The sequence below is a fragment of the Gossypium arboreum genome, chromosome 11 (genome assembly GCF_025698485.1).
Source record: "Gossypium arboreum isolate Shixiya-1 chromosome 11, ASM2569848v2, whole genome shotgun sequence".
Classification (NCBI taxonomy): domain Eukaryota; kingdom Viridiplantae; phylum Streptophyta; class Magnoliopsida; order Malvales; family Malvaceae; genus Gossypium; species Gossypium arboreum.
Genome location: NC_069080.1, coordinates 55,422,978 through 55,495,066, shown reverse-complemented (window position 1 = coordinate 55,495,066; position 72,089 = coordinate 55,422,978). Strand labels below are relative to the sequence as shown.

General features: G+C 33.9%; 1 protein-coding gene and 1 long non-coding RNA gene across 2 annotated transcripts; both read left to right on the top strand.

The window, feature by feature from the left end:
- The first annotated feature begins 47,463 nt into the window (after nucleotides 1–47,463).
- LOC108470940 (peroxidase 17-like) lies at nucleotides 47,464–50,288 on the top strand. Its single transcript, XM_017772470.2, has 3 exons — nucleotides 47,464–47,886; nucleotides 47,999–48,190; nucleotides 49,574–50,288. Exons 1-3 carry the CDS (start codon nucleotides 47,689–47,691, stop codon nucleotides 50,153–50,155), a joined length of 972 nt encoding a protein of 323 aa, XP_017627959.1. The 5' UTR covers nucleotides 47,464–47,688; the 3' UTR covers nucleotides 50,156–50,288.
- Nucleotides 50,289–52,752: 2,464 nt separating this feature from the next.
- LOC108473279 (uncharacterized) lies at nucleotides 52,753–54,108 on the top strand. The gene is made up of 2 exons (XR_008273895.1): nucleotides 52,753–52,893; nucleotides 53,366–54,108. It is a non-coding gene; the product is annotated as an uncharacterized LOC108473279 (long non-coding RNA).
- The last annotated feature ends 17,981 nt before the right edge of the window (nucleotides 54,109–72,089 follow it).

Sequence of the window (72,089 nt, the reverse complement as noted above, 5' to 3'; positions counted from 1 at the left end):
AAGTAAAATTTGTTAGTTTTGAACATAGCGGCTAAAGTGTAAGTATTTAAAAATAGTGTGAAATTTCTATAATTATGGAAAATATAAGGTTGTAAAAAGATGGAATTGAGATTGGTTTCGAAATTGAATCTCAAATTTGAAAGCTATAACAATTTTGGATTTAAAGACTAAATTGAATAAAATGTAAAACTTTAGGAAACATTCAGTAAACGAAATTGAATTGAATTGATAAATGAAATGAATTATTATAAATCAAGATTTGAATCCATCGGAGGTTAATCGAGGAAAAGGTAAAATTATAGAATAGTCCTTGATATTTTTGTTGTTGTTTTGTCAAGTAAGTTCATATGGAACTTACTATGTTAATTCTTGTTATGTTTGTAATGTTTTGTTTTGCTTGTTACTTGAGTTGATGTGAATATAATAATATTTGGCATTGGAGGGACTAATTTTAAAGTATTGTGAATGTGATAATTATAAACATATATGAAGTACCGAGTGGATACGGTACATTTTATGATGGGATGACATGTACATGATAACACCACAGTGATTCAAATGTTATGAATACAGTATTAGTGCCCGTGTAAACTTAGTAAATGATTAGGATATGATTGGTATGCCAATAGGGTTATTTGCACGCTTGTACGGGTTTAGTACTTCTGTGCTCTTTGTTTAGCACTTCGATGCTCTCTATTTAGCACTTTGATACTCTCTAATCATCACTTTGGTGCTCTCTAATCAACACTTGGTTCTATCTACTTATCACTACAATGTTCTTTGTTTAGCACTACAATGCTCTTTGTTCAGCAACACGGTACTCTCTGATGTGGTGTAGTTACCCATGTATCCAAGTTTATTTACTAGAGTTCATTGGGCTAAATGGTTAATATAAATTGAGAAACAATAATGAAATGGCATGATCTTGATAAGCATTTGGTTAGGTGTTAGATTGATTATGAAAATGATATTGGAATGTTGGTTAATAGTGAAATGAAGTGTTACATGTTGATTTATTATGTGGTACGTTTATATGAGAATTCACCTTGTGGAATTGTATTACTATGTTTAGGTCTAATTGTCAAGTTGAGTAATTTATTTTGTTTAAATGTAAAGCGAGTTAAGTCAATGTTTTATTCTTATGACTTACTAAGCATTTGATATGCTTACCCATTGTTTTCCTTGCTTTATAGATTTTCAGCTTGCGGAGCATGTACATAGGATTAATATATGTGTTTACTTTGAATGGTAGTTTTTATTTGAACCTTGATGGTTACTTAATTTGGGCTTGGTCATGGTTATATGAAAATGTGTATATGATGATAATTTGTTAACTAGCCCAAGTATCACTTGAATGGAAATTTTGGTAGTAATTTGGTATATGGTTAAATTGATGATCTTGAATGGCTATATAAGATGTATAAATTGAGCGTTTATAAGTAAAGAATGTTGTGAATATGTGCTTATGTGATTGTATGAATGTTTTGAATGATTTGGAAATTGGATAATTGAAATATATGCATGTTTGAATTGGTTTATGTAGGTTGATAATGTGCTTACAAGCACAAATTAAGTTTGTGATAGTTTGGGCATGGAAAATGGACCAAAATGCAAGATTTTTGACATATTTGTCACTAAGGTATTGATACCTTAAATGAAGCATCGATACGTAGTATTTTTCAAATAAATTTTCAAATCATCGAATGTCAAAATGGTGTTGTTACCAGATCAAAGTAACGATATTTTATATTAGAGTATCGATACTATACAAGGGTACTAATACTATCGTACTTTTGTTTTAAATCATTGCAAAACAGAATGCTAAATCGATATTGATACTAAGGTAAGGTATCGGTACCTAAAGAGAAGTATTAGTACTATAAGTTTAGTATCAATACCTTTTGATTTAAACTAATTTTAGCTTGAAACAGTATCGGTACCTAGCAAGGTGTTGATACTTGTTTTGAAATTTTGAAAACTTTGCAATTTGGCCCCAATTCATGTTCGAATTTAGTATTTGAGCTTTCATAAGCTCAATCAAGTCACAAAAAAGATTGCATAATGTACTCATGAAATGTTTTGATTATGAATGCTTGTATTATGGTGTAATTCGATTATTAAATGTTGTAATTGTTTTGTTATTGACTGTAGCATCTCGTAACTCAAACTCGACGATCAGGTTGGGCGAAAGGTGTTACAATGCGTTTTCTCGCTAAGTACAAAAGGTGACTTAAAAATTAATTTAATTTCCTCAAATTATTATTTAATTAATAATTGAAGTAAGAATTAAATTAATTAGTCATTGTGATTTGTTGAATAAGACAATTAAATATATTTCTCACAAATTCTAATATGGTAAAGTTGTCATAACTTAAATAGAATTGGATATGGGTTGAGAAAATAATTTAATTGAGAAGTTAATTTATTAAATTAAATTAAATTAGATTAATTGATTAAATAAATAATATTGTGGGAGATTGAAAATAGTTATTGGGTTGAATAAATTATAAGTGTTGCATAAAATTTAGATAACACATATAATTGTACCCAGTACATGAAGAGCCCAATTAGGCTTTGTTACATGTAAGACAAACCATAGTATTATTTAGGGTATGTTGTCGCCCTATGTCTTCTACTTGAAGTAGAAGTTGTATTTTCTATTAAAATATAATTATTTAATTAGATATTATTCAAACAGAACTTTTGCACCATTTCTTTATAAATAAGAACAATGTGTTAAACTATACACACACATTATTGAGCATCCTTATTCTATCAGAAAAATAGTAGAAATTTATTTTATAAAATAAATTATGTTTTATAGGAAAAACACAATTTTCGGTTATAGAGAGAATTAAATTTCTTGTTGAAAGTTAATAAAAGTTTTCATTTTGTGCGTTTGGTTTGTGTTGTGTTTGAGTCCAGATTCGAAGCAATTCGTGGTTCAAGAATAACGGAGAAAATCATTTAGTAAAAAGTCGGGTCGACTTAACTGCCTTGTACAAAGCATAAGTAAATATCACAAAGGATCGATTTTCTAAAACGATTTTCCTAACAATTTATACATCATTAAAAGAATGCACATATTTGATCATTTATAAATCAAATAATCCGTAGATTATTGTAGACCAATACAAAAAAAAGGTTGTTGCCAACACTCAAAACACAATCCGTACATAACTTAAATTTGATAATAACAAAATTAAAAATAAAGATTTGATTTCATAAATCAAATGTTCCAGGCTTGACACTAAGGGGGATCAATGCATGTGAGATACTTGAAAATTAAAAGGCAATCAATCTCCATTTTAACTCACAAGACATAAAGTTCTCGAAGCCAAACCAAAGAACCATTAAGAAAAGGTTGTTATTTGATATTTTGGAAAGATTTTTTTTTTTTTCAAAAAAGAAAAGGCAACAATAAAATCTGTCAAAATATCAAGCAACAACTTGGTCAAAACTCCACAAAGAAATATCCAAAGTCTCAAATATGCAGCTTCACCACATCATGCAAAGAAACGCTTCCACCATTAGACCGTAAAAAATTTTCATCTCTTCAATCACAACTTAAAAAATAGAACATATCAGGTGTCTCAAAACTACGTTTATTAATAATAATATAACACATTATTAATGTGTCAAATAATTTTTTTAATAAGATAAATAAAAATATTCAAAGGTTACTTTCAACTATTCACCAACTTTTGCCATAAATTTCATCTTAATCATAATCCTTTTTGAAAAAAAATAATTAAGCTCTTACAAATTACACCTTATTAAATCTTTAAACTAATAAAATTGACCAAATAAGCCTTTTGACTAACGTTAACTGTTAAAATGCTAACGTGGTCAAGAGCTTACAATCGAACACGGACAAACCGGTATCCAAGTTCATTCACTTCAAAATTTAAATTTTAAATTTTAAAAATATTTTAAAAACTAATATTTTTAAAAATTTTAATTTTTTTGAAATGTTATTAAAATTTATAAATATAATAAATAAAAATCAAAAGTTTAAAAATATATAAAATTAATTAAAAATTTAAAAGTTAAGTACAAAATGAATCTAGATAAAAACTTGTCTAGATTCATTCAAGAATATAAAGTTTAAAAGTTAATTTGTTTAAAAAATTTGATGACTATCAATGTTTTAATTCTATTGGAAACTTTTAAGATGTACAAAAATAAATAAATATTTTACAAAATAAATATAAATAAATATTAATTTTATTAATCGTTTGTGTAAAGTTTTTTTAAATATATGAATATATCCAATTACTTAAATCATTTAGACTAAATAGTTGATACACCTTTTAAGGTAAACATGTAATTAAATAACTGATACACTTTTTAATTCGATATATACATACCTTTAAAAAACCTTTACACACAAGATTAATAAATTTAAAATTTATTTATATTTATTTACTTTATAAATTTTTTATTTTTTTATACATCCTAAAGGTACTTGATAGAATTAAAACATTAATACAAATATCAACTTTTAAGGAAAATTAATTTTAATAGTTTTAAACTTTATATAATTTAGAAAAATCTTCTTAATGAAACTAAACATGTTGTTGTCCGATTCATTCGAACTTAACATTTAAATTTTTTGTTAATTTTTAATTTTTGAACTTTTGAATTTTATTTAATATTTTATAAATTTTAATTTTATTTTACAAATTTATAAAAATTTAAAAATATTTTTCAATTTTAAAAATAAAATATTTTTAAGCTTTGAAATGAATGAATCTATGTTTGTTCATTCCAATAAAATTTTAAATATTCCTTTTAATGTTTTTATTTTTTATTTTTAAATTTTTTAATTTTTGCTAACGTGACAACTAATCACGTCAACAATTATCATTGACATCGAGTGCTATATTAATGACCACATCAGTGTTGTAACAATCAACGTTAGTCAAAGGGGCTTATTTGGCCAGTTTTGTTAGTTCAAGAGCTCAATTGGGTGCAAAAAGTTTATAGGGAATTAATTAACTTTTTAAAATAGTTCGATGGCCATTTAAACTATTTATTATTTAGTTGGTTAAATGTTAAATTTGAACCCAATCTTTTAAGTGTTGCTCACAAAAGAAATACTTAAACGAAAAGTAATCTTTACAAAATAGTCAAATAAAGGCCTAACCTTTTCGAAAATGCTCAAATAAGGGTAAAATATTTTCAAAAGTACTCAAATAAAGGCTTCTCAAATATTGTATATCAAATTTCAATTTATGTTTTTATTAAAAACTTTTCAAGTAATATCTAATTAAGTTGTTATGTGTTTTATTTTAAACATGTCAATATTTAACTAATTGTTACTACAAATTAAGTTGAAATCTGAAAAAAAAACTCATATTTACATTTATAAAAAATTTAAAAGATTTAACTCTTATATAAACCATTCTTCAATATTCATCCTTAAGTTATTTATTTCAACTGTCACTAAATTCAACTATTGTAATAAAATGTAGTTGACACCTTCATACGGTTTATTATGTAATATGTTTTACATTAACTTTTAGATTTATTTATTAAGAAAATAATAATCTAACGCGGGGTCAGTGCCCTTTATAATATTTGCATGGGATTGGGATGTTTATTATATAGATTTTATTAAAATGAAATGTTTAATCTAAAATTCATAGATAATTTTCTCATTTTACTATTTAAATATTTTTTATCATAAGTGATATTTAAATTAATATTCTATCTTAAGTTAGTATTTTGTTAGTTAAATCGTTACCCATAAATCTCTATTTAAATTATATATTTTTCAAGTCGATATCTAAAGTTACAAGTAACACCTAACCTATTCTTCTATTACATATGCATAAATTTTAAAATATATATATTTTTATTTTTATTTGTCATAAGGAGCACTTACACTATTCTTTTACATTATTTCTCTTCTTCCTTTATAGTGTTTGACAATACCGTTAAATGTTTGAAATTGATCCTCCTAAGGTCGAGATACTAGCAATTAATTTCATTTTCAAACTTCACCACCTACTTGCTCAACTTGACAAGATCAAAAAATATTCCTTCATCGAACAAAACTATTGTTTTCAAAACTAGATCAGATTAGTTGTTTGGATTGAGAACCGGTCCGCAAATAGAAATTGACACAGTTGGTCGGGAATTGATACAAATCAGTTAAACTATTTTCTTTTGTTTTTAAATATTTTTAAATTTTAAATTATTAATTTTAATATTTTAAATATATATAAAGAAAATGATTCTTTTTGCTATATGGAAAATTTTAATTAATTATATTTTTAAAAATAATAAAATTAACGGGTTTACTAACTATTGAACTAACAAAGGCATTGACTTGGAAAAAATAGTTTAGATATTACTTGTCACAAATATATATATATATACCAAAATAAGAAAAATGACATAGTTTAAGTATTAATTTGTGAGTTAAATTTCAATTTAATTAAAATATTGACTTGAGAAAATAATAATTTAAAGTGATAAAAATTAGATATCAAAATAAATAAAAAGATATAATTTAAGGACGAAACCAAAATGAAATAACCATGGCGACGGTAGAACATCGTAAATATGTTGAAAACGAAGTCCATTCATAGTTTTTGTTTATTTTCTTTAAAAGAAAAAAAAACAAATGTGCAGGATATTTGTGGATGCCTACTTGGATGGTATGGTGGATGTCGCAATAGTTGACCCACACATTGGAGACACCCTCAGCCCCCACAATCACAACATCCTATGCAAACTATCAAGTGTTTCACTTATCCTATTCCCTCCCATATATTCATCTATGTGTGCTGATATTGTCTTTTTTTCCCAAAGAAAATTTCATTCATTATTGAATCAAACCATTCATGGAAAAAGAAAGATACAAGTACTTATTGACGGTGAAGAATAAGTTTAATCAATAAAAAAAAAATTCACCCTAAAAAATACAATAATTACAATACATTAATTAATTTTGTCACAATTTAAGCACGTTATATTTAGGATAACTGTAAGCAACTAACAAAATAAGAGAATCGGGCCCAAATAGTCTAAAATGATAGACAGAATCCACAAAAAAATCGAACATCCATTAAATTGAAAGCAACAATGATAAATTATCCCTTAAAACTATTAGACAAAACACGTTAGTGAACAAAATAAATTAAATATAAATAAATACATATAAAATAAGAATATAATAGTTTATATTTAATTTATCAAATATGAAAAATAATCAAAATTAAAATCAAATAAAAGTTTAAATCAGAAGGAAGAATAGGATTTTACGAAACGTTGAGGCTTGTGAAATATAGTTTCCTTAAGACAAATTCAGTCACTCCTACGGTACTTAGAGAAATGTTGGTCGAATGTCTCCCAGGATACAACAACAATAGTGATCAAAGTAGTAGCACCTCTACAACAATCAACGAACGAACTTTGCCTTTTTCTATCACCGGAAAGTTTGAAAAATACGAAGATGAAAAGAAAGAATTTTGAGAGCAATAAAATTTTGGTATGAGAAAAATATCAGTGTTGGTTTAACCTTACAGAAAACACAACCTTTTATAGCCATGTAGGATGGTGGAAATTTTGGAAATAACCACAAAATCTACCATTAAGGAGCCAAAAAATCAATTTAATTTAAAAATTATATCAAATTGATTGGAATCAGATACTATCCATATATAAGCAGATTATGTATGCTGAGGAAAAATAAATTTGTGTTGGGCTTAAATATCTGCAGGCCCATTTGGGTCTGACCGGTCCGGGCATTTCGCGTCATCGGCATCATGCTGGTACGCCCCAACCCCGTCGAGTTTGGACTTGCACCTCCTGCACACGAGGCAAGGTTACAAGCTTAGTCATTCAATTACCCTTCAAGAGAGTTTACATATATAAACACATCTCACACTTGGTATTTAACCAATGTGGGATCTAAGCCTTTACTTTTCCTCAACATATTTCCAAGTAGCTTACTTTGAGCATCAATTTCTCATTCATCACTCAACCATTTTGAGCATATGATATACCATTGTAAAGGTATCATGGAGTAGAATATGAAACCATAATTTTATGATTCAACTCTCCACCTTTACTTATTGATAATATGCCTCAAAGTTCCCATAAAATGTAATTTTTTCAACAATCCCCCACGTGAATGAAAAATTGATAGTTTTATTGAAAAACATTAACTCAATGTGGTGATAGAATCTACGATCGATAGTTGCATAGGATAGGTAAGTATCCACCCTTAAACCTTCATTTGTGAAAGTATATTTACTTTACTAGCTGACCAATAGACGTGATGTCCTTAAACTATTCTGTCTTTTGTGTAAACGATGATACACCTCACAAAACTACCTCTCATGATAAGGTTTTAGTTCTCATGGGTATGTTCATGTAGCCATGAACATCTCCTGGTTCTACAACAGTTTGAGAGAAATATGCTCCAATAGTCTCCTTGAAGCGGCCCTAGTTCAATCTCACATATGTGACTTATGTTGTTCGGCTCACCGAAACATACAATGGTCATAAAAAGCATTGCTTAACCTATCTCATTTTTAGTCACTGTTTACATTATAGGAACAGACTTGGGATAAATACCTCCACAGTGACCTCACAAGATCTATGCAATTAGGTTGTCCCTTTGAACTTAGATCTTGGGATCTCCAATCAACTAGGTAGGGTTTTCCTTCACATAGCACCTTTAATTTTTCATGGGCTTTAGTCTCGTTCCTTTCGATGTTTTATCAACCTAATCTCGATTCAAGCCTTTAGTTAGCGAATCCGTAATGTTATCTTTTAATTTTACAAAATCAATAGAGATAACTCTGTTTGAGATCACTTGTCTAGCAGTATTATGTCAACGACGCATATGTTTCGACTTACCATTATACATTATATTTTGTGCTCTACCAATTGTTGCTTGGTTATCACAATATATGCATATTGTGGACACATGTTTTGACCAGTCAGGAATATCCTCCAAGAAGTTTTGAAGCCATTCTACCTCTTCTCCAAATTTGTCTAAAGCTACAAACTCATAATCTATTATGGATCTAGTTATAATCGTCTCTCTTGAGGATTTCTATGACACAACTCCTGATCTTAATGTGAAGACATATCCATTTGTGCCTTTGGTATCTTGAATATTAGATATCCAACAGGCATCAGAGAATCCTTCTAAAAAGCAGGATCTCTAGAATAGTGTAATCCATAATCCTAAGTATATCTGAGATATCTCAATATTCTCACAATTTCTTTCCAATGGTTTTCCCCTGGATTGCTTGTGAATATGCTTAAACTATTCATGGTGAAAGCAATATTTGATCTAGTGAAGCTCATAAAGTACATTAGACTATATATGACCCTAGCATATTCTACTTGGTTAATACTTCCACCTCTGTTTTTGGACAGATGTTGACTCGTATCTATTGGAGTTCTGGCTATAGCGGAATCATCCTTACTAAATTTCCCAAGAATCTTGTACACATAGTGTGACTGAGTCAATATGAGACCTTCAGATGACCATTTAATTTGGATACCGAAAATTACATTGCTAGTTCATGTCAAATTTTGAATTTAACATGTTTTTGGTACGTTTTACCATTTCATTGTTACTTCCAACAATGAGTATGTCATCAACATATAAGCATAGGATTATATATCTAAGATCGGTAGTTTTGACATACACATTTGTCACACTCATTAATCTTGAAGTCATTTGTCATCATGACATTATCAAATTTTTCATGCCATTGTTTTGGTGCTTGCTTAAGTTCATATAAAGACTTCACCACTTTACAAACTTTTCTTTCTTGTCCTGGAACTACATAACCCTCAAGTTGTACCATGTAGATTTATTCATCAAGATCTCAATTTAGGAAGACTGTGTTAACATTTGATGTACTTTTAGATTCCGCAAACTAGGAATTGTAAGTATCATCCTTATGGAAATTATTCTAGATACTGGAGAAAAAATATCAAAGTAGTCAATGCCTTCCTTTTGTCTATAACCTTTTATAACTAATCTAGCCTTGTACTTATCAATTGTTCCATCTGTTTTCATTTTCCATTTGAAAATCTATTTAGAATTTAGTGGTTTAATTCCCGGAGAAAGATCCACTAATTCCTATGTATGATTTTGCATGATGGAATCAATTTCACTTTTAATAGCATCTTTTCATGATGTGCTTTTGGATGATCTTATAGTATCATTATACATTTGAGGTTCGACCTCTGGCATAAAAGTTAGAAAATAGGATCCAAAAGACTTTTCTACCCTTGCTCGTTTACTTCTCTTTGGCTCAATCTCAGTTTCAGCCTCGTTAGGACTATTTTCATCTATAGTCTTTGAAGTTAATTTTGTTGAACTTGAATAAACTTTTCTAGCTTTACAAGGGAAGACATTTTCAAATAATGAAACATTATTTGATTCCAATATGGTATTCTTATGAATGTCAGAATTTTTCGATTCATACACAAGAAACCTATATGCAATGCTATGATCTACATAGCCAATAAAAATACAATCCACCATTTTAGGATCTATTTTCATTTGCTTTGGTAATAGAGCCTGTGAAAATATGAAAAAAATTAAAATTAAAATTAAATAGAAGTTTAAATTAGAAGGAAGAATAGAGATTTTACGAAATGTTGAGGCCTATGAAACACAGTTTCCTTAAGATAGATTCAACCGCATCCACGGTACTTGGAGAAACATTGGTCGAATGTCTCCCAGGATACAACAACAACAATAGTCAAAGTAGTAGCACCTCTACAACGATCAACGAACAAACTTTGCCTTTTTCTATCATCAAAAAGTTTGAAAAATACGAAGAGGAAAAGGAAGAATTTTGAAAGCTACAGAGTTTTGGAATAAGATAAATATCAGAGTGTTGGTTTAATCCTACAGAAAACACAGCCTTTTATAGGCATGTAGAATGGTGGAAAATCTGGAAATAACCACAAAATCTACCATTAATGAGCCAAAAATAAATACGTGTTGGGCTAAAATAAAATCAAAATTGGAATAAAATCTATTGAACAGTAGGAATAAATCCCGAAATAGATTTTATTCATTTTTTTTAAAAAAATTATTTTAAAAATGATTTTTTTTCTTTTTGCCTTAGTGTTTCGTTCGTCTCAAATTAGAGAATTGCAAAAATAACAAGGATCTGTCTTAAGATTGTTAGACAAAACATGTTAGCAGACAAAATAAATTAAATATAAATAAACACATATAAATAAGAATAGAATAGTTTATATTTAATTTATCAAATACAAAAAAAATTAAAATTAAAATCAAATAAAACTTTAAATTAGAAGGAAGAATAGGGATTTTACGAAATGTTGAGCCCTGTGAAACACAGTTTCTTTAAGAAATATTCGACCGCTTTTACGGTACTTGGAGAAACGTTGGTCAAATGTCTCTCAGGATACAACAACAACAGTGATCAAAGTAGTAGCACCTCTACAATGATCAACAAACAAACTTTGCCTTTTTCTATTACCGAAAAGTTTGAAAAATACGAAGAGGAAAAGGAAGAATTCTAAGAGCTACAGAATTTCAGTATAAGAAAAATATCAGAGTGTTGGTTTAATCCTACAGAAAACACTGCCTTTTATAGGCATGTAGGATGGTGGAAAATCTGGATATAACCACAAAATCTGCCATTAAGGAGCCAAAAATATATTTGTGTTGGGCTTAAATAAAATTAAAATTGGAATAAAGTCCTTTGAATGGCGGGAATAAATCTCAAAATAGATTTTATCCACATTTTAAAAAAAATATTAAAAATGATTTTTTTTTCTTTTCGCCTTGGTGTTTCGTTCGTCTTGGATTAGAGAATTGCAAAAATAACAAGGATCTATCTTAAGATTGTTAGACAAAACACGTTAGCGAACAAAATAAATTAAATATAAATAAACACATATAAATAAAAATAGATTAGTTTATATTTAATTTATCAAATACGAAAAAAAAATCAAACTTAAAATAAAATAAAAGTTTAAATTAGAAGGAAGAATAGAGATTTTACGAAACGTTGAGACCTGTGAAATACAGTTTCCTTAAGACAGATTCGACCACTCCTACGGTACTTGGAGAAACGCTGGTCGAATGTCTCCCAAGATACAACAACAATAGTGGTCAAAGTTGTAACACCTCTACAATGATCAACGAACGAACTTTATATTTTTCTATCACCGAAATTTGAAAAATACAAAGAGGAAAATGAAGAATTTTGAGAGTAACAGAATTTCGATATAAGAAGAATATCAGTGTGTTGGTTTAATCCTACAGTAAACATAACCTTTTATAGGCATGTAGGATGGTGGAAAATCTGGAAATAACCACAAAATCTGCCATTAAGGAGCCAAAAATATATTCATGTTGGGCTAAAATAAAATCAAAAATGGAATAAAATCCGTAGAACTGCGAGAATAAATCTCGAAATAGATTTTATCCACTTTTTTAAAAAAATTTATTTTAAAAATGATTTTTTTCTTTTCCCCTTGGTGTTTTGTTCATCTCGGATTAGAGAATTGCAAAATAACAAGGATCTATCTTAAGATTATTAGACAAAACATGTTAGCGGACAAAATAAATTAAATATAAATAAACACATATAAAATAAGAATAGAATAGTTTATATTTAATTTATCAAATACAAAAAAATCAAAATTAAAATCAAATAAAAGTTTAAATTAGAAGGAAGAATAGAGATTTTACAAAACGTTGAGGCTTGTGAAACACAGTTTTCCTAAGACAGATTCAACTGCTCTACTACACTTGGAGAAACATTGGTCGAATGCCTCTCAGGATACAACAACAATAATGATCAAAGTAGTAGCACCTTTACAACGATCAACGAAAATCCTTTGCCTTTTTTTATCACCAAAAAGTTTGAAAAATATGAAAAGGAAAAGGAAGAATTTTGAGAGCAATAGAATTTTGGTATAAGAAAAATATTAGAGTGTTGGTTTAATCCTACAGAAAACACAGCCTTTTATAGGCATGTAAGATGGTGGAAAATTTGGAAAAAACCACAAAATCTGCTATTAAGGAGCTAAAAATAAATTCGTGTTGGGTTAAAATAAAATCAAAAGTGGAATAAAATCCATTGAACGGCGGAAATAAAATTCGAAACAGATTTTATACACTATTTTAAAAAAATTATTTTAAAAATAATTTTTCTTTTCGCCTGGGTGTTTTGTTCGTCTCGGATTAGAGAATTGCAAAAATAATAAGGATTTGTCTTAAGATTGTTAGACAAAACACGTTATCAAATAAAATAAATTAAATATAAATAAACACATATAAAATAAGAATAGAATTGTTTATATTTAATTTATCAAATACGAAAAAAAAATCAAACTTAAAATAAAATAAAAGTTTAAATTAGAAGGAAGAATAGAGATTTTACGAAACGTTGAGACCTGTGAAATACAGTTTCCTTAAGACTGATTTGACCGCTCCTACTGTACTTAGAGAAATGTTGGTCGAATGTCTTCCAAGATACAACAACAATAGTGGTCAAAGTTGTAACACCTCTACAACGATCAACTAACAAACTTTATATTTTTCTATCATCGAAAAGTTTGAAAAATACGAAGAGGAAAATGAAGAATTTTGAGAGCAACAGAATTTCGGTATAAGAAGAATATCAGTGTGTTGGTTTAATCCTACAGAAGACACAACTTTTTATAAGCATGTAGGATAGGGGAAAATTTTGAAATAACCACAAAATCTGTCATTAATGAGCCAAAAATAATTTCGTGTTGGGCTAAAATAAAATTAAAATTAGAATAAAATCCGTTGAACGGTGGGAATAAATCCCGAAATAGATTTTATCCAATTTTTTAAAAAAAAATTTAAAAATGAATTTTTTGTTCTTTTCCCCTTGGTGTTTCGTTCTTCTCGGATTAGAGAATTTCAAAAAATATAAAGATCTATCTTAAGATTGTTAGACAAAATACGTTAGCGAACAAAATAAATTAAATATAAATAAACACATATAAACAAGACTAGAATAGTTTTTATTTAATTTATCAATGTAACGCCCCAATTTTCGGGAATTCTGTGAATGTTGGCATAGGTTTAATTATGTTAGTGGGCCTCTAGAAGGCCCAAGCTTAAGATAGAACCCGACAATTTTAGTTAATTTTTGTTCCATAAGAAAAAGGGGGTGAAATTATGAAATAGAACCTATGTGAAAATGTTTGAAAATGCTATAGGCTAAATTGAAGTGGCCAAATAAATAGGAGTGCAAAATAGGAGGATTTGCATGACAAACCTCCCATTTTACATGAAGTGGCCAGCCATCATGTTGTTGTAGACAATATGAGCACTTGATATCCATAATTCATGGTACAAATTGATAATGTGTTAGGTAAATGTTCCATGATAATGGATTAGGTAAATATTCCATGATAATGGGTTACGTAAATGTTCCATGATAATGGTTTAAGTAAATGTTCCATGATGGACATTTCATGTCTTTTGTATTAAAGAATTAAATGGATGAAATATGAAATTTTATTAAAAGAAAAAGGGGTGAAAAGAACAAAGTTTTGTCCATCTTTGTTCATTATAGCCGAAAGTTAGAGAAGAGAAAGGAGAGGAGAAAGCTCTTGAATGTTCGGTCACTTGGGGAAGAAAATTGAAGGTAAGTTCATGGTAGTTTGCTTCTATCTTGATGTTCATGAGTTCTTCTTAATTCTACCTTAACTCTTGAAGCATATTTTGGTTTTTGGTTGTGTTGTGAGCATTTGGTCATGAATTAAAATGAAGGAAATGGTTGTTGTTTCATGTTCTTTTGATGAAAAATGGAAGATAGGTGAAGTTGAGCCAAACAAATGAGCATGCATGTGCCTTAGATGCTAAGGGGAAAAATCGGCTAACATGTTGTGCTTTAAAATGATGAAATGGAGATTATACTTAAGTAAAATCATAGATATGTGATGATTGATTGGTGATATACATGTTTAAATAACAAGCATGCAAGTTATGTAATATCCTGAATTAGGGCTTAATCGGAATAGTGGTTTCGTGACCACAAATCCGAGACAGAAATAATTATTTTACAATGATTTTGATGTTTATGATATGATTGCATGATTGTGTGAAAATTTCGTGATGAAATTCTATGCCTAAAGTGCTTAAATTGAAAGTAGGGACTAAATCGAATAAGTTGCAAAACTTGCATTCTAGAAGTTTTTAGTATGAAATTGTTTTGGAATATTAATGAGGAGGTCTTAAATAGCAATTTGACCAATTTTAAGTTCATGGACAAAATTAGGACATGGAAGGAATTTTTGGAAAGTTTAGTAGTAAGGGTATTTTGGTCATTTAGTTATTAAAATGAATTAAAAACAAAATTAAAAGCCAATTTTGTCCATCTTCTTCATTAGGCCGAAATTTCAAGGGTTCTCCATAGCTAGGGTTTGTTTCAAGCTTCCAAGCTCCACGATAAGTGATTCCAAGCCCGCTTTTAATGTTCTTTACGTTTTGGAATCCGGAAGCTCGATTAAGCTTATGCTAGCAATAATTCAACCTAGGGTTTATATTTGGAAAAATACCCATAGGTTAAATTTGTGTATTTTGATGTTTTATGATAGAATATGGGGTTTTAAATTATGTTAGACAACTTGTGCTACTCGATTTTTAGTGAAAACGAGTAAAAGGGCTTAATCGGCAAAAATACCTAATAGTCACAAGTATATGTTAGAGAGAGAATTTGATGTTTCCATAGAAGGGAAAAGTGATCAGCATGTTATAAAACATAAGAATAAGGAATAAAGTTTAATTCCCGATCCTAGGGGCAAAAGTGTAATTATGCAAAAGTTTAGGGCAAAAGTGTAATTTTTTAAAGTTCAGTATTAAATGCTGTTTTGATGAATGTATGTATTAAATAAGATTAATTTGGTATTATAGATCAAGAAAAACGAGATTCAAGTCGTGATTGAGGAAAAGAAAAGATTGTGGACTAAATTGCAAAATCTTTATATTTTGGTACCAAGGTAAGTTCATGTGTAAATAATGTAGCATAAATGTTATTTTAAGTTATTAATGTTAATTATATGATATGCTGATTTTAATCGTGAAATATTATGCTTTGTGGTTAATGTTGAGTAATATGCAAATTATGTTTACTACTTGATAAATATGAATTGCTACTGAGTATCGATTCGATATTCCATGGAAGACGGCAAATGTGAGATCGAGGGAAAAAGCCCGTTTGAACCTTAGGAATAGATTAGGATACAAGTGACATGTCACTAGGATGGTTGAGCATCCGAACTGTAACACCCCAAACCCGAGATCGTCACCGGATTTGAACACGTGGTGTTACCGGGCTCACTTCCCTTATTTCTCTCTTTGTAATATTGATTGCTGTTCCAGGCAGGCTAGCTAACTGCATCACTGTCGCCTTAAAAATCATATCTCGAGTTTCAAAACTCGGAAACTGATTCCGTAAATTTTCCCTGAATTTAGACTCATATTTATATCCATGGATTTATTTCTAGAATTTTTGGTCGGGCCAATTGGTACAGTTTATTAGTTAAAGTCGCCCATGTTACAGGGGTCGACTACACTGACCTTCACGCATTACGACCTGAATATCTTCTCGTACAGAGCTTCAATGCTCATGTCGTTTGTTTCTAATGAAACTAGACTCAAAGAGAAATCTGCATATATAAGGCACGACTTCTAATTCCTTCTGGATAATTTATGGTAAATTTTCAAAATCGAGACAGGGGACCCAGAAACCATTCTGGCCCTGTCTCACGAGAACTTTATTATCTCTCAGTATACTGCTCATATGGTCGTTTTGTTTCATCCATATAAAAATAGATTCATCAAGGTTCAATTTCATAATTTATTCACTATTTAATTCTACTTCTACTATTTTTAGTGATTTTTCAATCTCATCTCACTGCTGCTGCCCGCAACAGTTACTGCAGTAGACTATGCCAATTTCGTGAATCTTTCCTTGGCCTTACTAATCATCCATCATACATGACACAAATTATGGCCACCTTATCAAAATTAAAATTTCTAAGACTCGTGGCTATAGGTTCTAGCATCCCACTCGACGACCAAATAGGCCATTTTCACATGGCTGAAAGTTTACAACCCACAATTCAACAAAACATAATAGCCTATACATGCCAAATGTTCTCCTAGTTCAACTACGAAGACAATACCAAAAGGTTTCCAGCCGGTGTGATGACTTCAACGACGGTTCCGAGCACGCAACAATACGAGTCCAAGAGACCTAAAATGGGTGACAAGAAAACACCGAGTGAGTTTATAACTCAGAAGTCATAAGCATTCATCAACCATCCATTAATAAAATTTTGCAACATCAAACAATAAACGAGGCTAGGTACTTCATCCATATCGAAACTATACCATAATTCCTCGGACCTTTCGGTTCAATCTCATACCAAGTCATACATCCACATTTCATATTTTATACAATAAGATATTTGAGGCATTTTACACACCAACTCATTCACACCACAATCATACAATTGCAATCATCACATAGATTTAAAGCTTACCAAGCTCAACCCCGAGCATGAACGTATTGCCTAATCGTCATGAGCTCAAGGTACTTACCCGATCCGCTGTCCGGGATTAACTCGATAATGTCGCACACTTAGTGCCAATTGTAACGCAAGAGCATATAGTGAATCCGCACACTTAGTGCTATATATTTTCAGCTCGCACACTTAGTGCTATATAATTTTCAGCTCGCACACTTAGTGCTATATATTTTCAGTTCGCACACTTAGTGCTATATATTTTCAGTTCGCACACTTAGTGCTATACAATTTTTAAACCCGCACACTTAGTGCCAATCTTGTCACCGTGTCCATTTATACCCGCACACTTAGTGCCGAGACCAATACCTTATGCATGTTGCTGCCTTTATACATTCAACCATGGCATCATTCCATACACATACATTTTCATTTACACATCAACTCATTTAAACACAATTGCGTATATATTATGGTCATTTACATCAACACCAAATATATGCTTAATGACTTACCTTGTGTTGGGTAAAATGGTTCCAACTCGGCTATTCGATGTTCTTTCCTTTGCTTTTGCTTGATTCTCCCCCTCTAGCTTCTTGAGCTAATCAATAAATTAACTAGTTTAACCGTCTTGCCAAATATTTATACATATATACATGACATCAACAATACTATCATCATTGATTCATCAATTCACAAAGTTTTATTTCACGAACATTTGACCCATTTTACCCCATATGGCGAATGCTACATTCATTACCCAACTAGCCATTCAACAATTTTCAACCTCATTACCACCCTTTTTATGTCTAATCGTCTAAATGAGATCATAAACATGCCTAACTATAGCCGAATGTGCAACATTAATCTAGCATTTCCATTGCATTTAACACTTAACATTTACCCCATCTAGGCCAAATTTTGCTAGCACACAAGCCTTTGGCCGAATGTCCTTGACCTCTAGTCACCCAAAATTTCTTTGTTCTTTAAAATTCATCCAAGACTACATTCGGCACTTCCAACTAATAATTTAGGTGCTCTCAAGCTCATTCACAAGTACTATTATATATCACATTAAGCATTAAATCATTTTGCAACATAAATTTTATAGCATGGCGAATACTCATGCACATACACACATAACAACAAGAACTCAATGGCACAAAATCTCCTTTTGTTAAACATTCGAACTCACTCATCTCCATGCTTTCATCACAACAACATCAAAACACTAATTAGGAAATACAACATTCTTGGCGAAATTTAACTCACCTAACAACTTAGTTTCGATCCAAGATTCAAGGAAAAATTTGAACCAATCCTCCAAACTATGCATGCATTTTCAAGAGTGGCATAAAACATACCTTCTTGTATCAAAACACCTTAGTCTAGTAAGCTCCCATGGCTGATTTTCTCAAGCTTTCCCCTTTCTTCTTAGTACATTCGGCCATGCAAAGAAAAATGAGAGAATGGACACTTTTTTTTTCTTTTGTTTTCATCATATTCCCCTTTTTTTTTTTTTTCCAATTTCATTTCTTTATTCTCCCTTACATCATGCACTAGGCCAACATGTCTAGGACATGTTTTCCTTGCCCATCACCTTGTCATGGCCGGCCACTCACCTTAGGAAAGGGGTTATTTGACATGCAAGGACAACCATTTCCCCACATGTATTAATAGGCCACCTTACATTTGCCTAGCACATTTCTAAATTTTCTCACATAAGTCTTAATCACTAAAATTCACCTATAATTAAGCAAAAAAATTCAATTAAGAAATTTTCACACATGCATATTCACATATTTAGACAGTAACTATCATACTCAAATAATTTAGTGACTCGGTTTAGCGGTCCCGAAATCGCTTTCCGACTAGGGTCACTTTCGGGTTGTCACAACTCTCCCCACTTAAGAAATTTTCTTCCCGAAAATCTTCTTGGTAAATAGGCTCGGTATTGCTCTTTCATAGAGTCCTCAAGTTCCTGTGTGGCTTCTTCAATTCGTGTTTATGCCACAACACCTTCACTAATGGGATTTTCTTATTTCGCAACTCTTTTACTTCACGCATCGAATGTGAACCGCTCTTCTTCATAGCTCAAATTAGGTGAATCTCAATCTCAAATGGAGCGATTACGTGCGATGGGTCAGACCTATATCGTCGAAGCATCGAGACATGAAAAACGTTATGAATCTTTTCGAGCTCAAGGGGCAGAATTAATCGGTAAGCGACTGGCCCAACTCGTTCGGATACTTCATACGGACCGATGAACCTCGGACTCAATTTGCCCTTACGGCCAAATCTAAGCACCTTCTTCCAGGGTGAAACTTTGAGAAATACCTTGTCCTCAACCTGATATTCAATGTCTTTTCTTTTCAAATCCGCATACGACCTTTGGCGATCCGAAGCAGCTTTCAAACTTTCACGAATTACTCGAACTTTTTGCTCGGCATCCTTAACCAAATCAACCCCGAAGATTTTACTTTCACTAAGTTCAGTCCAAAATAATGGGGTACGGCATTTACGACAGTATAAAGCCTCGTAAGGCGCCATCTTAATGCTTGATTGAAAACTATTGTTGTAGGCGAATTCAATCAAGGGTAAATACCGTTCCCATGACCCACTAAACTCAAGGATGCAACATCTCAACATATCCTTGAGTATTTGAATTATCCGTTCGGATTGACCATCGGTTTGGGGATGAAAAGCAGTGCTAAAATGCAGTTTGGTACCTAAAGCCTCTTGCAATTTCTTCCAAAATCGAGATGTAAATCTTGGGTCTCTATCCGACACGATAGAAATAGGTACCCCATGCAATCGAACAATTTGGGAGACGTATAATTCTGCCAATTTGTCAAGTGAAAAATCCGTGCGGAAAGGGATAAAATGAGCAGACTTGGTCAGTCTATCAACAATGACCCAGACCGAGTCTTTCTTATTCTGAGTCAACGGTAACCCAGACACAAAGTCCACTGTTACTCGATCCCATTTCTATTCGGGTATCATGATTGGCTGAAGTAATCCCGATGGCACTTGATGTTGCCTTTCACTTGTTGACATATTAAACATTTTGAAACAAATTCTGAAACGTCTCGTTTCATACCGGGCCACCAAAATTGGCGTTTCAGATCATTGTACATTTTAGTACTACCCGGGTGGACTGACATTCGACTACTGTGAGCCTCGTTCAAAATCATTGAAACAAGTCCCGAATTCCTTGGAATACATAATCGACCCTTAAACGTCAAGCAATCATGGTCGTCAATCTGAAATTTCGATTCCTCATTCGAAACACATTCGGCTCGCTTAGCGACCAATTCGACGTCGACCTTCTGAGATTCAAGTACTTGATGAATCAATAACGGTTTGGCCTCTAATTCGACTACTAGCACATCATCGGGTGAAACGGATAGGTGAGCATCCATCACTCTCAAAGCAAACAGTGCTTTACGACTTAAAGCATCGGCCACCACGTTGGCCTTTCCCGGGTGATAGTCAATGATGAGTTCATAGTCTTTCAACAACTCAAGCCAACGTCTTTGTCGCAGGTTTAAATCTCTCTGAGTCATCAAATATTTTAGACTCTTGTGGTCCGAATAAATATGACACCTTTCTCCAAACAAGTAATGCCGTCATATCTTCAAGGCGAACACTATGGCTGCTAGTTCAAGGTCATGGGTCGGATAGTTTCTCTCATGCGGCTTTAGTTGTCTCGACGCGTAAGCCACAACTCGACCTTCTTGCATCAACAAACAACCTAACCCAAGCAAGGATGCGTCACTATAAATGACAAACTCTTTGCCGGACTCCGACTGTACTAGCACTGGGGCCTCGGTTAAATAGGTTTTTTTGTCGATCGAAACTTTCTTGACAGAGTTCCGACCACTCGAACTTAACATCTTTTTAGAGTAGTTTCGTCATCGGTGCAGCTATCATCGAAAAACCTTTCACAAATCGTCGATAGTATCCGGCAAGCTCCAAAAAGCTCCTAACCGGTAACATTCCTTGAGGTTTCCAATCGACTATGGTCGAAATTTTGTTCGGGTCCACCACGACACCGTCACGGACACCACGTGCCCCAAAAAGCTAACCTCTCTCAACCAAAATTCACATTTCTTGAACTCTGCGATAATCGCTTATCTCGTAAGATTTGCAACACTAGCCTCAACTACTCCTTTCCGTCTCTTTACTTTCAAGCACACACGCAAGGTATGTTTCACACCCCTTTTTCACATATCTCCGAGCGGTCATAGAAGATATTATCGCTAGCACTCCTTTTAAATCAGTAGACTCGACTCGGACTACCTCGTTATTTGCACTCCTCAAATCAATGGTTTTCCTTTTGCAGTCCACCACTGCATCATGTACGGTCAGCCAATCCATACCAAGAATAACATTGAATTCATCAAATGGTAGAAGCATCAGTTCGGCCGGAAAACAGGATTCTCGAATTATTAGGGGGCATCTCTTGCACACTTTATCAACGAGTACGTATTGACCCAAAGGGTTTGACACTGAATTATTGAACTCGAGAGACTCAACGGTAGAGTCTTCTTGGATGCTAAGGTTTCACATACATATGAATGAGTAGAGCCAGGTCAATCAATGCAATCACACTAGTATCAAAGAGAGTAAAAGTACCGGTGATAACGTCGGGGAGGATGCCTCCTCTCGTGTGCGGATGGCATATGCTCTAGCAGAGCACGGGTCTCGGATCGGACAGCCAGATTAGAGGCTCCTCTCGATTACCACCCCTACCTCCGAAATTCTCGGGGCCTACCTCCACCGTCGTTCCACTAAGTCTTGCACCTTGCGTCTTATTCCTCTCATCTAGCTCCGTGCAATCTCTAATGAAGTGGTCCTCGAACCGCATCCATAACAGCCCTATTAATGACTTACCCCAACATTCACCTAGGTGTCGTCTTCCACATTGGGGGCATTCAGGTTTCTCTTGACGATTATTGCCCACACTAGCTACCGAAGTAGCTCGGGAGTCCGTCGATGGTCGGGCTTTGATGGAAATTCCTGCAGTCGCCCTCGACTTACTAGTGTCCTCCCTGAATTTCTTTACGGTCGAGAACGGAGCTTTACTCGCCGATCTTTTACGATAATCTCTTGCTTCAAGTTCAGCCTTCTTCTTCTCCTTTCCAAGTTCTTCCGCCTTGCAGGCTCGTTCGACAAGTGTTACGAACTCCTTTATCTCCAAAATACCCACTAGCAGCTTTAAATCTTCATTCAATCCTTCTTCAAATCTTTTGCACATAGCAACCTCATCAGCCACACACTCCCGAGCATACCGACTAAGTCTTACGAACTCATGTTCAGATTCGACATCTTGTCATACGGCCTTGCTTGAGCTCCAAAAATTCCTTACGCTTCGATCGATGAACTGTTGACTAATATATTTCTTCCGAAATTCCATTTGAAAGAAATCCCAAGTAACTTGTTCCTTTGGGACTATGGAAATCAAGGTCCTCCACCAATAGTAGGCTGAGTCTCACAACAAGGATATAGCACACTTAAGACATTCATCGGGTGTGCATGACAGTTCATCGAACACTCTAATGGTGTTATCAAGCCAGAACTCGGCCCTTTCGGCATCATCAGTAACTATGGCCTTAAACTCCTCGGCCCCACGCTTCCTAATCAAGTCCACAGGTGGTTTACTGAGCCTTACAGGATCGGTAACTGGAGGCATTGCGGGCTCTTGGGGTGGAGTATTTAAATTCGGGAATGGTTGGACAGCCGGGTTGGTTCGGGCATATTGCGCGACCCACTCATTCATCATGGTGAAGAAGGCTTGTTTCGCCCCTTCATTTTGATTATTCGCGGATGACCGAGGCTCAACAGCGGTGTCCCTTATGCGGAGTAGCCGCTACACTTTCAATGTCATCCGCCAAGGGTCTCTCTACCTCGGGTTCCATTTGCTAATCAAAACAAAAATTTCAACCGTCGAAGTCATCACATTATTAAGCACTAACGATTTGGCATGTATAGCTAGACTCACACGCGCTATGGTAGTCCTAGAACCGACTAAACCATAGCTCTGATACCAATAAAATGTAACACCCCAAACCCGAGATCGTCACCGGATTTGAACACGTGGTGTTACCGGGCTCACTTCCCTTATTTCTCTCTTTGTAATATTGATTGCTGTTCCAGGCAGGCTAGCTAACTGCGTCACTGTCCCCTTAAAAATCATATCTCGAGTTTCAAAACTCAGAAACTGATTCTGTAAATTTTCCCTGAATTTAGACTCATATTTCTATCCATGGATTTATTTTTAGAATTTTTGGTCAGGCCAATTGGTACAGTTTATTAGTTAAAGTCGCCCATGTTACAGGGGTCGACTACACTGACCTTCACGCATTACGACCTGAATATCTTCTCGTACAGAGCTTCAATGCTCATGTCGTTTGTTTCTAATGAAACTAGACTCAAAGAGAAATCTGCATATATAAGGCACGACTTCTAATTCCTTCTGGATAATTTATGGTAAATTTTCAAAATCGAGACAGGGGACCCAGAAACCATTCTGGCCCTGTCTCACGAGAACTTTAATATCTCTAAGTATACTGCTCATATGGTCGTTTTGTTTCATCCATATAAAAATAGATTCATCAAGGTTCAATTTCATAATTTATTCACTATTTAATTCTACTTCTACTATTTTTAGTGATTTTTCAATCTCATCTCACTGCTGCTGCCCGCAACAGTTACTGCAGTAGACTATGCCAATTTCGTGAATCTTTCCTTGGCCTTACTAATCATCCATCATACATGACACAAATTATGGCCACCTTATCAAAATTAAAATTTCTAAGACTCGTGGCTATAGGTTCTAGCATCCCACTCGACGACCACATAGGCCATTTTCACATGGCTGAAAGTTTACAACCCACAATTCAACAAAACATAATAGCCTATACATGCCAAATGTTCTCCTAGTTCAACTACGAAGACAATACCAAAAGGTTTCCAGCCGGTGTGATGACTTCAACGACGGTTCCGAGCACGCAACAATACGAGTCCAAGAGACCTAAAATGGGTGACAAGAAAACACCGAGTGAGTTTATAACTCAATAAGTCATAAGCATTCATCAACCATCCATTAATAAAATTTTGCAACATCAAACAATAAACGAGGCTAGGTACTTCATCCATATCGAAACTATACCATAATTCCTCGGACCTTTCGGTTCAATCTCATACCAAGTCATACATCCACATTTCATATTTTATACAATAAGATATTTGAGGCATTTTACACACCAACTCATTCACACCACAATCATACAATTGCAATCATCACATAGATTTAAAGCTTACCAAGCTCAACCCCGAGCATGAACGTATTGCCTAATCGTCATGAGCTCAAGGTACTTACCCGATCCGCTGTCCGGGATTAACTCGATAATGTCGCACACTTAGTGCCAATTGTAACGCAAGAGCATATAGTGAATCCGCACACTTAGTGCTATATATTTTCAGCTCGCACACTTAGTGCTATATAATTTTCAGCTCGCACACTTAGTGCTATATATTTTCAGTTCGCACACTTAGTGCTATATATTTTCAGTTCGCACACTTAGTGCTATACAATTTTTAAACCCGCACACTTAGTGCCAATCTTGTCACCGTGTCCATTTATACCCGCACACTTAGTGCCGAGACCAATACCTTATGCATGTTGCTGCCTTTATACATTCAACCATGGCATCATTCCATACACATACATTTTCATTTACACATCAACTCATTTAAACACAATTATGTATATATTATGGTCATTTACATCAACACCAAATATATGCTTAATGACTTACCTTGTGTTGGGTAAAATGGTTCCAACTCGGCTATTCGATGTTCTTTCCTTTGCTTTTGCTTGATTCTCCCCCTCTAGCTTCTTGAGCTAATCAATAAATTAACTAGTTTAACCGTCTTGCCAAATATTTATACATATATACATGACATCAACAATACTATCATCATTGATTCATCAATTCACAAAGTTTTATTTCACGAACATTTGACCCATTTTTACCCCATATGGCGAATGCTACATTCATTACCCAACTAGCCATTCAACAATTTTCAACCTCATTACCACCCTTTTTATGTCTAATCGTCTAAATGAGATCATAAACATGCCTAACTATAGCCGAATGTGCAACATTAATCTAGCATTTCCATTGCATTTAACACTTAACATTTACCCCATCTAGGCCAAATTTTGCTAGCACACAAGCCTTTGGCGAATGTCCTTGACCTCTAGTCACCCAAAATTTCTTTGTTCTTTAAAATTCATCCAAGACTACATTCGCACTTCCAACTAATAATTTAGGTGCTCTCAAGCTCATTCACAAGTACTATTATATATCACATTAAGCATTAAATCATTTTGCAACATAAATTTTATAGCATGGCGAATACTCATGCACATACACACATAACAACAAGAACTCAATGGCACAAAATCTCCTTTTGTTAAACATTCGAACTCACTCATCTCCATGCTTTCATCACAACAACATCAAAACACTAATTAGGAAATACAACATTCTTGGCGAAATTTAACTCACCTAACAACTTAGTTTCGATCCAAGATTCAAGGAAAAATTTGAACCAATCCTCCAAACTATGCATGCATTTTCAAGAGTGGCATAAAACATACCTTCTTGTATCAAAACACCTTAGTCTAGTAAGCTCACATGGCTGATTTTCTCAAGCTTTCCCCTTTCTTCTTAGTACATTCGGCCATGCAAAGAAAAATGAGAGAATGGACACTTTTTTTTCTTTTGTTTTCATCATATTCCCTTTTTTTTTTTTCCAATTTCATTTCTTTATTCTCCCTTACATCATGCACTAGGCCAACATGTCTAGGACATGTTTTCCTTGCCCATCACCTTGTCATGGCCGGCCACTCACCTTAGGAAAGGGGTTATTTGACATGCAAGGACAACCATTTCCCCACATGTATTAATAGGCCACCTTACATTTGCCTAGCACATTTCTAAATTTTCTCACATAAGTCTTAATCACTAAAATTCACCTATAATTAAGCAAAAAAATTCAATTAAGAAATTTTCACACATGCATATTCACATATTTAGACAGTAACTATCATACTCAAATAATTTAGTGACTCGGTTTAGCGGTCCCGAAATCGCTTTCCGACTAGGGTCACTTTCGGGCTGTCACAACTCTCCCCCACTTAAGAAATTTTCTTCCCCGAAAATCTTACGGTAAATAGGCTCGGGTATTGCTCTTTCATAGAGTCCTCAAGTTCCCAGGTGGCTTCTTCAATTCCGTGTTTATGCCACAACACCTTCACTAATGGGATTTTCTTATTTCGCAACTCTTTTACTTCACGCATCAGAATGTGAACCGGCTCTTCTTCATAGCTCAAATTAGGCTGAATCTCAATCTCAAATGGAGCGATTACGTGCGATGGGTCAGACCTATATCGTCGAAGCATCGAGACATGAAAAACGTTATGAATCTTTTCGAGCTCAAGGGGCAGAATTAATCGGTAAGCGACTGGCCCAACTCGTTCGGATACTTCATACGGACCGATGAACCTCGGACTCAATTTGCCCTTACGGCCAAATCTAAGCACCTTCTTCCAGGGTGAAACTTTGAGAAATACCTTGTCCTCAACCTGATATTCAATGTCTTTTCTTTTCAAATCCGCATACGACCTTTGGCGATCCGGGCGACTTTCAAACTTTCACGAATTACTCGAACTTTTGCTCGGCATCCTTAACCAAATCAACTCAAGATTTTACTTTCACTAAGTTCGGTCCAAAATAATGGGGTACGGCATTTACGACGAAGATAAAGCCTCGTAAGGCGCCATCTTAATGCTTGATTGAAAACTATTGTTGTAGGCGAATTCAATCAAGGGTAAATACTGCTCCCATGACCCACTAAACTCAAGGATGCAACATCTCAACATATCCTTGAGTATTTGAATTATCCGCTCGGATTGACCATCGGTTTGGGGATGAAAAAGTGCTAAAATGCGCTTTGGTACCTAAAGCCTCTTGCAATTTCTTCCAAAATCGAGATGTAAATCTTGGGTCTCTATCCGACACGATAGAAATAGGTACCCCATGCAATCGAACAATTTGGGAGACGATAATTCGCCAATTTGTCAAGTGAAAATCCGTGCGGAAAGGGATAAAATGAGCAGACTTGGTCAGTCTATCAACAATGACCCAGACCGAGTCTTTCTTATTCTGAGTCAACGGTAACCCAGACACAAAGTCCACTGTTACTCGATCCCATTTCTATTCGGGTATCATGATTGGCTGAAGTAATCCCGATGGCACTTGATGTTGCCTTTCACTTGTTGACATATTAAACATTTTGAAACAAATTCTGAAACGTCTCGTTTCATACCGGGCCACCAAAATTGGCGTTTGAGATCATTGTACATTTTAGTACTACCCGTGGATCGACATTCGACTCTATGTGAGCCTCGTTCAAAATCATTGAAACAAGTCCCGAATTCCTTGGAATACATAATCGACCCTTAAACGTCAAGCAATCATGGTCGTCAATCTGAAATTTCGATTCCTCATTCGAAACACATTCGGCTCGCTTAGCGACCAATTCGGCGTCGACCTTCTGAGATTCAAGTACTTGATGAATCAATAACGGTTTGGCCTCTAATTCGACTACTAGCACATCATCGGGTGAAACGGATAGGTGAGCATCCATCACTCTCAAAGCAAACAGTGCTTTACGACTTAAAGCATCGGCCACCACGTTGGCCTTTCCCGGGTGATAGTCAATGATGAGTTCATAGTCTTTCAACAACTCAAGCCAACGTCTTTGTCGCAGGTTTAAATCTCTCTGAGTCATCAAATATTTTAGACTCTTGTGGTCCGAATAAATATGACACCTTTCTCCAAACAAGTAATGCCGTCATATCTTCAAGGCGAACACTATGGTCGCTAGTTCAAGGTCATGGGTCGGATAGTTTCTCTCATGCGGCTTTAGTTGTCTCGACGCGTAAGCCACAACTCGACCTTCTTGCATCAACAAACAACCTAACCCAAGCAAGGATGCGTCACTATAAATGACAAACTCTTTTGGGACTCAATCGTATTTAGCATTGGGGCCTCGGTTAAATAGGTTTTTTGTCGATCGAAACTTTCTTGACAGAGTTCACCACTCGAACTTAACATCTTTTTAGAGTAGTTTCGTCATCGGTGCAGCTATCATCGAAAAACCTTTCACAAATCGTCGATAGTATCCGCAAGCTCCAAAAGCTCCTAACTTCGGTAACATTCCTTGAGGTTTCCAATCGACTATGGCGAAATTTTGTTCGGGTCCACCCGACACCGATCGCGGACACCACGTGCCCCAAAAGCTAACCTCTCTCAACCAAAATTCACATTTCTTGAACTGCGATAATCGCTTATCTCGTAAGATTTGCAACACTAGCCTCAACTACTCCTTTCCGTCTCTTTACTTTCAAGCACACACGCAAGGTATGTTTCACACCCTTTTTCACATATCTCCGAGCGGTCATAGAAGATATTATCGCGGCACTCCTTTTAAATCAAGAGACTCGACTCGGACTACCTCGTTATTTGCACTCCTCAAATCAATGGTTTTCCTTTGCAGTCCACCTTTGCATCATGTACTGATCACCAATCCATACCAAGAATAACATTGAATTCATCAAATGGTAGAAGCATCGGTTCGTAGGAAAGCAGATTCTCGAATTATTAGGGGCATCTCTTGCACACTTTATCAACGAGTACGTATTGACCCAAAGGGTTTGACACTCGAATTACGAACTCGAGAGACTCAACGGTAGAGTCTTCTTGGATGCTAAGGTTTCACATACATATGAATGAGTAGAGCCGTGGTCAATCAATGCAATCACACTAGTATCAAAGAGAGTAAAAGTACCAAATGATAACGTCGGGGAGGATGCCTCCTCTCGTGCTGGATGGCATATGCTCTAGCAGAGCACGGGTCTCGGATCGGACAGCAGATTAGAGGCTCCTCTCGATTACCACCCCTACCTCCGAAATTCTCGGGGCCTACCTCCACCGTCGTTCCACTAAGTCTTGCACCTTGCGTCTTATTCCTCTCATCTAGCTCCGTGCAATCTCTAATGAAGTGGTCCTCGAACCGCATCCATAACAGCCCTATTAATGACTTACCCCAACATTCACCTAGGTGTCGTCTTCCACATTGGGGGCATTCAGGTTTCTCTTGACGATTATTGCCCACACTAGCTACCAAGTAGCTCGAGTCCGTCGATGGTCGGGCTTTGATGGAAATTCTGCGATCGCCTCGACTTACTAGTGTCCTCCCCGAATTTCTTTACTACGAGAACGGAGCTTTACTCACGATCTTTTACGATAATCTCTTGCTTCAAGTTCAGCCTTCTTCTTCTCCTTTCCAAGTTCTTCCGCTTTGCGTGCTCGTTCGACAAGTGTTACGAACTCCTTTATCTCCAAAATACCCACTAGCGACTTTAAATCTTCATTCAATCCTTCTTCAAATCTTTTGCACATAGCAACCTCATCAGCCACACACTCCCGAGCATACCGACTAAGTCTTACGAACTCATGTTCAGATTCGACATCTTGTCATACGGCCTTGCTTGAGCTCCAAAAATTCCTTACGCTTCGATCGATGAACTGTTGACTAATATATTTCTTCCGAAATTCCATTTGAAAGAAATCCCAAGTAACTTGTTCCTTTGGGACTATGGAAATCAAGGTCCTCCACCAATAGTAGGTGAGTCTCACAACAAGGATATAGCACACTTAAGACATTCATCGGTGTGCATGACAGTTCATCGAACACTCTAATGGTGTTATCAAGCCGTAACTCGGCCTTTCGGCATCATCAAGAACTATGGCCTTAAACTCCTCGCCCCACGCTTCCTAATCAAGTCCACGGTGGTTTCTTGAGCCTTACAGATCGGTAACTAGAGGCATTGCGGGCTCTTGGGGTGGAGTATTTAAATTCGGAATGGTTGGACAGCCGGGTTGGTTCGGGCATATTGCGCGACCCACTCATTCATCATGGTGAAGAAGGCTTGTTTCGCCCCTTCATTTTGATTATTCGCGGATGACTGAGGCTCAACAGGCGGTGTCCCTTGCGCGGGAGTAGCCGCTACACTTTCAACGTCATCCGCCAAGGGTCTCTCTACCTCGGGTTCCATTTGCTAATCAAAACAAAAATTTCAACCGTCGAAGTCATCACATTATTAAGCACTAACGATTTGGCATGTATAGCTAGACTCACACGCGCTATGGTAGTCCTAGAACCGACTAAACCATAGCTCTGATACCAATAAAATGTAACACCCCAAACCCGAGATCGTCACCGGATTTGAACACGTGGTGTTACCGGGCTCACTTCCTTATTTCTCTCTTTGTAATATTGATTGCTGTTCCAGCAAAGCTAGCTAACTGCGTCATTGTCGCCTTAAAAATCATATCTCGAGTTTCAAAACTCAGAAACTGATTCTGTAAATTTTCCTGAATTTAGACTCATATTTCTATCCATGGATTTATTTTTAGAATTTTGGTCAGGCCAATTGGTACAGTTTATTAGTTAAAGTCGCCCATGTTACAGGGGTCGACTACACTGACCTTCACGCATTACGACCTGAATATCTTCTCGTACAGAGCTTCAATGCTCATGCCGTTTGTTTCTAATGAAACTAGACTCAAGGGGAATCTGTATATATAAGGCAAGACTTCTAATACCTTCTGGATAATTTATGGTAAAATTTCAAAGTCGAGACAGGGGACCCAGAAACTGTTCTGGCCCTGTCTCACGAGAACTTTAATATCTCTCAGTATACTGCTCATATGGTCGTTTTGTTTCGTCCATATAAAAATAGATTCATCAAGGTTCAATTTCATAATTTATTCACTATTTAATTCTACTTCTACTATTTTTAGTGATTTTTCAATCTCATCTCACTGCTGCTGCCCGCAACAGTTACTACAGTAGACTATGCCAATTTCGTGAATCTTTCCTTGGCCTTACTAATCATCCATCATACATGACACAAATTATGGCCACCTTATCAAAATTAAAATTTCTAAGACTCATGGCTATAGGTTCTAGCATCCCACTCGACGACCACATAGGCCATTTTCACATGGCTGAAAGTTTACAACCCACAATTCAACAAAACATAATAGCCTATACATGCCAAATGTTCTCCTAGTTCAACTACGAAGACAATACCAAAAGGTTTCCAGCCGGTGTGATGACTTCAACGACGGTTCCGAAAGCACGCAACAATACGAGTCCAAGAGACCTAAAATGGGTGACAAGAAAACACCGAGTGAGTTTATAACTCAAGAAGTCATAAGCATTCATCAACCATCCATTAATAAAATTTTCGCAACATCAAACAATAAACGAGGCTAGGTACTTCATCCATATCGAAACTATACCATAATTCCTCGGACCTTTCGGTTCAATCTCATACCAAGTCATACATCCACATTTCATATTTTATACAATAAGATATTTGAGGCATTTTACACACCAACTCATTCACACCACAATCATACAATTGCAATCATCACATAGATTTAAAGCTTACCAAGCTCAACCCCGAGCATGAACGTATTGCCTAATCGTCATGAGCTCAAGGTACTTACCCGATCCGCTGTCCGGGATTAACTCGATAATGTCGCACACTCAGTGCCAATTGTAACGCAAGAGCATATAGTGAATCCGCACACTTAGTGCTATATATTTTCAACTCGCACACTTAGTGCTATATAATTTTCAGCTCGCACACTTAGTGCTATATATTTTCAGTTCGCACACTTAGTGCTATATATTTTCAGTTCGCACACTTAATGCTGTACAATTTTTAAACCCGCACACTTAGTGCCAATCTTGTCACCGTGTCCATTTATACCCGCACACTTAGTGCCGAGACCAATACCTTATGCATGTTGCTGCCTTTATACATTCAACCATGGCATCATTCCATACACATACATTTTCATTTACACATCAACTCATTTAAACACAATTGCGTATATATTATGGTCATTTACATCAACACCAAATATATGCTTAATGACTTACCTTGTGTTGGGTAAAATGGTTCCAACTCGGCTATTCGATGTTCTTTCCTTTGCTTTTGCTTGATTCTCCCCCTCTAGCTTCTTGAGCTAATCAATAAATTAACTAGTTTAACCGTCTTGCCAAATATTTATACATATATACATGACATCAACAATGCTATCATCATTGATTCATCAATTCACAAAGTTTTATTTCACGAACATTTGACCCATTTTTACCCCATATGGCCGAATGCTACATTCATTACCCAACTAGCCATTCAACAATTTTCAACCTCATTACCACCCTTTTTATGTCTAATCGTCTAAATGAGATCATAAACATGCCTAACTATAGCCGAATGTGCAACATTAATCTAGCATTTCCATTGCATTTAACACTTAACATTTACCCCATCTAGGCCAAATTTTGCTAGCACACAAGCCTTTGGCGAATGTCCTTGACCTCTAGTCACCCAAAATTTCTTTGTTCTTTAAAATTCATCCAAGACTACATTCGCACTTCCAACTAATAATTTAGGTGCTCTCAAGCTCATTCACAAGTACTATTATATATCACATTAAGCATTAAATCATTTTGCAACATAAATTTTATAGCATGGCCGAATACTCATGCACATACACACATAACAACAAGAACTCAATGGCACAAAAATCTCCTTTTGTTAAACATTCAACTCACTCATCTCCATGCTTTCATCACAACAACATCAAAACACTAATTAGGAAATACAACATTCTTGGCCGAAATTTAACTCACCTAACAACTTAGTTTCGATCCAAGATTCAAGGAAAAATTTGAACCAATCCTCCAAACTATGCATGCATTTTCAAGAGTGGCATAAAACATACCTTCTTGTATCAAAACACCTTAGTCTAGTAAGCTCTCATGGCTGATTTTCTCAAGCTTTCCCCCCTTTCTTCTTAGTACATTCAGCCATGCAAAGAAAAATGAGAGAATGGACACTTTTTTTTTCTTTTGTTTTCATCATATTCCCCCTTTTTTTTTCCAATTTCATTTCTTTATTCTCCCTTACATCATGCACTAGGCCAACATGTCTAGGACATGTTTTCCTTGCCCATCACCTTGTCATGGCCGGCCACTCACCTTAGGAAAGGGGTTATTTGACATGCAAGGACAACCATTTCCCCACATGTATTAATAGGCCATCTTACATTTGCCTAGCACATTTCTAAATTTTCTCACATAAGTCCTAATCACTAAAATTCACCTATAATTAAGCAAAAAAATTCAATTAAGAAATTTTCACACATGCATATTCACATATTTAGACAGTAACTATCATACTCAAATAATTTAGTGACTCGGTTTAGCGGTCCCGAAACCACTTTCCGACTAGGGTCACTTTCGAGCTGTCACACGAACTCGTTGAGTTGAGTCCGAGTTCACTTATAGATGCAAATGTCCGAACTCGTTGGGTTGAGTCCGAGTTCGTGAGATGTAACTAGGCATCCGAACTCGTTGAGTTGAGTCCGAGTTCATTTATGGATTCGAATGCCCGAGCTCGTTGAGTTGAGTCCGAGTTCACTTAGGGGCGGGTTACATGATTTCTTGATTACATATGTGGAACTTATGTGCAAATTATCCATGTATCCGAGTTGTATTCCGATGTGTTCAACGGGTGAAATTTCTAGTTTAATGGAAGAGCACTTAAGATATAAGTGACGTTTTGGGTAAGTGTTGTGAAATAGACACTTTGGACAGGTATGTTCTTAACCTTCGGGTTGAAAATAGATACAACAATGATAAGGTGGTAAGATGATGAATGATGCTTAAAGATGTGATATATGTTTTGGTGGTACCATGCTAAAGTTGTTTGGTATATTTGTATTGTTATGTTACTTGTTATTTACATATGAACTTACTAAGCATTTATGCTTACTCCTTCCTTTTCATTCACTGTAGTTTTGAACAAGCCAGCTCGAGAATCGGGATGGGTCGAAGGTTCGATCACACTATCCAAAGGACTTTTATCTTGGTAAATGGTTTGTACAACTACTTAAGTATGGCATGTATAGCAATATACCTATTTTGTGTAAATAATTTTATGATATGGCCATGTTTGGTTGAGAAAATGTTTGATATTGATAAGTCATGGTGATGGCTAATTTAGATCATGTTTGATATCATGGAAGTTTAACAAGTTATCTAGTTCATAAAAATTCATGGAAAGATGAAACTTGCCTTAAAACAGAATATTGCTGCAGCAATGATATGAATTAGAAAAATCACTAAAAATAGTATAAATGGAACTAAATGATGAGTAAGTTATGAAATTGAAGCTTAATTAGTCTATTTTCATATGGATTGAACAAAACAGGAATATAAATTATATTTTATGAGATATTTAAACTTTTGTGAAACAGGGCCAGAGTGATTTCTGGATCCCCTGTTCTAACTTTAAAAATTTATAATAAATTTTAATAAAATAATTAGAAGTTTTATTTATATTTACAGATTCCTTATTGAGTCTAGTTTTAATATAAACAAACCTCATAGTCATTGAAATTTTTATAGAGATATATCTGATTCGTAATACACAGAGGTCGAGCAATGAACCTCGAAATAGGGATACTTTAATTAATAAACTGTACTAATTGGCCCAATAAAAAAATTCTAGAAAAAAAATTAGTAAATAGATATATGAGTCTAAATTCAGTGAAAATTTACAGATCTTGATTTCGAGTTTTGTAACTGGAGATATGATTTTTCTTGTAACTGTGACGCGAGTAGCTAGAAAGCTGTGAATGTAGAAACAAATGATTTGAAGTTCTTAAATTGATAAATTATGTTCGGTAACCCCTCAAGCTCGACTCCGGTGATGGTCTCGGGCATGGGGGTGTTACATTTAGTGGTATCAGAGCAGGTTTAGTCGGTTCTCGGACTACGTGTTGTATGTACGAATTTTGCTATACATGTCATATGTATGAATTGTGATAGTGTGACGACTTGACCTTTTAAATGATTTTATATAGTAAATGGATCCCGATCCAGTTGTGGCGAGATGACGAGAGAGTAATGCACCAGCTCCGCTGAAGGGGCGGCCGACCGAAAACCCACCTCCTACTATTGGTCGAGGTGGAGGAGAAAAGGATCGGAAGCCTTTCTCCAAATGATGAGTGCATGGTACATCGAGTTCGTTCAGACGAACCCAAATGTACGACCTCCCCACCTCCCCAATTCCTCAACCTATGCCTCCAATGCCTCAAGGAGTGGATATGATAAAATTTCACAGAACCCCGTTGATAGAATTAAGTAAACAAGAGGCTAAAGAATTTAGAGCAAATATTGATGATGATGCGAGAAAGCGAGTTCGGCTTGAAAATTCGTCGGGTATTTGATGAATTATCTTGTACACCGAAGAATGTTTGAAATGTGCTACATCTTTGTTGAGAGATTCAGCCTATAATTGGTGGAAGACTTTGATTTCGTGGTACCGAAAGAGAGGGTAACACGGGAATTCTTTCAAGAAGAGTTTGGAAGAAATATATTAGTGAAAGATTTATTAATCGAAATGTAAAGAGTTTCTTGAGTGAAGCAAGGTAATATGACAGTCTCGAATATGAAAGAGAGTTTGTTCGATTGAGTAAGTATGCTGTGGAATATGTTCCTCTGAAGCCAAGATGTGCCGACGATTTGAAGACGGGCTCAACGAAGACATTAAAGTATTTTTCGGGATCCTTGAACTGAAAGAAATGGTAGTTCTAGTTGATCGAGCTTGTAAGGCTGAAGAACTACTTAAAGAGAAGAGGAAGGTAGAGGCTGAGACACGAAATTGGAAGAAAAGGCCAATGAGTAAGGCACCTTTACAGCAACCCGGAAAGTCAAGAAATATGAATCCTCGTTCCCAAGTTTCAGCTGGGCAATCATATGGAAAATTTAAGAAGCAGAATGTGGGTCCTAAATCTCAAAATACTTCTGCAGCCAGTGTAAGGAACTCGAGATTTGTTAAACCCGAGTGCCAGCAGTGTGGTAGAAATCATTTTGGTCCGTGCAGAGAAAATGAATGTTTTCGATGTGGTTCTTCGGATCATTTTATTAGAGACGCTTGAGAGAGTCGAGAAAGAAAAATTTCAGAGTGTAAAAGCTAGTGGTGCAAACTCGAGGGAAGGTATCCATGAAAAGTCGAAGTGAAACAAGTAGTAAGAATGTAGCCGAGATGCGAAGATTAAATCGAGGAAGAGCTCGGCTAGAACTTATGCTATTAAAGCGGCGTGAAGATGCTTCCTCACCCGATGTGATTACCGTACATTTTCTCTTTATGATATTAATATTATTGCTTTGATTGATCCGGTTCTACTCATTCATACGTATGCATTAAACGGTGTCTAGTATGAATATACCGTTGAGAACACGTAATTTATGATTAGAGTGTCGAACCCGTTAGGCAAATGCGTGATAGTTGATAAAGTAAGCAAGAAATGCCCTTTAATGATTCGGGTCATTACTTTTCTACCGACTTGATGTTGTTGCCGTTTGATGAATTTGATGTTATTTTGGGTATGGATTGGTTGACATTGCATGATGCTATAATAAATTGCAAAGAAAAGGTTATAGAATTAAAGTGTGAAAGTGGTGAAATTTGCGGGTTGAGCTAGACAAATCGAGGCATTATCTAGTATGATTTCTTCGATGTCGGCTCGTAGATATTTGAGAAAGGGTTATGAAGCTTATTTGGCGTATGTAATTAATACAAAAGAAGTTGAAAAGAAAGTTGAATCAAGGTCTTGGGTTGTGTGTGAATTTGCGACGTATTTCGGAAGAATTGTCGGGTTTGCCTCGGTCGAGGAAGTAGAATTTGGTATTGATTTAATAAAGGAACAGCTCCGATCTCGATTGCTCTATATAGAATGGCACCAACAGAGTTGAAAGAATTAAAGTCGCAGATTGCAAGAGTTGGTGATAAAGGCTTTGTGAGACCGAGTTTTTCACCTTGGGGTGCTCCCGTGTTATTTGTGAAAAAGAAGGATGGTTCTATGAGATTATGTGTTGATTATCGGCAGTTAAACAAGGTGACAATCAAAAACAAGTATCCATTACCGAGAATTGATGATTTGTTTGATCAGCTAAAAGGAGCTACATGGTTTTCAAAGATTGACTTGAGATCTGGGTATTATCTGCTGCGAGTAAAAGAGTCAGATGTGCCTAAAACTGCTTTTAGAACAAGGTACGGTCATTATGAATTTTTAGTTATGCCATTCGGGTTGACAAATGCTCCTTTGTGTTTATGGATTTAATGAATCGCATATTTCGCCATACTTGGACAGATTTGTTGTGGTGTTTATAGATGATATTTTAATTTATTCAAAAGATGAGACGAGAGCATCTTGAGCATTTGAGGATAGTTTTGCAAACTTTGAGAGATAAGCATTTGTATGCTAGGTTTAGTAAAAGTGAATTTTGGCTCCGGAAGTTGGATTTTGGGTCATATTGTTTCATGTGATGGTATACGGGTTGATCCTAGTAAAATTTCAGCCATTGTTGATTGGAAACCACCAAAAACGAATCGAAGTTAGAAGTTTCTTAGGGCTAGCTGGGTATTATCGGCGGTTCGTAAATGGATTTTCTATAATTGCTGCTCCTATGACTAGACTACTCCGAAAGGATGTTAAATTTGAATGGACGGAAGAATGTCAATAGAGTTTCGAAGAATTGAAAAAGTTATTAACTGAAGCACCAGTGTTGATACAACCTGAATCAGGTAAAGAATTTGTGGTGTATAGTGATGCTTCTCTAAATGGTTTGGGGTGTGTACTCATGCAAGAAGGAAAAGTGGTGGCTTATGCTTCGAGACAGTTAAAACCTCATGAGAAGAATTATCCTACTCATGATTTGGAATTGGCTGCGGTGGTATTTGCTTTGAAGATTTGACAACATTATTTGTATGGTGAAAAGTGCTGAGTATATACCGATCACAAAAGTCTTAAATACTTGATGTCACAAAAAGACTTGAATTTGAGACAGCGAAGATGGTTGGAGTTATTGAAAGATTACGAGCTTGTTATCGATTATCATCCGGGAAAAGCGAATGTGGTTGCCGATGCTTTAAGCAGAAAGTTGTTGTTTGCTTTGAGAGTTATGAACACTCAGTTGAAAATTTCAGATGACGGTTCGATTCTAGCAGAGTTAAGAGCAAGACCGATGTTTTTACAAGAGATTTCTGAAGCTCAAATAAATGATCAAGATTTGCTAGCCAAAAGAAAAAGTGTGAAGTCGACACGGATCGATTTCGTAATCGGTTCGATGGTTGTTTGATGTTTAAAATCGAATTTGTGTAATTGAAAATGATGAGTTGATTCAAAAGATTTTGCATGAAGCACATAATGGTTGTTTAGCGGTTCATCCGGCAAGACGAAGATGTATAATGACTTGAAGAAAATGTCTTGGTGGAGTGGAATGAAAAGAGATATTTCGAGTTTGTATCAATGTGCTTAGTTTGTCAACAAGTGAAAGTGAACACCAAGTACCTTCGGGATTACTCCACCTATTATGGTTCCCTGAATGGAAATGGGATCGGATTACTATGGATTTTATATCGGGGTTGCCGTTAACTCCGTGGAAGAAAAATGCCATCCGGGCAATAGTTGATGATCGACTAAATCACTCATTTTATTCCTAAGACGCATGATTATTCTCTTAATAAGTTGATGAATTGTATATCCAGAGATTGTTAGACTTCATGGGATACCTTTGTCAATCATTTCGGATAAAGATCCGAGGTTTACCTCATGGTTTTGGCAAAAGTTGCAAGAAGCATTAGGTACAAAGTTAAATTTCAAGACCGCCTTTCATCCACAAACCGATGGACAATCGAGAGAGTAATTGATTCTTGAAGACATGCTCGGATGTTGTGTATTGGAATTTCAAGGTAGTTGGGAAAAGTATTTACCGTTGGTAGAATTTGCTTATAATAATAGTTATCGACAAGTTTGAAGATGGCACCTTATGAAGCATTATATGGTCGTAAATGTCGGACGCCATTGTATTGGACTGAACTCAAGGAAAATCGATTTATGGAGTTGATTTAATAAAAGAAACCGAAGAAAAGGTGAAAGTGATTCGAGATTGTTTGAAAGTCGCTTCAGATAGATGTAAATCTTATGCGGATTTGAAACGAAAGGAAATGGAGTTTCAAGTTGGTGATAAGGTATTTTTGAAAGTGTCTCCATGGAAGAAAGTCCTTAGATTTGGACGAAAGGGCAAGTTAAGTCCGTTTTATTGGACCGTATGAAATAATTGAAAAGTTGGACCGGTAGCATATCGGCTAGCGTTACCACCGAATTAGAAAAGATTCATGATGTGTTTCACGTATCTATGTTACGTCGGTATCGCTCGGATCCTTCACATATAATTTCACCGACAGAAATTGAACTGCGACCGTATATGACTTATGAAGAAGAACCGATTAAGATTTTAGCTCGAGAAGTCAAACAACTAAGAAATAAAAGTGTTGCACTTGTAAAAGTGTTGTGGCAAAAGCATGGAGTAGAAGAGACTACATGGGAACCTGAAAAAAACTATGAGAAACCAATACCCACACCTGTTTACCGATAAGATTTTCGAGGACGAAAATCCTTAAAAGAGGGGGAGAGTTGTAATATCCTAAATTAGGGCTTAATCGGAATAGTGGTTTCGTGACCACAAATCCGAGATAGAAATAATTATTTTACAATGGTTTTGATGTTTATGATATGATTGCATGATTGTGTGAAAATTTCGTGATGAAATTCTATGCCTAAAGTGCTTAAATTGAAAGTAGGGACTAAATCGAATAAGTTGCAAAACTTGCATTCTAGAAGTTTTTAGTATGAAATTGTTTTGGAATATTAATGAGGAGGTCTTAAATAGCAATTTGACCAATTTTAAGTTCATGGACAAAATTAGGACATGAAAGGAATTTTTGGAAAGTTTAGTAGTAAGGGTATTTTGGTCATTTAGTTATTAAAATGAATTAAAACAAAATTAAAAGCCAATTTTGTCCATCTTCTTCATTAGGCCGAAATTTCAAGGGTTCTCCATAGCTAGGGTTGTTTCAAGCTTCCAAGCTCCACAAGAAGTGATTCCAAGCCCGCTTTTAATGTTCTTTATGTTTTGGAATCCTAAGCTCGATTAAGCTTATGCTAGCAATAATTCAACCTAGGGTTTATATTTGGAAAAATACCCATAGGTGAAATTTGTGTATTTTGATGTTTTATGATAGAATATGGGGTTTTAAATTATGTTAGACAACTTGTGCTACTCGGTTTTAGTGAAAACGAGTAAAAGGGCTTAATCGGCAAAAATACCTAATAGTCACAAGTATATGTTAGAGAGAGAATTTGATGTTGCCATAGAAGGAAAAGTGATCAGCATGTTATAAAACATAAGAATAAGGAATAAAGTTTAATTCCGAGCCTAGGGAAAAAGTGTAATTATGCAAAAGTTTAGGGCAAAAGTGTAATTTTTTAAAGTTCAGATTAAATGCTGTTTTGATGAATGTATGTATTAAATAAGATTAATTTGGTATTATAGATCAAGAAAACGAGATTCAAGTTGTGATCGAGGAAAAGAAAAGATTGTGGACTAAATTACAAAATCTTTATATTTTGGTACCAAGGTAAGTTCATGTGTAAATAATGTAGCATAAATGTTATTTTTAAGTTATTAATGTTAATTATATGATGTGCTGATTTTTAATCGTGAAATATTATGCTTTGTGGTTAATGTTGAGTAATATGCAAATTATGTTTACTACTTGATAAATATGAATTGCTACCGAGTATCGGTTCCGATATTCCATGGAAGACGGCAAATGTGAGATCGAGGGAAAAGCCCGCTTGAACCTTAGGAATAGATTAGGATACAAGTGACATGTCACTAGGATGGTTGAGCATCCGAACTCGTTGAGTTGAGTCCGAGTTCACTTATGGATGCAAATGTCTGAACTCGTTGAGTTGAGTCCGAGTTCGTGAGATGTAACTAGGCATCCGAACTCGTTGAGTTGAGTTCGAGTTCATTTATGGATGCGAACGCCCGAGCTCGTTGAGTTGAGTCTGAGTTCACTTAGGGGCGGGTTACATGATTTCTTGATTACATATGTGGCACTTATGTGCAAATTATCCATGTATCCGAGTTGTATTCCGATGTGTTCACCGGGTGAAATTTCTAGTTTAATGGAAGAGCACTTAAGATATAAGTGACGTTTTGGGTAAGTGTTGTGAAATGGACACTTTGGACAGGTATGTTCTTAACCCTCGGGTTGAAAATAGATACAACAATGATAAGGTGGTAAGATGATGAATGATGCTTAAAGATGTGATATATGTTTTGGTGGTACCATGCTAAAGTTGTTTGGTATATTTGTATTGTTATGTTACTTGTTATTTACATATGAACTTACTAAGCATTTATGCTTACTCCTTCCTTTTCATTCACTATAGTTTTGAACAAGCCAGCTCGAGAATCGGGACGGGTCGAAGGTTCGATCACACTATCCAAAGGACTTTTATCTTAGTAAATGGTTTGTACAACTACTTAAGTATGGCATGTATAGCAATATACCTATTTTGTGTAAATAATTTTATGATATGGCCATGTTTGGTTGAGAAAATGTTTGATATTGATAAGTCATGGTGATGGCTAATTTAGATCATGTTTGATATCATGGAAGTTTAACAAGTTATCTAGTTCATAAAAATTCATGGAAAGATGAAACTTGCCTTAAAACAGAATATTGCTGCAGCAATGACATGAATTAGAAAAATCACTAAAAATAGTATAAATGGAACTAAATGATGAGTAAGTTATGAAATTGAAGCTTAATTAGTCTATTTTCATATGGATTGAACAAAACAGGAATATAAATTATATTTTATGAGATATTTAAACTTTTACAAAACAGGGCCAGAGTGATTTTTGGATCCCTGTTCTGACTTTAAAAATTTATAATAAATTTTAATAAAATAATTAGAAGTTTTTATTTATATGTACAGATTCCTTATTGAGTCTAGTTTTAATATAAACAAACCTCATAGTCATTGAAATTTTGTATAGAGATATATCTGATTCGTAATACACAGAGGTCAGAGCAGTCGAACCCTGAAATAGGGGATACTTTAATTAATAAACTATACTAATTGACCCAATAAAAAAATTCTAGAAAAAAATTAGTAAATAGATATATGAGTCTAAATTCAGGGAAAATTTACGGATCTTGATTTCGAGTTTTGTAACTCGAGATATGATTTTTCTTGTAACTGTGACGCGAGTAGCTAGAAAGCTGTGAATGTAGAAACAAATGATTTGAAGTTATTAAATTGATAAATTATGTTCGGTAACCCCTCAAGCTTGACTCCGGTGATGGTCTCGGGTGTGGGGGCGTTACAAGTTAGGTGTGAAAGAGTGATTTGGTAATAAATCTGCTTGGGACAGCAGCAGCAACGTGACTTTGGAAAATCACCATAAATTGTGGGAGATGAGTTAGAAGCTGCATAAATTATGTAATTAAAGCTTAATGAGTCTAGCTTCAAATAGAATAAACGAGAACATATTTTGAATTCTGTACAATGAGAAATTTGATTCGTAATGAAGAGTGGTCGGATTAGTCAAATAGTGAAACACGGGAAACTTTAAGAAAAATCTGGTATTGATTGGCCATACCAAAAATTCTGAAAATTTTATGGATAGAAGATATATGAGTCTATTTTCAGGGAAAATTAACAGCACTTGATTTGGAGTTTCGTAGCTCCAGTTATAAATAATTTAGTGACTATTGCTCAGGAAGACAGCTTGCAGTGAAATTATGATTATGTGGTAAACATTGACAAAAATTTGTTAATGAGTTGCTTATTGTTTTCTTATAAGCTTACTATGATCTGTAGGTGTGGTTGGCCGAATATTGTAAGGGGTTAATACGTAGTTTGTATTTGAATAGTTAGATTAACGTGTTAGTAATCCAATTGTAGGCGTTTGTGTGTGGATCTCGTCAAGATATCATCGCAAAGTGTGTAATCGACACCTCTCATAGACTAGATTGGCAAAAGCCAAAAGTCGAAATGCCGAAAAGTCGGTATTTTGGGAATTTTGAGTGTCTGAATGCTCGTAAGATAGTTGGGTTTGTATATTTGGTAATCTAAAGTAATAAACTGCAGACGCATACGATTTCGTACATTTTGATAATTTGGGCTTAATGGGCCAAAGATCGGGTTCATGGGCCAACGGCCCAATTGATAAGTATGCTTGCAGAAGTGTTCGATAGTACGTAAATAGTTAGGATATGCATGAAAACCCTAAAAGCATCTAAATTACTATAATACCCCTATGTATGGAAAATTATGTTATACCCCTAGGTGCAAAATTACCGTTATACCCCTAGGGTTAATTTTGACCAAAAGCATGACGATCCGATTACGTATGATGTATGCCATGATTATATATCTCATTGCTCGGGACATGGGTTATATTATGGAGGAAGCGTCCGGTGGCTATGTCACAATTATCGATCTAGTGGCTCACATATATCTGCTTCCGTGGCTATGCCATGATTATCGATCCGTGGCTCTACCACATATATTCGTTCTAGTGGCTCTGCCACAATATTTGTATCTGGTGACTTCATCACAATATCTGGCAGCCTCGCTGCGATTTCTGTGGTGTGTAGTGGTTGGGTGGGTCGAGTAGTCTCTCCACATGGTGTAAGGCTGGTACGGGGGTGTTATGGATGAATCTGGGTTGGGTTTCGCATAAACATGTAATATCTCGCTCGCTCATTATGGGCCTATGGGCTTTATTCAAATTGCTCGCGGCTAAGGCCAACTTATTCTATTTCGTGGTTTGAGCCGATATAGGCTATGGTTGGGTTAATTTACACCGAGTTTCCCAAACTCACCCCTTTTATTTTCATCCACGCAGTAATCCCCAACCATAGTGGGCTTGGAGTCGTGAGGGAATTTGAGTGGCCACCCGCTCAATGTTTGATTTTCTTCCGTGAACTGGACATCCTTTTATTTACGTTTGAAGTTTTGGGTTTTAAATGTAATAAGGCCGCTTAATTATTTTTGATGGTTTTAATATGTATTACTAAGATAGGTATTACTTATTTTAACTGTTGAAATTGGATAGCTTTAGGGCGCGTTTTCAAAAACAATAATTGATTTCAAAATAACACGACAACAAGCAAAGCTTCCGCAATGAAAGTATTTTCCAAAATTAATCACTTTTCCTAAAAATGACTTAATCAAATCGGTTTCCTAGAAATATCCATGACGTTAAGGTGTGGCAATGGCGATATGCATGTCTAGGATTGGATCCGAAGGGAGCTTGGTACTTAAGCAGTTCGATGGACTCACCACCCCTTTTCCGGTTTCCTACTTGGTGCACAGCTTCCATTCACTTTAACCTATAATGAAATTAAATTTTAAAACACTAAGTAAGTTTTTCTGGATCAACAATATAAAATGTTTTGAACGATTCGATGTGGCATGTCAGATCCGGTCATAACGTCTGGGCCGAGTTTGGGGTGTTACAATCAAATACTAAAAACTAATCAAAATTAAAATCAAATAAAAGCTTAAATCTGAAAGAAGAATAAGGATTTTACGAAATGTTAAGGCCTGTGAAACATGGTGTGCACCTCAACCCTATCAAGTTTACATCCCCTTGCACATGAGGCAAGGTTACAAGTTTAGTCATTGAATTATCTTTCAAGAGAGTTCATATATATAAACACATATCATACTTTGTATTTAACCAATATGGGATTTAAGCCTTTACTTGTCCTTAACAATATTTTCAAGTAGCTTACTTTAAGCGTCAATTTCTCATTTATCACTCAACCATTTTGAGCATATTATATACCGGTGTAAAGGTCTCATGGAGTAAAATATGCAACCATTATTTTATGATTTAACTTTCCACCTATTGAGAATATGCCTCAAAATTCTTATAAAATATAATCTTTTCAAAAAAAATATTGATGTAAGACAAAAATTTTCACATTTTCATAAAAAGTACTTAATAAATAAAAGAAAGCAACACAAAACATATAACAGTTAATGTTAATGTTAATTATCTATAACTTAAAAAAAACATTAACAAAATTAAGACATATTCTTATAATATATAATAGAATTAAAACAACAAAGATGAACACATGATATGGGTGTCGTAATCGCATTTGTAAATTTATATTATTCGACAAAATCATTATTTTATATCATATAATTTATATTGCGTTTAATATTATCCACTATCTCACGCACTTTTAGCCAATTTGTTCGACTTGCCTCTTTTGGTCGTGACAAAGGCTGAAAAGCCCTCTAAATTTTTGACACCATGCAAATGCTTTCTCAACAATCTCATCATTTTTCACCCAATAAATAAAGAAAAGTATCTGCCCTCTCTCTTTAATTCTTTATCTTCAATTTTGTCTAAATGGATTTTTTTTTTCATCCTATTCCGTTATTTAAATATTTTTAATGTTATAAATTAATTGCATACTAATTTAATTGAATATAATAATTTTCTTAACCTTTTCATATATAAAAAGTTTATTTTAATTTGTCATTTAATTTTTCATCTTTTTAATATTTAAACTTATATTATTTATCAAATCACCCTAAAATGAATGAAAAATTTAATATTTGTTAATTTTACTGCATGTAAATTGCCACGTTAACAATTAATTAATTTTTAAAAATATTAAAAATAATTTTTATATATTTTTATACTTTTTAAATAAATATAATAATATTTTTGAATTTTTAAAATTTTAAAAATAATTATTTATTGATGTGGATTCACATGTATATCACGTCGGCAAAGTTAATAAACATTAATTTTTATTTATTTATTTTGGAGTTATTTGACAAACAATATAAGTTTAAAGACTAAAAAATTAAAATAATTAAATAAAAATTAAAATAATTTTTTATAAATTTAAAAGTTCAAATAAATTATTATACCATATTATTGAAAAATTACTGAACGATCAGAATTATTATTTACAATAATTTTATTTTAAAAATATCATTGCATAAATATTTTTATTTTTTCATTCGCATAGTAAATCTACCATAAGAGTAGTTTTAGTTTAGATAACTGAACAAATTTATCAATCCGTTTTTTACTATGGTAATTGCATTATCGCACTTTTCAGTTCATTTTAGTTTAAAAGTAACTCTGATGAAATTAAAATAAATGGTATTACTTTTTGGGTTAGTGGTTGATATATCGGTAAAGTAAATGTATTTTTTATATTTATTTTTAAAATATTTTACTATATTTATAAGATACTCTATTTATAAAATTTAAAATTTTACTAAAAATAGGAAAAATATTTTTTCCAAATTTAATATCTTCTTAAATAGAGAGAATAGTATTGTTTGTCTTATCCATACAAAATCTTTTTGGATTTCAGTTGATATAAACTTATAAAAGAAAAGAATTTGTTAAAAACGCATATAGTTAGTAATTTTAAAAATTAAGAATTTAGTTTATGTATTTTTATTTTAGGAATATAATTTTTTTAATTTTAAAATTTAGGTTAATTATTTTTGTTAATTTCAGGTTAAATATAAAATATTTTTAATTATATAATTATTAAATGAGTAATTTTTATTTTAGAATATCAAAACAATAAATTTAATAAAAAATTAGCATTGGAATTAAATCTTAAAATTAAAAAAAAAGTAAAAGAAACTAAATTGCAAATAGATAAATTAATTTCTTAATTTTGAAAAATACAGAATTATAGGAAAAAGTTTGTAGTAATTTTTCTTTATCATTGTTCTCTGTACATCAAATGATAAAAGAACATCTATTTAAATCTTAAATTCACATCCGTTCCGAATTCCGTCTTTAAACAACTCACATCTCGTATCCCTTGTTAAAAAGATTTATCATATAGAAACCAACCAACACTATCATATCCCACCCATAGCTCCACGATATAATACATTCAACAAGTTTAAGAAGCCATTCAGAAAAACCTAAGTTGGTCTATTAATTTCAGACAAACCCATCCACCCTAGTCCCTCACCTCAAAAAAAAAAAATGTCTCTCTATCCTTCAGTGCTGTTTGTCCTACTAGTGACAATGGCGGCCGCAGAGACTCTCCGACCAGGGTTTTACGCTCAAACATGTCCAGAAGCGGAAGCGATAGTGAGATATGAGATGATGAAGGCCATGATTAGGGAACCGAGAAGCGTTGCCTCCGTCATGCGCTTTCAGTTCCACGATTGTTTCGTTAATGTAAAAAAACCTTTTTTTCACCAAAAAAAAAAAAAAAAAACTACACATATATGTTTTAATACGGCAAGCTACCAATAATTTGTTTGCCTTTCTTCCCCTTTGTGTGTTACAGGGTTGTGATGCTTCTTTGCTGCTAGATGATACGCCAAACATGCTTGGGGAAAAACTAGCTCTTTCCAATATAAATTCGCTAAGATCATTCGAGGTTGTGGATGAGGTGAAGGAAGCCTTGGAGAAGGCTTGTCCGGGCATCGTTTCTTGTGCGGATATCATAATCATGGCCGCCAGAGATGCTGTTGCTCTCGTAACTATTCCTACCTTTCTTATCTTCCTATTTTATTATTCTTAAAAATATACGCAACACTTTTTCTTCTTTTTATTTATATAAAAAGCTATATGTTAAACATTTTGCCAGAAATTCAGCATGAATGGGCGCCTTTTGTCCCAACTTTGTCAACTAGGGCGATTGATAAACTTAAAATATTGCCATAAATTATTATAATCTTAGCCCCATCCAGCTTTTGTAAGAAGAATATTTTTTTCCACTTAATGTTCAAAAAAATAGCAAAGATTAGTGATGTTACAAAAATTAAAACAATAGTAGCATTACTTTTTCCATAAAAAAATAGTAACATTTCTTGCACTTAACGTTTCACAGTCATCAGTTACGAAGTAATTATAGTATTGTAGCTGTTAAGTCCACTTGCTTTTCCCTCTTTTTGCCTTCCCCAATAGCCGTTTTTCATTTTATTTTCTTTAATCTTAAAAAATTTCACGAAAATAAAAGAAAAAAGATTGCATGTGCTGGGTTTACTCATTTGTGGCCCTCCCAGCCCAACAGATCTGGTCCGGCTTGGATACGACTTGTATTTTTTGTTCAATTTGACTTACACTGAATTCTAAAAATTTAATTCTAAAAAGATATTAATATTAATATAGGTTTCTTAAGCCTTAAAATCTTTTAAATTTGGACTACAACTCATGTACATATATATTTAGTAGGGATTTGAACCTCTAGATTATCCTAACTTCTTAATCCTTCTATTTTTGGTTATCAAGTAATTAATTCTACTTAGTGGAGTGAAAAAACCCTTGGAAGTTTGACAGTAGCAGATATTACTAGTTGTGTTTTGTTTTAAGCTAACTTTGTTAGTAACTTTCTAAGCCTTATGCTTTACAATTTAGAGACTTTCGACTTAGGATACGAATCTGATTAAATTAACTCATTTATTATTAAAAAATAATTAAATAAATCTAAATTTAAATTATTTTGTTTGGAATAAAATGTAAATGAAAAATATTAATTTTATATCATTTTAATAGTAAATATTAACTTTGTTTGATTCTTTTAATAGTATATAAATTATATTAATTTGAGAAATATATTGGGTTCTCCATTATGATTTTGTGTAATTCACCTAATGGAGTGGAGGAGTTGGAAATTTTTTTGAGGTCAGAATTAAATTGTATAATTTTACCATTTTAATAGAGTATATATATGATTTTTATAATTTTTGAAGAAATAAATTATTTTTTTAATTTTTAAAGTTAGCATATTTTTACCATTATAATTACTAATTTAAAATTTTATAAATTATAAAAGTGATAAATGAAAATCTTTGGGGACCCCGGCTCCCCCACTGATTTTTCACCGGAACTGATGTGGTTGGAGTGTGAGTTAATGCAGGCAGGGGGACCCGACTGGGTGGTGAGGCTAGGAAGAAAAGATAGCTTGACAGCCAGTCAAGAGGATTCCGACAACATAATGCCAAGCCCAAGAGCTAACGCAACTTCTCTCATCGATCTCTTCACCAAATTCAATCTATCCGTCAAGGATCTGGTAGCCCTCTCAGGCTCACACTCCATTGGAGAAGCAAGGTGTTTCTCAATCATGTTCAGGCTCTACAACCAATCAGGCTCCGGCAAGCCTGACCCTGCCATCGAACCAGGGTTTAGAGAAAAGCTTGACAAGCTTTGCCCACTTGGTGGAGATGAGAATGTGACCGGAGATCTGGATGCAACACCCAAGCTGTTCGATAACCAGTATTTCAAGGACTTGGTTGCAGGGAGAGGGTTTCTGAATTCGGATCAAACCCTGTTCACATTCCCACAGACCAGAGAGTATGTGAAGCTATTTAGCAAGGACGAAAATGAGTTTTTCAAGGCATTCGTAGAAGGAATGTTGAAGATGGGTGAGTTGCAGTCGGGGAAGGGTGGTGAGATAAGAACCAATTGCAGGGTGGTGAATAGTCAGGCTTTGGATGTATAACTGGAATCTTGAAGGAGGTAATTTGATTGTGTACGTGAAGCTGCTATTAATAGATTATAAAATTTCAATGAGAACTGAGATTATTTATGAGGGACATTAATGAAAATGAACTTGAAATAGGGAATTATGCAAATATCAATGACTTCTCTTTAGTGTTTGTGGTTATCGTGAGGGTGCCAACTGTCCACTTTCAAAATTAGAAGGTGTTATGTGTCCTTATATAATATGAAATAAATTAATTTTAATTAAAATTGATATATTCATACTAATTAAAAGAAGTAACAAATAATTTTTCAAACAACATAATAATTTTCGAAAAAGCTTCATAAAATTGTTAAGGCTTTGCATGGTAAGATAAATTGTAATGATAAAAAAAAGTAAAATAAAAAAGATAGAAAATATATATATTTTTTATTTCTTTCCATCCATAGAGTTGAAACAAATGAGAAAAATAAAACTTTTGAAAAATTCCTTACATAAATATTTTATTCTCTTATCTTATCATTTATACTTGAAATGATTTATTTTTTCTCTTTTTATATTACTTTTTCACTTAACTAACTGTATGAAAAAAATTAATATACTTTTGTTTTGGTAGTATTTAAGAAAATAGTTTCACGTGAGAAAATTTTTAAGAGAGTCAAAATAAAATTTTAATTTTTAATAGTCTATATCTTTATTATTTTTAAAAATTAAATTAAACTTTCATAATTTTAAAAGATGAAAATATAATTTTACTTTTACTAATTTAAAATTTTAAAATTTTTAAAATGTTAAAACAACAATTTTTATTGTAAAGGAAACTGGGTCCCATACAGCCCCTCGATTCGTCTCTAATTTCATCTCTCAAACCATACGAAATACGATACAAATTGAACAAGAAAGCAATAAGAAGATTACAGCCTAGGCTCTTCTTTTAGGTTTTTTTTTTTTTTTTCTAGCTAATAGAAACCTCGAAGGGTCGGTTATCTGTTTTGAATGGAAAATGTTACGTGTAGCATTTTCCTTTTGTTGTTTTTATAGACAAGGTTAAGTTAGTGTGGCTTTTTATGGAAGATATCAGGTCCAAATAAATCAAGCTTTGCTGAGCAAGGATCTGCATATTGGATTCCACCACCAACCAGCATTGACAACCTCGATCAAGAGTGCTCAACGATCATCAACGTTAATTCAACTAGAGGCAAACCACCATCCCACCACTTAAATAGCTTACGTCTTGCACTTGCTTTGCTTCCATATTCCCACACAAAAACAACTTGGGAAGCTTTTTACCGGTGCTCACATCTCTATCTCAATGTCTAATATATAATTCCCAAAATGACCTACCACACTCTGTTAATGATCCCAAATTTGGACAAAACATCACTTGATTATATCCAATTGCTTTTAAATATAGGCTAGTCATCCACAAGCACCAGCTGGTTGACATAAACTGTGGAATAAAGATGAATTTTGGTAAATTACTTTTCAATAGTTACTTTACTCATTGAAAAGTGACCTATTAATTAGATTTAGATGTAATTAGACAAGAGTTTAGATAATCATTGTAATTGGTGGGTTCCATTGAATTTAATGTAATTGGAGCACTCAAATTCAATTCTTAGAGAATAGTGAGAATTAGAATAATTATGTAAGTAATTACATTCAAATTTAATTTTTTTAAAATTATTTTATATAAGTTTAAGTTATAAATTTTATCATATAAGTATGAACACATATGAGTATTTGATATGATTATGGCTAAATATTTATTATGTTATAAATCTTAAGAATTTATATTATAAAAATAATTTAGGTGTATTTTATAAAGTTAAAACAAAAATATATATTATTGAAATCCTACTTACTCTTTTTTTAAAGCAAGATTAATCAATGCATTCAAAATGGGGAAAACCAAAAGGAAAACAAATCAAGAGACCCTAAGAAAATACTGCTCACTCCTTTCACATCAATGACACATGTCATTCAAAGAAATGAATAAACATAATTATTTTTTAAATTATGGTAAAAGAGTTTATTATAAAAAAAATTAATTTACATATTATAAAAGTGTTATAATATATTTATTTATAAAAAATTATGGCTAAGAAGTATAAACATAACTTATTTATGTGTCAACGTTATATATTATAAATTTTAATATGCTTATTCGTAAAAAAAAATTACGCACTATCAAGCTTAAGAAGCTTCTAGGGCACCCAACCAGACTTCAATCGATTACAGTTCTTGAGAGAGTTTTGAGTTTTCTTCCTTTTCTTGTAACATCCCGATTTTGGGCCTAATCGGAACAGTGATTTCGGAACCGCAAATCCAAGGTCGGAGAAATTATTTTTGATATTATTTTATGTCTTATAGCATGATTTTATAGATATTTGAAAAGTTTGGTGAATTAATTTTAATAGTTGTATGCTTAATTTCGAAAAAGGGATTAAATCGCATAAAAAGTGAAAATTATATTCTACTAGTCAAAAGTGTTATGTAGCTAAAGAAATTAAATGTGGAGTTCCTTATTGAGTAAATAGACCATTAATAATGAGTGGTGGATGTACATGGAGACAAAAAAATTAAAATGGTTAAAGTTGGTGGCTTTAGGTGACTTAATAGGTAGAATAATAGTAAAATAAAAAGAAAATCTATCATCTTTTTACTTCTCTTTCTTCTCTTTCTTCTCCACCGATTCTTACCCAAGGAAATGGCCATGGAAGCTTGAAAATTTCAGCAGCTTCTAACCCTCACATGTAAGTGATTTTGATGCTCATTTTTTATAATTTTTATATTTTTGGAACCTTTGTAGCCTAATCTAGCTAACGAGGGGACAATTTTGCAAAATGGTTGAAACTCTAGGGTTTTTTCATGAGAATATTCATGTTGTTTGCTGTATTTTTATGGAAGAAAATGAATATTGGTGGTTAAATAAACAACTTTTGTTAAATGATTTTTATGAAAACACCTAAAATGGGCCATTTTGTAAAAGTTGTAAAATAGGTCGTAAATGTGTGAAATAATGGAAAATGTGGACTGCCCTAAGCATGAAAAAAGTTCGGCTATGCATGGGTAGTAAAGAAATTGAACACATTTCATTTTACGAGCCTAGGGGCAAAAGTGTAAATATGACAAAGTATAGGGGTAAAAATATAATTTTACCAAAAATGTGAAATTGGGATAATTTGAGTAGCATGTTGAATAAATAAATTAAATATGTTGTTATAGATCAAGGAAGATGAAATTCGGAATTTGATCGGGAGAAAAGCAAGATAATAGAGTAATTGACTTATTTCATCGTTTCATACTGAGGTAAGTTCGTATGTTAATAAGCATTAAATTTGATATGTTTAAATGTTTAATTGATATCATGTATTATTTCGTATGTTATTATTGGATCATGAATAATATAAAAATACGAGATCGTATTGAAAGATCAAATTAAGAGAAATGCAGGGTTGAGCATGATCGAGTTACAACATGTTTTGAATTGACGGTAAAGACCATGGTTGGACCATGTCAATACGTGTAACTACGTAAGACCATGTTTGGGACATGGAATCAGCATTGTTATGTGAGCCAGTGTAAGACCATGTCTGGGACATGGCATCGGCATCATTATGTAAGCCAGTATAAAACCATGTCTGGGACATGGCATCAACATAGTTATGTGAGCCAGTGTAAGACCATGTCTAGGACATGGCATTGGCATGAGGCATCGTGTAAGACCATAGCTAGGCTATTAGCATCGATATGAGATTTCCATGTAAGACCATGTCTGGGACATGGAATTGGCACAATACATCATGTACAAGTTTTCCCGAGTATCCTTGGTATCCCAAGAGGTTCAACGGGTAAATCCAAAGATTTTGTCAAATAAATGACAATGTATGATCATGTTGAAAGGGTACAGGTATGTACGCAAAATTCATAAGTAATAAATTCGATGTATATGGGACATTTGGTAATAATGTAAATGAGTAAGTCCTACCTATGAAAATTATCTTGTGATGACCTTGTGATTATAAGTCTATGTATAAATAGGTGGTAAATTTGATTGATGATCATGTGTGAGGCTTTTAGGCCAAATTAAATTGAGACATGATAAGTTTAAGTTTTATTGTTGATGTATAGGTTAAATTGGCCAATGAATGGCATGTAAATATTTGATAATGACTAGCTATTAGAATGGCTAATTAAGGATATGCTTTGGTGTTATGTATGATTAAATGATGTTAATACAAAGAAATCATGAAAGAGTAAAGTTAGCAGTAAAATAGTTTTGGATAGGAGCAATTGTATAACTTTGAAAAATCACCAAAAATTATGGAAATTGAAATAGAGGTTGAATAAGATATGAAATTAAATCTTATTGAGTCTAGTTTCACATAGAAGAAACAGCGTAAGCAAAAAAATTTGATATTATGAAATGTTTAAATTTTTGTGGGATGGGGTCAGGATGAATTCGGAATCCCTTGTTCTGACTTTGAAAAATCATTAAAAATAGTATAAAAATAATTATGAGTTATAATTTATATTTTTTAAATTATTAATGAATCTATTTTCAAAAAAATTAAATGAGAATATCATCTGAGTCCTGTACGAGGTGATAATTAATTTTTAGTGAAGAAGGGTTGAAACTATCAGACAGTAGAACAGGGACGACTTTAAAGAATAAACTGTACTTAGTGGCTGAACCAAAAATTCTGGAAATTTTATGGTAAGGAGATATGTGAGTCTAGTTTTAGAAAAAATTATTGGAACTTAATTTAGAGTTCTATATCTCAAGATATAAATAATTTAGTGACTATAACTCTCATAGACAACTTGATATGAACATAAGTGAATAGTGGAAATTTTTTGCAATTATGATTGCATTATCTTGAGAACATATTATGAGGATTGTTAAAAGCATGTTAATAAATTATTTATTATTTATATACCTACTTACTAAGCTATATGCTTACTCTCTCTTCCTTTCCTTTCTTCCTATAGTGTCATAGATGCTTGCTCGAGTTGGAGGTCGTCGGAGATCCTATCACCCTCACAAGCTATTGATGGGTATTGTAACACCCCCTAACCTCAAACCATCACTAGAATAGGGTTACGAGGCATTACCAGACATATACACTAGCATTTATACAAAACCGAACCATAAATTTTACATTCCAAATCAATTCTTTTCAAATTTCATCATAAAGTCCCTAATATGGGCCTACGGGGCCCAATACATGTTTTAGAAGTGGTTCGAGACTAAACTAGCAACTTTGGAACTTTTTCCTTGAAGATAGGGGCACACGCCCGTGTGGCCTGGGACATGGCCGTGTGGCCAGCCTTTGGGGTTCCCATGGCCGTGGGGCCAGGCCGTAGGTAGATCTGACTTGCACACACGGCCGTGGGAATAGCCCGTGTGGCATAAACAGAGAGCCACACGGCCTGAGCACATGCCCATGTGACTTGGCCGTGTAAAAACATGATTTTTAACCTTTTTAAAGCTATTTTCACATGCTAAACACAACTAATTCACACCCAAACATTTACTAATAGTTCTTAAATCAAATATCATTCATTATGCCATTCAAACTTAGCAAATATTCATTCATTTACTTCAATACCTCTTAAGGATTATGTACCACAATTCATATCAAAATTATACTACATTATCATACTAGTCAAACTCATGTAAGTTTAACTTCCAAAATATGCATATTTCATACCATGCTTCAACAACTTTCATAATTATTCACTATCATGTACAAATTAACACCTTAACAACCTAGGTACATGCCATTTTACCAAAAGAAAGGTACTTCACCACTTTGAGTTCGGGATTGGCTTGGATGCTGAGTCCTTAGCTTTCTTTCGTACCTAGTCTTGTGCACGGAAACATACCGTACGCTGAGTATACACTCAGTGGTATTTCTATAAACTAATACTTAAAACAATAATAAACCATGTATATACATTGTAACTTAAAGCCTTATACATTCATTTCATAACTCTTTCATGTAGTTAAGCAATTCATATATATGTATATATTTATATATTTCTTATCACTCAATATCTTTCAGCCTTGTATACCAGTCACAGTCACATAATCAATAGTAAACAGTCTTCAGTACTTTCATTTACCCCTATTAACATAATTCGGACCTAAATAGATATGCGGATCCAACCTACACACCTGGGATAATATAAAGTGTTTCATCGGCCGAAACCGAAATACACCGTAGGGTAACAAAGAATAAAGAATAAAGAATGATCATAGTCAGTGCACGAAGTACCTCTTGAAACTAATCCGAACAGTCCACATGAGTCGACACATATAGTGTCTCATCGACACACAATGTAATACCCTGAACACTTCCAATCCTAGGGCATGCCAATTGTATCCGACTAGCCCGACACTGTTAATAGGGTATTCAAATCGTTTCATTTCAATACATAAGTAGTAATAGTTTCCATCATATCATTCATTATACATTCTAACTAGAGGTATGCATGGGCCGGGCCGGGCCGGGTTTGGGCCTGACCAACTAAAAAATTAGGCCCGTTTGCTAGGCCTAAGCCCAGCCTGGGCCGAAAAATGGGCCTAAAATTTTGCCCAAGCCCGGCCCGAATAAAAATGTTAAAACTCAAGCCCGACTGCCGCCCATATTAATTTTTATATTATTTTTATATAATTTTAAAATATATATAAACCATCAAAATACTAAAAATCAAAATAAATTTTCTCAAAAATTGAAAATAAATTTTAAAAATATGTATACTTAAATAACACTAAAATAAATGCAATTTAACAAGCAAATGCCTCTAAAATAATAAAAAAATTAGCAAATGCCTTTAAAATAATAAAAATTTAACAATAAAATAAGTTTTATATAATATCTAAACAATAACAACAAAATAGTAGCAACACAATATTAAAATAGTAGCAAAATAGGAGAAAATAATAAGAAAATAATATTAAAAAATAGTTTTTTTCATTTAGTAAATTTGGACAGGGCCGGGCCAGGCTCGGGCCAAAATGCCTTACACGAGGCCCGACCCATTTTTTAAACGGGCCTTACTTTTTTTTTCAAGCCCATTTTTCGGGCCTATATTTTTGCCCAAACCCTCCTACATTTCAGGCGGGCCTTCGGGCCAGGCCGGTCCTCCCGGCCCATGCACACCTCTAATTCTAACTATTAAAATAACAATTACATTGTATTAAATCATTAAGCATAGTTTATAGAAATACAAACCGTAATTCTCGAGTTTACTCGATATCCTCGTTCACTTTCTCCTTCCCATTTTTTGACGATGTTTCTGGCGCTACGTTGGCTACGAGAAATTAAACAATTTAAAAATTATCAACATACTATATCACCTTACACATTTCAATTTCTACACAACTTTTGCTTAAATTCCAATTTAGTCCTATCACCATAACCATTCTTTTCTTCAAAATAAATTCTATATTTTCATTCAATTATCACTTTAAACCATTCCAACTCTTAAATTTTTCAGCATAAAACATTAATTCTACAATATAAACAATTTAGTTCCTATTATAACAAAACTTATATCTATCTTTACAATTTAATCCTTCTCCCACTTCTAACTTGAATTTCTATCAATTAAACCAATAATTCTTCCATTCACTCAACTTAATCAACACCTAAAAATTCAATAACTTTCTAAATTTCAACAAAATTCAAATAGTATTTCTTCTTAAGATTTCATAGACACCAAAATTACAAGAAAAGAGATTAAATTGACTTACCATTTAAAGCTTAAACCTTAAAACCCTATTTTTCCTTTCTTTTTCTTTCCATTTTTCTTTCTTTCTTTCCCTGTTCTGTTCGTGCCCTTCTTTTCCCTTTTTCTTTATGTTTTTTTATTTCTTTTATTTATTCTAACTATTATATTATATCATTATTATTATTATTATATTTTAAATTATAATTATTATTTCTTAAATATTAAGTAAATACATATATATTCATACATTTGTACCAATTAAAATTATACACATGTATTTATACTTACCACACATTTGTCACATAAGACTTATTTGCTAATTTATTTCTTTGACTTTTCTATAGTTAATAATTAAACTTTCACACTTTATTCAATTTAACCCATATACTTAATTAACCCTAATTAAGCTAAATTTACTTAATTAAAATCTAATTAACCTTTCACTTAACTTCGTAAATATTTATTCTAATTTTCAGAATCGAAGACCCAAAAACTCACTTTTCCAATGGCCTTAAAATTTGGGTTGTTACAGGTATCAATGATTTTCTAGCATATTAAGTGTATGACATGTATAGGGATTTGGTTATTGTGTACATGATATTATGAGTTGGCCTAGAATATTGGCCTATGCTAATTGAAAGTCATTGTTGTATAAGGCCATTTAATGTGGCCAATATTTGCTATGTTATAAGTCTATGATGAAGCATTACATGGATGTGCATGCTTGTTTTGGTTGGATGAGTGAATGTGTGATAATTATGTGTGGAAAATACTAAATGTGAATGGTTGAGTAAGTTACATGTTATAATTAGTTAAGTGTGTGTGTGGTTGTGCATGTTGAATGTGATTTATAAATAGTGTGTGAATGTCATGCTGTGGTTATTGGGATGCCTAAAAATGTCATGTTGTGTGTTGATAAACTTAGTATGGGTGTACAAGTGTTTTTGGATGGAAAAAGGTTTGGTAAATAGCCTAACCATCATCCACACGGATAGCCACACGACCTAGAACACGGGCGTGTGACATGGCCTTGTGACCCTAAATGGGTGATGACGTCATAAATAGAGAGTTACACGAGTGAAGGACATGGGCGAGTCCTGAACCAGACGGGTGTGTGTGACCACACGGTTTGCCCACATGGGCATGTTACTCTCCAAAATATGAAAATTTTCTTAGTGTCTCAAAAGTTTCGAAAGTTCTCGGTTTAGTCCTTAACTACATCCAATGTATGTTTTGGGCCTTGTAGGCCCATATAAGGGACTTTAAGATAGAAATTGAAAATTTTTAAATTTGAACGAAATTTTATAACCTAGAAATGTTTGTATGCATGCGTTTGAGTCCAGTAATTCCTTGTACCCTATTCTGGCAACGGACGTGGGTAAGGGGTGTTACGTTTCTGATCTCTCCATCTTCTTCGACATCTCTATTCAACTTTAACCATTTCTCTAAAGGGAACTTAGTCCAACGTTCTTCCCCATCTTTGGTCATTTTCCAGCAAGAACACATCATATACAAGCACTTCACTTCTCAGGTAAAAATGTTCCCCTTTTTTCAAACCTTTTGTGGCTAATGCATGTGCTACCTTATTTGCCATTCTTCGAGTATGTTTAAACCATATCTGAAAATCTTTTTCAATTTTTGAATATCCCTTATGTATGCACCTATTTTTGATCTGTCCAACCCATTATTTTGACTTTTCCTAATAATTGACAGTGCATCCCCTTTAACTTTCACCACCAATAAACTCATTTCCAAGCTCATTTGAACCGTTTGAACACATGTGAGAGCTTTCATGACAAACACCGAAGGTATGTTATTGTTTAGCACCATTTTGGACCCTAGAATCCCTCTATTTGAATCTCTTATCACAATCCCTGAACATGATCTTCTTTCTTGTTTGTTAAAAGCAACATCAAAATTTATTTTGAGATTCAACCGCTCTAGTATTCTCCATCACTTAATCCCTGATCCACTACTAGATAACTTTTTCCCTATCCTATCCAATTCTCATATGTAATTCATAATTCAATCTACTATTGCTTGTCCTAATTTTCATTTTCCTTCATTCAGTAACTTGTTCTTTTCTATCCAAATTACCCACAAGGCACAACAAAAAAGTTGACATTGGTTAGAAGAATTTTCTTCAAATATCCAGGTAAAGCATTCCATACATTTTGAATTTGTCATCGATTATGGCCAAACAAAATTCAATTTATGCCAAATTGTAACACCTCTAACCCGTATCTGTCGCCGGAATAGGTTTACGGAGCATTATTGGAGTTTACGTTTAAAACTAACAAAATTTTAAACAGTTTAATTCATAACATCAATCATAGCAAAACCAATCAATGACATACATATTGTGACATACATATTGTCCCTTATACCTCTCGAGGCCCTAAAAACACATTAGAAACAAGTCGAGACTAAATCGAAAACATATAAAATTTTTAGGAAAAAGATGAAAATTTTCAAACTGCAGGAGTCACACGGCTTGGCCACGGCTGTGTGGCCAAGCCGTGTGACACACAAGGTTGAGACACACGCCAATGTCTTAGGTTGTGTGGGCATTCAAAGTAGGGACACACGGTCGTGTCCCAGCCCGTGTCCGTACCCGTGAAACTCTCTGACTTGGGTCACACAGCCAAGCCATAGGCCGGTGTGCCAGGCCGTATACCCTTCAAAGTGGCTTCACATGCCCGTATGCCAGGCAGTGTAACTGGCTAACTTACAACCTTTTGAAAGCTATAGGGGACACACGACCGTGTCACATGGTTTTGTATCACACACGACTGAGACACGCCCGTGTCCCTGTCCGTGTGAACAAAAAAAAGACCATTTCCAAGCTGTTTTTCTCACACAATCATACACACACACACCTAACACCAATTTTCCACATGTAACAAACATTGAAAATGCATCAAATAATACATCTATAAGCTAAACCAATAAGGTATATGTGTATACAACCAATATGCCCAAAAAATACCTCAATCAAAACAATTAAACATGTATAACCATATGCATAGTTTAGCCAAAAGTTCAATCAACTTACAACTAAGTTTATGCCAAAACTTACCACTTTATTTACCTATCAAATTCACAACAAAAATACCAAATTGGCCATTTGACATTTAACACCATTAGCCATATATGTCCACTACATTCCAAATACCAAAATGACCATATTCAACCATGTCAAAGAACATTCCATTACACACATTTTAAATACCATTTCAATTTTCATCATTTACGCGTCATAAAGACTATAAAATCAACTATCATAACGTCACATATATATACCATAATTACAGGCCAAAACATAATGGCTATAACATCAACCAAATCACCTATACATATGCATATTTAACCGATTATGACTTAACTTGTTTCCATGCCAAAACATAACATAATTGATACATAACAGCCATATCAATTTTGGTCATTTCAAAACATACACCAATTTGACCATATTAACCGCAACTAACAACTATCAATAGTACCTTAAATACCTCAAATCCAAGACAACATTTCATGCCATAATCAACAACCAAAATGACATATATATACCAAACTCATCAATTAAATATTAGACATAGTCCACCTATACATGCCATTATAACCGTGACCAAAGCATAGAAATCTACCAATAAAATCGATGGATAGTGTGATGGATCTCCGACTAGCTTCCAACTAGATCGAGCTTCTGATAATCTGAAAAGTAAAGGAAAAATAACTACATAAGCAATGAATGCTTAGTAAGCTCGTATAAACTTTAGTCATATCAATCCATTTCAAATATGAAATTTAAACATATCAAGGATAATCCTATGCCAATATTGCAAAATTCATGAAACCATATTCCATAACTCACAAAGTGAATAAATCCAAAGCATCACATATACATATCATCCTTAGCATAGTAGGATTTTATCTTTCAAATTTTCTTATTTTCATTTTCATTTCATTACTTTCCATTGCATTTACTTTCTTTAGCTTAAACAACAACATCAATTCAACTCATCATTCCCTTTTTCATCATTTTACACTTCAAGTATGAACTTACTATTTCATTACCTTCCCACACCCATTTCATATGCATAACACACAAGACATAATCATATCATCAACCACAGTTGCAAGCTAGTGCATTTAAACATAGCTCTTTTGGAATGAACCACATGATAAACCATTTCATAATAAATTACATAATTTAAACCTTACCACTCTTTCATGAACACAAGCATATTTCCATTTGGGCACTTACCATTTCAATGCATAACTTATAAGTAAACATCATACAATTCAACCAATAGCTTGGTACATGTCTAAGTATCAAACAACAACACATGTTAGCATACTTAAACATATTTCACATGAATTCAACATGGATAACCATTATGCTTGAATATGATTCAATATGGATATAACATCCTTCATAACATAACATGCTTTCCATGTAACTCATCATTTCAATGTATTTCATGTATACCTGTATTTGTTCATATTGAACATTTACCGTTTCATTTCCAATTCATGCCTGTTGTATCGAATAGAATATCGTTGGATACTTGGGATAGCTCATACAAAGTGTGCTAACTCATATAATTGTAATCTGTCAATTCATGTACATATATGCTCACACGAGCTGTGAATAAGTATGATCACACGAGCTGTGAAAATGGGCTTGCTCACACAAGCTATGAAGTATCGACAACATATGCTGGACCTCAGCCATCGGTAGGACATTCAAGACCAGCACCCGAATCATGTAAACCCTAATGACATGTCATTTGTATCCTACGAATTCTTAAGGTTCAAACGGGGCTGGTAGTCGTCGTACGTCGTTGAATTTCTATCATTTCATGACATAATAAATTGTATAATAACATCTATATATTAATTAATGTAAAATAGAATAGCACATTAAACAGTCAATTTAACTTACATTTAAGTGTTTATAGTTCATACGAATTTACCTGGCTAAATTGCAGAAATGTCAAAGTACAGGGGCATTTTGGTAATTTTCCATTCTCCTTGATTTTCCACTCGATCATGATCTAAATTAATAATTTCATTCCATCTATTAGTTTAGACAGTAAACCAATGTATTTTGTGCAATTTAGTCACTTTTTGACATTTTTATAAAATTATCCTTTTTTACTTTTATTTAATTTATTCCTTGAGCCTAAAACATGCAAATTAACCATTTTTCCCAAATTTAAGCTTACCTAAATGTTCATGGCACCCAAAATAGCCCACATTTGTATTAATTTCACATCAAATCCTTGTACTTCTACTATTTTAACAATTTAGTCCCTAATCGAAAAATTTATCAAAAATCACTTAATAAAATACTTTTAAATAACAAATAATATCTCAAATTCATCATTTAACATCTAAAATCACAAGATTCATTAATGGAAACATTCAAAATCTTTAATAGCTTAAAATCAAGGTACAAAGCTAATGGACCTAATTGCAACAATATAAAAAACATAAAAATTACAAGAAACGGGGCTAAAATCACATACCAATTTAGCTTGTGAAGTTGCCAAAACCTCCAAGCAAAAAAAAATGGCTTCTTCCCCCGTTTACAATTGGTGATGAAGCTTTGAAAAAGATGATAAATCTTTTGTTTTATTTATTTTAATATAATTATCAAATTACCATATTAACCTTAGTTAATAATTAAATAAAACATCAAATTCATGTCTACTATTTTCCACTAACACATTGAATGGTCTAATTAACATTTAAGTCAATTTTCCTTTATTCAATTAACCATTTAATCACTCAAATCAAATAGTGATCAAATTTTACATCTTTTATGATTTAGTCATTTTAATTAATTAACTATTGAAACATTAAAATTTTTTAACAAGACTTTAGTACCACCTTAATGGCACTCCATAAATATTTATAAAAATATTTATGGCTTGATTTATAGAAATAAGTCTCGATGCCTCATTTTCTAAAACCACTTGACCTTAGGGTCATACCACTTGAACTTAATAATTCGCTTATATAACATAAATTATCAAATCAAAAACCTTTTTAAAACCATATTTGACTCGCAAATATTATATTTAATATTTACAAACTTATTTGTTGGATTTGGTGGCCCCAAAACCACTAAAAATAAGCTGTTACACAAATTTCCTTTATTGTAGGATAATCATAAAATACATGCTCTCTATTCTCTTCTTCACCTGCTTATCTGTGACACATTGTGGTTCCAACTAATCTCTTATAATGTAGATTATTGAGAGTAAGTATAAAGTTCATGAAAATTCTCCAAATTGTAATTTTTAGTTTTGAGGGCAGTTTTAGACTCTAAAGTTTTCTGTAAAATGACATGTAAGTGTTTTGATTGTAATTAGCAATAGGGCTTATAGTATCATGTAGAAGTAGCTTGTATTCACTCCGTACAGGATACTCCCCTGTTGTTTCCCCTATCCACACCATAAAATCATCGTGCAACACCTTTGCTAATGGAATATGTAAAATTTTGTTAGCATCGCTTTAACAAAAGGTATTATTCACTACTTTTGTTTTCCATTCTTTGGAATTATCATCTATCAACTCTGCAACCACCCTAATGCCTGAATTACTAACATTATTTTGTATCTTGTATTCTACTACCCTGGCACCCATGCAGCATTCGTCATTGAAATTTTCATTCTAGTCCTAACCCGCCAGCACAGCCTATCTTGTAATATGCCTTTAGCCGCACACACACTCTTCCAAATATAAGAAGGTATATTTTCAATCTGGCTTTAAAAAATCAGTATTCGAGTAGCATTTAGCTTTTATTGTACAAGCTAACAACAAATTTGGATAATTAATTATTCACCAAAATGTTTTGCAAGTAAAGCTAAATTAAATTTTGTTAAACATCTAAAACCCAGACCCCTATTCTCTTTTAATTTACATAGCCATTTCCACACACACCAATGGATCCCTCCATTTTCCATGTCCTTTTTGCCACCAAAATTTTGCCATTATACGCTCTAATTCCCCACAAAATGACTTCGATAGCAAAAAGCAAAATTGTTTTTAGAACAACTTTTATAAAAATCTTTTTTCCCCATTGCGATAACTGTCTAGTGCTCCAATTATCAATCTTTTTCTTGATACAATCCTTTAGTAACTAAAAAAACAGTATCATTTTCCATCCTACCATATTTGGCAAACCCAAATAATTCTCTGGATCCATTGATTTTCTAACATTTAGGATTAGCGAAACTATTCCCCTTGCCTTGTCAAAAGTTTTTGAACTACAAAACATAGTTGACTTTTCATAGTTAATACTCTACCCAGAACATACTTCATACTCCCTAAGTATATCTTTCAGAATGTGGGCCTCTTATCAGTAGCCTCTCCAAATAAAATGCAGTCATCAATAAATGTTGAATGAGAGATTTGAGGTCCCCTTCTACTTACTTTAGCTCCTTTTAACAAACTTTCCTTCATAACCAATCTCATAAGGGACGAAAGCCCTTCACTACATATCAGAAATAGAAAAAGGGCTTAACAGATCTCCCTACCATAGGCCTCTAATAGGTATAAAAACCTTTCCAACTTTATTATTAACTACAATTGAATATGATATAGTAGTTATGCACTGACAATAAGCTCCACCCATGAATTAGCAAATCCCATTCGTAACATCATACTCCTTAAAAATGACCACTCTACTCGATCATACACTTTACTCATGTCCAATTTCAACGCCATAAAACCTTTACTCTCTGTTCGATTTTTCCTTAAAGTGTGCATAATTTCGTAAGCCAAAAAAAACTTATCTGTTATCAAATTCCTTGACACAAATACAGTTTGAACTTCATCAATACAATATTCTGATACTCTCTGAAACTGATTAGCAATTGTCTTTGAAATTATTTTATAAAGAATCGTACAGAGACTTATCCGCCTAAAATTCGTTAAATTCATCGGATAGGCTACTTTTGGTATTAATACAATATTAGTTATATTGAGAGGTTCCAAAACCTTACCTTTATTCAAAACTCCCAAATAGTAGGAACTGACTTCCCCCCTCCAATGATGTGCCAAATTTGCTAAAAGAAAAGGGGTGAATAACCATCCGCCCTTGACGCTTTTGTTAGACCCATGATTCATATTATTTGAAATGCACTTGTTCATACCAGCTAGAATATGATTCATATCACCAATCCCCTTGGTTCTTGAAATAATTACGTACAATCCCATCCATCTCAAGTTCATGCATAGCCACATTTTGATCTCCATATTGCAAGTTGCCAATACATTTATACACTTACATTAAGAGGCAAAATTATGAAAAAAAGTTGTTCAACCAATTCACTCATGCCCTCTATGCTTAATACGCTTATTCTTTATCAATCTCTAGATTAAGGTTGACTTTTACATCAATTAATTATGCAAGAGTCTCATCATCCCTACCTAGACCGTTCAGTTCTTCCAGCCTTCTTGTTAAATTCCTCGTAAGCCCTGCCTGCTTCTCTTTAATGGTCCCTGCCCATTTTTGGAACCCAATTCGTAGAGACGCAAACTTCTCAATAATATCTCTCGATGTTGATTCCCATATTTTTTTCACCTCTTCCTCACAGGATTCTTGACCGCATTCGCAAGTGCGCGTAAAACAAATGATTTTATAAAACAATTTTATAAGCAAGACTTTACTGCAAGCATACATGTTAGTTATAATATTTGTAGTGTTACAATGGAACTTAGGAGTATTCCAAGGATCGAACCCAAAGGGGATGCCAATTGAGCAATAAATAACATACATAATAGAGTCTAAATGGCTACTAATACAATTTTATAGTACGACAAATCATGACTATAACACCCTTAACCCAACCTGTTTCACCGGATCTGGATCATGGGTGTTATCACTCAAAACACTTAGTCAAATTTACCAAATAGCATCAAATCACCTCTTATATAAAACATACTCTTTGTAGTTATATTTAAAGACTAAAACTTAGGAAACAATTATGGTACTTAAATATAAAATATTACAAATTACAATAAATCATTCTTAAAACAACCATCTGATAGTTACAGATTCATTAAAGAGTAAAATCCTACAATACGCCAACCCAACAGCTTTGTATGCATAATAACCCGATACGCCTCTTCTTTGGCATAATCTTGGCTTTGCCTCTCCAGGCATAGTCTCTTAACATGGAAACCTGAAACATAAACATAACATAAGTAAATATAAGAGTACTTAATGAGCTTTATTACTAAAATGCATTAACGAATACTTTATATTCTTGAAAGAACATCTTTGCATCAACGATCTGTCTGAACCACTTATATTTGGCGGATACCACTATAGTTGTAATACATACATATACACCAATTATATACTCTCCAAATACACATTCTTTCTTATTTAATTAACTGAAGATTTCTTCAAGTGTTTTTTAATTCTCTCATTCGCATATGCACTTCTGAATATAACATACCTTTAGAATCCAACAAATACAACCCATTTTCTAATACTTCTCTTGACTCAGAATAGTTTTTTATTATCATTATTCATAGGTGGACACATACATGTGGTGAGTACTTATATAGATCCGAGTATCATCAAATGATTAAACAAATCATTCCTTGATTCGATACCATATGACCCATATTGATAATGTACTTCATAGATCAATCTATTGACATTCATAACATTATTTCAGAACTCCAGATGCTCAAAATAATCGATGTTCAGTTTTCATAAGATTTCAGGTGAAGTCATTATACAACTCAGATATGCCAGATTCCAAATAACTTTGACTCAATCATATCATCATGGCGAATACCTTATTAACATCCAGATACATAATTTTTTTTCTAAAGCACTCTTAAAACTTGTTCATTTTCATTTAATTTATAGATCTTACTTAGCTATTAACCCTGTGCATATCAATACCTTATCTCGGCCAAGCTTATCACATAACTAATAAAATTTATCCATATCTTACCATAAATACAAATACACACAACTTACCAGACATACATAACAGACCATGCCGCAAAGGCCAAACAAAATGCGCTATAAAGGCATCATACAAAATTTTGTGTTTATTGTCTAAGCAGACTTCACAAAAGATGCCATGGATTTCTACCTCATGGGCTTATACAAAATTTCATGTATCATGATCTACCATTTCGATTTATGCATTATCAATGGCTACACCATGAACATACATACAATTATATCATATTGTGCCATGGGTCTTAACCACATGGTCTTACATACATTCATATATCGTGTTCTACCAATCTAATCTTCATTTTATTGAAGGTTACACCATGAAAGTTTCCAAATCATACCAAGCTACCATGAGCCTCTACCTCATGGTCTTATACTCGATTTCAAAGTATGATATGCCAGTCTGGTTAGCACAAATATTGCCCTACCAGAGGCTTCACAATAAAACTTTAGCTCAACATTCACTTACCCAGATGATCACCTCTTTACTAGCTCGTACATCTCTTATACCATACCTTATTTGCCTACTTATTAAACATCATTGCTTTAAATAAACTTTATACATTTTATTACGACACTTCTCTCATCTTTAATTTACTCATACCTTACCAGTTTTAGTAAACATCGTCACCCCATTTATGTATATAAATTAATATACTTCTAATTTGAACAGTTCATATAAAGGAGTCAGGATGAAGACTCACCTTAACTCACATTCTGCAGTTCTAAGCTCCATACATCTCTTTCAAACCAACAACAACCACTGCTTACAGAACATAAAAACACCATTAAAAACTTATTCGTATACAACTTATCATCATCTCAAACACTTACAACCTCCATTCAAAATCTTATACTTACATTTTACTATTCATACACTCCTAATTGATTTACTCTTTCAGAATTTAACATGCAAAGTTGTAATACTTACCTAAAGGTGGAATAACCACTATTTAAATCAAGAATCTAAGTTTTCAGTACAAGGAAGAAGAAATGAAATCAGTTCTAGAAAAGAATCAAAGAGTAACATTTTGAATCCAAAAGAAACTCCTCTCAGAACCCTTATCTCAATTATATATTCGATCTCCCTTATAGACATTCAACAAGTATCAGTTGAATTCAAAGTTTGTCTCTCTTATGGGTCTACAGACTCCAAAATAAATATAATTAAAAATCCTACATAATAAATATTAAAATAGCCAATTCAGTTGGTTCATAACCAAACACTTCACAACCTAACGAGAACAGTACCAAAATAAACTGGGCGTGTTATACTTTTGACGATAAATCATACAATAATTTAATTTTTTGTCTAGCTAAAATCTTTACTCTTTGGCTAAACAGAATAGTCTAAAATAAAATTTTTACTTAATTACTCAGCGTATACTATGCACCCTCAAGTATACGCTAAAAGAAACAAACCAGCGAGTTACCAATCGCTAAACATATTTTTTTCACTGCTATACACCTTATTCTTGTACCCGTCTGAATTGGAATGTGACAATAACAAGGAAATTTTGCAAGAAAATTAAATATGTTAATCTAAGGATTAAATTGAAAAGAGTATAAAACTAAGAAATTAACCAAATAAATGACCAGTGATGATTGGTTGATTTTGATGTGGTTCATCGATCCTCGAATAAGGGACTTAAATCGCTTAAATTACTAAGTGGCTCTATTTTATCTTTTGATTTCAATTTTACCAACTTAGACGAATTAATCTGATTTATCTCTCGATCTCACCGATCAATACGAGACTAATGAACGGATGCGCAACAAGATTACCTCTCGGTCTCACTTGCCTAGATATTCTCTTAGGGGTGTCACTTCCTAAGTTTTTAAGTATATTTGATTTAGTCCAATTTATTACAATTCAATCATTAATGCAAAAATCAACTTTCCCACATCTCCATCAACCAACCTCCTTTTAGATTTAGCTACTCATGTTGAAAATAAAGAGAATGAACATGAAAATGAAAAGCAAATAAGCCATTAAAGCAAATCTTAAGAAAAATATAAAACTTGGGATTTTTATGCAAGAAAGCTTATATAACATGAAACTAAAAGAATTCAACAAGAAAATCCAAAGCAATAACATTAAAGGAACTAACTTTAACAGATTTAAAGTAGAAGAAACTAAAATACATTAAACCAAAGCTAGAAATGTCTTACAACAAATGTATAGGGACTTAAAGTGTAAATAAACATAAGCTACAATGATAACTAACTTAAGTAACACTAAAGAACATCGAGAATAAGAAGCAAATGCAAAAGAAAAAAAAACTCTAAGACTAAGAAAGAGGAAGAGAAAAATGAAACCCTAGAAAAGTTGCAAAAAAACCTAAGAAAAACCTAGAGAAAACTAACGTTAAAATTAAACTAATGTGTGTGCCTCTCCTCCTCAGCCAATTTTAGCTGTTTTAGGCTGAATGCTGATGGATTTCATTGCTAAAATTTCCCCTACACGGGCCTTGGGTGATTGGTGGACCAGGTGGACAAAGATTACCCTTTTTGTCTAATTTTCTCCTACTAACTGTGTCGGTGTCGCGATATTCAAAAGAGGATATCGCGGTACCTAGGGGAGTTTTGAGCCTTGGGGTTTTCAAGGAAGGGTGGATATTGCGATACCCAAAGTGGATATTGTGATATCACTAAAAGATGTCTCCAACCTTCCATATTGTTAAAGATGTCGCAATTCCAAGGTGTGGATATCCTGATACCCTTTTCTTTGGTGCCGTTGTAGCTCATTTTCAACCTCAAACATGTTCCTACACCATTCAATCACACATTAGCCTCCCAATGACACTAATGGCCAAATTAGGTCACAAAATGAGCAAAAATGACACATTTTCACTTATTAACTTAAAATCTAAAATTACAAAAAAAACTATGCAAAAGATGTTATTTTGCTCGAGAATTTATACCGAGAAAATATAATTTTCCATATCAAATTATGACAGATCAATTCCTCCATAATCCACCAAGCCTCAAATCTAAATATTTTTGTCCCCACTTTTGATCTCACTGATCCATTTGAATAAGGATTGGACAATTATCCAAAAAACAATGTGGCAGATGTCGTATCAAAGCAGTCAGAAACATGGTTATCCAGTTAGCATTTTTTATTCCTGTATCCAACCTTTCTATAATGTTTGTTTCCAAAAAATTCCCCCTCTACCATGTAAACCATGATCCTGAATAACCAACAGCCATTAACTGGCAATCTTCTAGCACCTTACGAAATTCCTCCATTCAACGTTCCTCCCTTGACACACTTCCAACCTTCTTATTGGAGTACATAATCTCATTGAAATCCCTATATACTATCTATGGAAAATCTTGGCTCCTTCCTAAACATCTCAACAAATTCCAAGTATCTTATTTATTTTACACATCCAGGGCTCCAAAAAAACTCGTCATCTCTATTTTGGACTTGCCTATTCTTCTTGAATCTTTACATTGATATGATTTTTTGAATAATTTCTCTCCTGAACCATGTAATTTTCCTTCCACGCAAGACAAAGTTCCATTTGCGTCTCCTCAACTTGAACATCAATTCCATTCTGAAAACCACATCTCCTATGTACATTTTCCATTCGAATTCCATTTAATTTTGTCTCCATAAAAAGACTAATTGGGGATTATAAATCTTCAGCATATGTCAAAGTTTCTTATTAGCTCGTGGATTCCCCAAACCACGAATATTCTAGCATAATATTTCCATTATGCCCAATCGGTTTGCCTCTTGGTAGCCATTGATAAAAGTTAAACTCGAGCTATAGACTGCTCATCATTGGTCACTAACAAATCTGTAGACTTAGAAATGTTAGGGTCCAAAATATTCATTTCGGGCCTTTTCTTTCCGTCCCCATTCTCAATCGGGCTCTTTTCCAAATCCTGTTCCATATTTGTTTGGCCCAATCCACTTAGGACTCCTTCTAGATTAAATCTTAATATAGGATTGATCGTCATCCTTTATACTCTCCTTATCCCATCCCTTAAATTTCTCCCTAAATCAAGTCATCCTTGATTTTCCTTCCACCACTCTCCATCTCCTTCCTCCATTAGCCATACGCTATTCGTAGTTGTGGCTCTCCTTGACTACGCCTTCAAAGAGAGATCACATCCAAATTCTATGTCTTCCAAACCATTGTTAAGTCTAACAAGACATAAAGAATAATTATTGCCTAAGCAGCCACATTAGAAATA

What these genes read in the sequence shown, in the direction of transcription:
- LOC108470940 (XM_017772470.2), top strand. Translation starts at nt 47,689, where the DNA reads ATGTCTCTCTATCCTTCAGTGCTGTTTGTCCTACTAGTGACAATGGCG. An exon ending in TCCACGATTGTTTCGTTAAT is followed by an intron (nt 47,887 to 47,998) that starts GTAAAAAAACCT and finishes TGTGTGTTACAG; the next exon opens with GGTTGTGATGCTTCTTTGCT. An exon ending in CCAGAGATGCTGTTGCTCTC is followed by an intron (nt 48,191 to 49,573) that starts GTAACTATTCCT and finishes GAGTTAATGCAG; the next exon opens with GCAGGGGGACCCGACTGGGT.